Below are 71,005 nucleotides of genomic sequence, written 5' to 3'. Positions count from 1 at the left end.
TAAACAGCCAGCAAACTCCCTCTTAGAGAAAGTATCCTCATTCCTCACATGACACACAACCTAAATAATGGGCTTGTGCTGTCCCTGTGTCTGGATGATGTACTTTCTGAGCCCAAGGGGATTTTCCAGAGGAGAGGAGAGCATGGATGGTCAGAGGGCAGATATGCAGCTATGTAAATACACAAGGATTGCTGTTATTTTATGTTCATTTATATTTTATGCTCATTTATATGAGCTGAAGATAATTTCCTGCCCCACCTACATCAGAGATGCAGGCTGTGTTTGTACTGCTCTGTAACTTGAAAATATCTGTGATTAAGAGTAGCTTTATTATACAAGAAAGGGCAAAGAAAGGGAAAACTATGCTGGGAGTTCTGCACTCTCCTTAACTTTTACTTCTTTTGCTTGGGTCAAATGAATATATTATTTAAACTTGGAAATGTCTTGATGAAAATTCAAGAGTCATTAGGTTAAAGACACCATTATCTAAACTTTTTGTTTGTTTGATCTTTTTTTGGAAGGAGCACTGTAATTGATCATGGTAGAGACAATCCCTATAACTTCTTCCAGAACTCTCCAGTATCTCAAAAACTCAGGGCACAGACCAGACATCCATATTCCCTTTCTGAATCAGTCTTAAAATATTGGTGGGCCAAAGTCTCCACAACTGCTTTGGAAAGCACCAACAACTTCCTGGTTTCAGCTGTATCATTTGGTATTTCCATGTACATGGCAGAGGGCAAAATGTGATTTAATTCACTTTTCAACCTTGTATATGTTTTTAAGACACAATGCTTAAATGATTTTAAGCAGTCTTGTGTTGGAGACAGGCTTCTTATATAAAAAAAAAACCCTCTCATTGTGTAATTACTCATAACAAAGCATAATGCAATTTTACAAACAGCAAGAGCTTTGTTTTTTTCCAATTTCACATTAATTTTATTGCCCCTTAAATCCAGGGCTGTGTTTTTGTGTTTGGGCTTTAACCAGGAGTGGAGTATTTCCTGTAAAAATGCTGTGAATGCCCTGGCACTGTAAGAGTTTCCTCCTCCATAGTTTTGCTGGTAGATTTATATAAGCTGAAAACACTTTCCAAGTGACACTTTTTTTTTCTCTTTTTTTTTTTTTCTGGTGATCATGTTTCCTAGAGGGTGCAGGCTTGTCTCTTTGGTTTACACTGTTTTCTGCCAGTGGGGAAGGCATATACATCTGTGTCAGTCAACTTATACAAAGAACAGCTGTTTTAGCCCCTGTAGAGATATTTTCCCCTCCAAGAGGATTGTTTGGTCTTGTCTTTACTGCTAAATTTTTTAAATCTTTTTTTTTTCTCCTCAACCCCAGGGGAACAAGTGCTCATCCAATATCCTGAGGTAAAAACACAAACAAGGCAGTAAAACTGGAGCACCCTGTGAGATAAATTTGCAGAGGTCAACTTCAAGTGAGATTGCAGCATTGACCTTGGTGAGTTTATCCACAGTAAAACCCAAGTCCTCTGTCTTGGCTGGGTTGTTTACCTGAAGAGAGCTGCTGGCCATTAGTTACCTTCCAGTGAAAATAGAAGTGTTTTTCACTAGTGAAGACAAGTCTTTGGAGAGCTGACAGAAAGTTTGGTTGTATTGTCAGAGTTTAAAATAAAGTGCAGATCCTGTTGCCTTTAACTCCTGAGAGCAGCACCAGCAGGAAAGCACTTGGGACAACCAGAGCAAGCCCTCCCTGGCCAAATTTGCTGTTTTTTCCTGCTCACCTTCACCACACTGCCTTGGGCAAATTCTCAGGTGGAGCTGGACCTGAATCTCACAGAATCACAGAACATCCTGAGTTGGAAGGGACCCACAAAGGTCATTGCACCTGACAGCAGCAAGAATCTCACCATGTGCCTGAGAGTGCTATCCAAATTCTTCTTGAGCTCAGGCAGGGTGGAGGATGTGACCACTAAAGCTTGAGGGCTTTAAGTCCACTGACCCACTTTTGAGTTTTCCTGCATCCAGAAACACACATCTGACAATCACAGCATCACAGGATGGTTGAGGTTGAAGGCTCCTTGAAGCCCATCCAGTCCCAAACCCCAGACGTGGGCAGGAACACCTTCCATTAGACCAGCTTGCCCGTCCAGCCTGGCCTGGAGTCCTTCCAGGGCTAATCCTTCCAAAATGGCTCAGTCTGGAGGTGCTGTCTTGGTAGAAGGATGAAGGTTATAAAGGAGCTGGAATCTGACATTTGGAGACCCAAAGGTGAAGGTTCTTTGGGCTTTGGGAAAGAGCTGCAAGGTTTGGCCAGGCTTCCCCTGAGTCAAACTTACACAGCCTCCTCCACAAACAAAGGGGAGAACAGACACATCCATTCCTTTTCCTGGCATTGGAAAATGGTAAAAGTGGCACTGCCAATGGTTTGCTTTATTCTAAGAGGTGACAATTTAAATCACATGTGCATGGGGTTCCACCGCTGTGCTCCTACTCTGTCACAGACATCTTTTATGAAAAATCCTTTCCTTAGGATTTTTCCTCCTGAGAAGCTGAGAGGCCTCAGGAACAAAATGTAAACAATGGTTATCTGCTGCTGTGGAATGCAACAGGTGCATCTGGGATTGGCCCATGTTGGTTTTTTCTAATTAATGGTCAATCAAAGTGAGCTGGCTCGGACAGAGAGTCCAAGCCACAAGCCTTTGTTATCATTCTTTCTTTTGCTATTCTTAACTAGACTTCTGATGAAATCCTTTCTTCTATTCTTTTAGTATAGTTTTAATATAATATATATCATTAAATAATAAATCAAGCCTTCTGAAAGATGGAGTCAAATCCTTGTCTCTTCCCTCCTCCTAAGACCCCTGCGAACACGGTCACACTGAATCCAGTGGGATGGGATGGGATGGGATGGGATGGGATACCATCACTGAGGTGCTGAGGGGGCTCTTGACATATCTGCATGTGCTGGATGTGGTGCTTGGAGAGAGGATGGAAAGCCAGTGCCAAAGGACAGCACTTTAAATGAAAAAGCAGAGCAGAGACAGCCCAGAAACCACCCTGCAAAGGTCCTTAGAGACTGGTAATATTTCCTCTCACTCACCAAAGAGGGCTTCCTGCTGGTCTGTGCAAGCAAACCCACTGCATTCATGGGGTCCTCAGGCATCTGGGGACAGGTGGGGTTCAGAAAGGAGACCTGTCCTCTACAAATAGGGTTAAACAGCCCCAGCTGCATTTTCACATATCCTCAGTGGGGCTGCAGCTCTCTGCACCACACCCAGGAATTGGAAGCTGGGCTGAACCCCAAGATATCTGTCTCTGACAAAATGAAGACAAGCTCTGAGCCACAGAAGAGCTCTCTTCTTCCTGGCTCATCACCCTGCCAGTATAAAAATCAAGAAGTGCTTAGCTGTTGTGGTTTGTAAGGATAATATTTCAAGCCTGAGGAAATGCTTGTTCCTGAAAAAAAAAAACTCCAACATTTTCAAGAATGAACTTTAGAAATAATAAGCTTTTTCAAATTATATCATTTGTTTCCCATAAACCTGGCCTGAAAAGATTAAGTGTTCCCCAAGAGAGCAGAGTATTTGAGATGGTCCTGACCTCTCTCCATGTGTAATGTGCATTGTCAGAAGGGCTTTCACCAGGTGTTGTTTGTTTAAACAGATTTCTGGTGATGGCATGGCTACACATGACCTTTAGGGACTGGGCTGATAAGAAAGGAGTAATTAAAACAAACCCCTGAAAGCAGATATAGAGACCCATCAGGAAGCCAGGGATGCAGATGAAAGTGCATTGGCCCCACAGCTCTGGAAAAAAACCCAAAAAAACAACAGGGAAGAGTCCTGTGGATTTTGAGATGTCTGGAAGAGGATAATATTTCTGGGCAAAGAGATTTTGGGTCAGTCTTGGGGTTACAGCAGCATGTTTTCAATAAAAGTACAACTGTATCAGTGCACCTTCCTGCACTTACAGTATTGGTGTCTCAACAGAAACAAACCCAAAGACCTCAAATCTGATGAGATCAGAAAGGGTTGCAGTGATTTATTGATGATTTTGAGGTGGGGAGGTTCAACAGGTGGGAAACTGGCAGAGGCTAGGCAACATGCACATTTCCACTTGGGAAACCTATGTCAGAGAGCTGCTCTTGGATATCTTAAACTCCAAGGGAACATCCTAATTGCCAGAACATCCTTTAGCTCTGCAAGAGGCCTCAAGTCCCTGTTCCTTCTGTACTAGGGCTGCTGCAGGAGCCAAACAGTTCAGCTTCATCTGTTCCTTATCCCATTTCATTTATTTGTTTCACATGGTTTGCTATTTCAAAACAGTGAATCATCCTAGAGCCTCTCCAAGTGCTTGGTTCAGAACTTTCCCCTCCCGGGCACCATTCCTCACCTACTCAACTTGGCAACAAGCTATGGGTACTAACCCCCCCTGCCTTACCCCTGGTGTGAATTTAGTATGTTTTGAGCCTGTGAAAAGATTTTGCATTAAAGCCTGGGGCATCAACTGATGAAAAATGACTCAGAAACCACAGTAGGTCATAATTCTTTTCCCCTCTGTGTCCTGGCTGGGTGGGAGTCTAGGGTGAGGTGATCTGCCAGCCATCCAGGTGCTAATGGGAACAGATGGAGACATTCCTTCTCTTTCAGGGGTGCTTGGTTGGGTTTCCCTCCTTTTTGTGCAGGTGATGAGTTTCTCTTTGTCTGTTAACTGAGAAACAAATCAGTGGGAGCGTTATCTCGGAGGCATCTACCCCACTTTTGAATGCGGTTAAAACTGGCGAGCTGGTTCAAAAGTTTGAGGGTGGAGAGGAACCAACAGGCTGTATCCTCATTTAAACCTTGTTTCCTGAGGTAAAAATGGCTCCTCATCCTTCTGCACAAACCTCACCTCCTTTGGCTTTGTAGCAGGCAGCTAATTGCTCGTGGTTAATAAAGAACTCATCTGTTCACAGCTTGCCCTGACTAAGTCAAAGGGAATCCTCCTTCATTCTCCAACTCTTTCTGCCACCACCCACCACCCAAACCTGCTCTGCCTTCCAGGGTCTTGGAGGGTTGAGATGAGCTTTGATCCCAAGCTGAGCTCTGTGAAGAGCAGCTCTCTGCACCTGGGATGTGTCCAGCCATTGTTATCCCGGTGCCTTTGAAGCTGCCTATCTGCAGTGCACTTCCCTGCACTGCTGTTTTTACTTCTCCAAGCCATTTTAACAGCCCCTTCACAGCTGCCTCTGCCTCCACCACAAGCATTTGGCACTGCAAAACCAAACAGGGAAGTGGAAGAGTTAATTAAATATTCCCCCCTCCACCCCGTGGCTCTGGAGCTCAGGGATGCTTTCCTGTGCCCAGTGTCCCACTGGCTCTTTCCCACCAGAAAGAGCTGGATTCTGCCACATCTCCAGGGCTGAGAGCAGCACAGTGGGACAAAACCAGTACAGCCATCATGCTGGTTGGAAATCAGCCCAGGGGAAAATCCCTGCTTCAAACAGCTCCGAGCTTTGGAGGGAAGTTTTAGCCCAGGACCAAGAACTGATTAGTGAGTGGGGATTTTTTTTACTGAATGTATTTATCCTCTGCTCATTGCCAGGATCCCCAGACCTCTGGCAGTGGTAAAACAAGCCAGATGTTGAGATATTCAAAAGCTAAGCAGGTTCCCATCCTGATCAGCTTTTGCTCCATCCAGCCTGCCCTTGAACCCCTCCAGGGATGGGGCATTCACAGCTTCTCTGGACAACCTCTGGGAGGTTGTGAAACCTTGCCACCCTCACAGCCAAGAATTTCTTCCTAATATCCAATCTAAATCTACTCTTTCGGTAGAAGAACAATCACTATAGAAGATTACAATGCATTTTGGAATTTAGGTGAAATCTCAAAGTGCGTGCTGGTTAACGGGGAATGAGTAAATGAATTTTTCATTCAATTTGGCCTTTGCTCAGGACAAGTGGTTGAGTCTCCCCTCCCTGATCTCACTTATCTTTGAAGCTGTGGGGAGTTCATTAGAGTTGTCTGTCTCAGAGCCACTAAAGATTAAGGTGTGCATACATTAGCCCAAGGAAAACACATCAGGCCAAGGAGACAAAATAACCCAGGCTCAGCACTACAGCTGAGCACAATTGTGTGCTGCATATGGATGTCTCTCAAGTCTGATTCTGCACAGGAATAATTCAGGGATGAATATGGGATCTATTTGTAGGTCAGCCTGTCGAGCTCCGAGCGTGACTCCCAGCAGAGGTTACTTGGAACGGAGCCCACGAGTCCCACTGAGATTCCCATTGAGATACATATAGACCATTGTGTATTGCACATTAATGCAGGGTAATTATGTCCTTCTGGAAACCTTTCAAGTCAGCATTCATCATTCAGAAATCATCTTAAACCAGTTTGTGCTGCTCTTGTGCTGGAAAGTGAATTGTGCGAAGCTGGCAGCCATAAGCACCACTGCAGCAGGGTGTATAAAAGCCCTTTCATTGTGCACTTGGTGGTTTTACTGTAGCTTCCCTGTCTCATCAAGGAGCACCATAATTCACTGCAAAAATCTGTGACTCCTGCAGCATCCAGAGCCTCTGGCTTGCTGAGCACGAGTAACTCCAGCCTTAGCTGTGGTGGGATCATTGCTCCACATCCCCAAGCGTGCCATCAGGAGAGAGGCTGGGTGGAAACTCCCCTGGAAGTTGGTCCAGATTGCCCTTCCCAGGTGGCAGGGCTGTGCTGGCTGGATAGGAGTAGGGCAGGAGGAGGAACATCATCCTCAGCAGCCATTCTCAAGTTGAGCTAATAAAGAGGCAAGCAGGCATTTGCAAATATCACGCTGGGCAAATTCTCCAGGGCCTCTGTGGCAGCTGCAACATGAAAGAGATGATAATGAATATCTTGTCTGTTCCATGGCCTTTCGGGCTCTTCCTGAGTTTGCAGCAGGAGTGCGGTATGCAAAGAGCAAGCCTCCAGCCTCGTGCACCAAATTAGGTGGTAAAAATAATTGTGAAGCAATTTGCGGCTCAGTTTCATTATGTTGTTTTTTCCTTTCCTTTAGGAGCTGCAGACACATAGGAATAGCCTCAAGACTCCTTTGGTGAAGATCTTCCAGCTCTATTATGTTTTCCGCATCATTTCAGTGTCCAGCATGTAAATGAAGGATGATCCACCCTGGCTGCTGGTGGAGGGAAGGAGTGAAACTGAGTTAAAAACCCCTTTGAAGAGTGCATACAAAACATTGCTGCCACTAAAGCCAATGCTAAAACTTCCATGGATCTCATTACAGACAGATTTTCACCAGGCTCCAATTTAAGTGGAGCTGCTCACATCCTTACAACAAGCATCTTAATAAGCTTTTGCAAACTTGAAGCCTTAACTCATGGTCCCAGCTGCTGAATGTGGAGAAGATATATTAGACCCGCTTTTTGCCATGTGGAAGACTGCTCTCTACATGACATTAATTGCTCTCTGCCTCACTTAATAAGAGTCTGCTTTCAGCAGCCCAATATAACCATGTAATCAGAAGAATTTCTGTTTATTGTTAAAATGTTTTCATGCCTAGAAAATGAAGACTTCTGGAATGTGTCTGATGGAAGCACGACATGGGCGTCGGGAGCGAGCGTCTGGAGCACTGGGCTGGGATTTGCTCCTCAGCCTCCCCATGCCCTGCTCAGCCAGGACCCACAGCCCAGCTAGAATTTCATTTCAGTTAAGGATCCTAGGGCAGAAAGGGCATTTCATGAGAAGAGAGGGAATAATGTGCCAGTTAATGCTGCCTGTGTGCTTTGGGGTGTGAGCACACACAAGCGGTGCACCGCAATCCAAAGGGATGAGCAGCTGGAAGGTGTCCTGAGCACAGGCACCATTCCTGGAGTGAGGGTGACCTGTCACATGTGTCAGAGCTTTGCCACAGCAGGGATGGCATGGAGACATCATTGGTAATGCCCTTCTTCCCAGGATAATCCCATGCCAGCTGTCCACACCACCCCTCATGGGATGCCGTGCAAGGAAGGAGGGGACAGTGTGTCCTTTGGGGTGCCAGCTTGCACTGTGGGATGCTGTCACCTTCAGCCACGTCCCTGGCAATCAGCATCCCCTCTGGCTGTCCCCATCCCAGGAGGTTGTCTCATGTGTTTTCCATGGAGGGAGAGGGCTCCAGGGTAGGTGGATGTGATTCTAGGGAGGGACTTTATCCCAGGTGCTTTCATTTCTTGCAGGAGCTGTGCTGGAGAAAACCTGGGTCAACAAAAACCATCCTCCCTCCAAATCAAAATCTCATACTAGTGCTCATGATTTTTAATTGGGCAGCACCCTCTCAGCTAAATTAGCTGGTGCTCATCTGGTTCTTCCTGCTGCACACTCCCCCACCCAGATCCCAGACTACCATCCACCTGGATCTAATTAGAGCTGGGAGAAAATGAAGATTTTTGAGAAGCTGTGTCTGGAGCGGGCATTTTTCAGAGGTTCTTTTGCCTGAAGGCAGCCACAATGCAGGAAGAGCAGGCTGCATGTCAGGGGACAGATCCCCAGCGTGTCCCCTCTCTAAGCATCCCAGAGAGGGGCTCCTACAGCACTCAGCTGCTGTGGCAGCAGGGATACACGTGCCCCAGGCATCCCCTGCCCTGAGTGGCCTTGGCTTTACCTATTTATTTCTTAGTAAGTGCATCTGAGCCAGGAAAATTACTGTTTTGGCTGCTTCTCCCTTCACCCGTGAGTGATTTTTTTCATCTGCAGGCAGCCACCTGTGTGTTGAGCACAAGGGACTCAGTAAGGACTGGAAAGCACAGATTTTTAATTTTTTTTTTCCATTGCATCCTGCACGTTTCCAAGGGGAGCCCTTTCCCCTCTGCCAAGGTTCAATGCAGCTCTTATGCACTGGATACACACACACACACAAAAAGCAGTAAATACAGCACAGAAGCATGCTTTGTGTGCTCTCCTGCCTGAGAAAAGTGGTGTAGAGCAAACTAGGGTTTCAAAGCTTCCTTCGATAGGAGCTTTCACTCCCTGTGGGATTTGGGGCACCATGGAGCCAAGCTAACTCAGCAAATGTGTTTACTTTTGTGAGCTGGAGAGCCACAAGGCAGGAATTCACAGCAACCCCAACTTCTCAGCACAGAACCAATAACATTATGAGCACCTCAGGGCAGCAATGAACAAGGGCTTCTTTTATAGGCAGGGAAGTGTAATACAAAGTGATTCTCGGCCACAGGAAAAGGGAAAATCGCCCAGGTAAACGTGCAGTGGGGACTGCAAGCTGGATTCTTTCTGAAAAGTTTAATAATTCTGTGTTATTCCATGAAAGCTTTCCGGTATTATGAGCAATAACCCCCTCCTCCATCCCTACATGTTAAAGTAATTAGATTGCAAAATGCAATGGCTGCATAATGTATCTATGGCTTTTGTTATTTAGCAAGGATTTTTTGGTTTGTTTCTCTACCCACATGAGTTTTATTGAAGTCCAGAAGAAATCAGAGGCTCAAATAAATGGTAACAAGCTGGGTGCTCCCTCTGGGTCTTCAGCCTCACTGACACACACATTTCTTCAACAATTTCTAGGAAATGTAAAGCCAAATTAGAAAAGCCTCAATATGCCAAGATGCTGCAAAAGATGTTTGGCTGCTCCTCAGGAACTGGTTCTGTGGATCAGCTCTTTAAGAGTGAGGATTTTCCCTTCCAGGCAGCCCAGCACACTGGTGTTGCTAAATGAAATTACACACGGATCACCAGGGCAAAGGAAAAGGAAAATAAAATGTGCCATTCCTCAAATAAAGGGCTGCAGTGTATCACCTCGTCAGGCTGGGAGGAAACTCCAGCTTATGAGGGAAATAGCAGTGTTGGCTCTTTTCTGAAGATGGAATTTAATTAAAGATACATGTATTTGCTTTATATTTTTGCTTGCTGTTTGACCAGAGAGGAGCTGGGATGTAAAGCCAGGTGCTTCCTAGAGAGCTGAGGGTAAAATCCAAGGTGACATCCTGAAGGGACAGTGGTGGCCTGTCAGGAGAGGGAGCTCTGAGCACACCACCCAGCTGGGAGCCCTCTCTGCTGGCTCCCAGATTTCTGCCCACACCTTCAGCTCCCTCTGCTCTGTGTGGCTGCAGCATCAGCCTCCAACCTCATCTCCCTCTGCTCTGTGCTCTCTGTGCTCTGTGTTCCAGCCAGGAAAATGGGATCCTCCCCAGGGCACTTTTGGTGCCCCCAGGGGACAGCTGGAGGCTGGGTTTGGTGCCTGGCACAGCACAGACCATCATCCCCACATCCTTCTCCGTGTTTATGGGGTTCTGGGGAAGCTTTCCATAAGCAGAGGTTCTTCTTGGGGGATTTTAACACTTGCAGCTGTAACACCAAGCAAGATGTGTCGTGCAGAATGCTCTCAGCTAAATAAATGAATCCCAGTTATTTAAATTTATGCAGAAAGGCTGCAATAAATGGAAGAGTATTTTTTTTTAAATGCATGTCACACAACGATTCTACAGAAAATGGAGATACTGAGGAGTGGTTATCAGCTGCTGGGATCCAGCTGATCAATATGTATCAATACAGAGGACAGCAGAAAATGATGAATAGAGATTTCCATCATCATATTAATTCCTGTAGTACCTGATGACTTCCCAGTCCCCTAATTAATTTATCCTCATGACCTCTGGAGTGCTCTGAAGGGGAAAATAAGCCCAGACCAACACACAATTTCAGTTCTAGACCTCAGCTCTTGGCTTGGGCCATGGAATCACAGAATGGTTTGGGTTGGAAGTGAGGGTGCCAAGAGAGGATGGATCGAGCCCTGTCCCAGACCATCTCAGCCCACTGGAGACCATCAGGCCCAGATGTCCCTCATTTCTTCTGCAAGCTGATGTGAGATGGATCTATCTCATAAAACCCCTGAACTTGGAAATGCAGCCCAGCAGGTAATGTGGTGAGCCAACAGAGGTGGCTGTGAAAAGGCACAAAAAGGTGCTCCCTGTCCCAGATCTAAAATACACTTTCAGCTGTAAAGTGTTTAGTTTCCTTGATCCCCTTCTAGACCACAGCCTGGCTAGTGTTTCCCTGTGCTGGGATTTACCTTTCCAAGTGATTTGGTAATTTTTTCCACTCCAGAAGCTTCTCAGATGGGGAGAGCTTTCCCTGTCTGAAGCATTTTTGCTCTCTGTGGATAAAGGCAGTCCCTTGTAAATCAGAACTCTCACCTTGAACACGAACAGTCCCAACCACTATTTAATAAAAACCAAAGGAGGTCACAGTGGGAGCCAAAGCAGCTGGGACCAGGAGGCTTCCTTGCATCTCTAAATATTGTCCCAACGGTGAGGAATGTTGCAAAAAACAAATGTTCTTTTCTGGAAGTCAACACCAGCATTTCTCTGCTTCTGGCTGCTGCCAAGAATGTCCCCCTCAGCACAGGATGATCCATTCCCAGCCCCTTTTTTGCTGCTGGAAGTGCCGGGCTTGGTGTAACAAGCTGTGACCAGTGCTGGGACTTACCTGGCCATCCAGTAGCAGGGTTGTAACTTCTCCCTGGAAGATTTTAAAAATCCAGTGTAAAATATAAAGAAAACACAAAGGGGCTTTCTTGGCACATAGCATCGATTTCTGTCCCCATAGCTGGCTTCATGTGATAGTCTGAAATATGACTTGTAATATTATGAGATCCAGAGTGATCTTCAAATTGATGTTGTCCCTTTAAAATTACTTTCAAAAAATCCCTTTAAAGTAGATGACAGATTTTTAATACCACCCGCAGAGTTCAGCATGTATCAGTGTCACTGTTCTTACACAGCTGTAGCAAACCCTCTCCATCTGGACTTTAAAAGATTTGACTTTAAAAAGGAAAAACAGCAAACCCCCAATCATTAAGCAGGACCTATTTGCCAGAGATCGATGAAATTAAAGAGCACTCGTGTTAAATTACTTCCATCCAGCATGTATGACACATTGAATTTGTTACACTTGGGAAATCGTGATATTCCTTCTGCTATTACGAGGCAGAAATACAAAAATTCCTAATAAAAGAACACACACACTCACACATGAAAAATCAGCTTCTTATGGCATTTCTCTTTGAAGTTGCTGTGGCTCAGTGCCAGTGAAAAGTCCCAGATTCATCTGCAGCTGCCTTGCTGGACCCTTTGTGCTAACACAGACACTGGACTTGCTGCCAGAATTTGAATCTGTGCCCTCCTTTCTCTCAGACTATATGACCACCTAGTGCTTTGCAGGCCCAAAAGGGATCTTCCTTTTATTTCTTTTTTAAATTCTGTTTCTTGATTTTCAGAAGATGCAAACTGTTGCTGTCTCAAGTGCAACAAGTGACCACATGGAGAGATCTGTCACAGACATCTTTTATGGAAAATCTTTTCCTTAAGATTTTTCTCCTGAGAAGCTGGAGGCCTCAGGAACAAAATGTAAACATTGATTATCTGCTGCTGTGGAATGCAACAGGTGGATCCGTGATTGGTCTTGTGGTTTTTTCTAATTAATGGCCAATCACAGTCAGCTGGCTTGGACAGAGAGTCTGAGCCACAAACCTTTGTTATCATTCTTTCTTCTGCTATTCTTAGCTAGCCTTCTGATGAAAGCCTTTCCTCTATTCTTTTAGTATAGTTTTAATATAATATATATCATAAAATAATAAATCAAGCTTTCTGAAACATGGAGTCAGATCCTCGTCTCTTCTCTCATCCTCGGATCCCTGTGAACACGGTCACAGAGATCTGCACTTCAGCACCCAGGGACACTGTCTGTGAGGAGAATTCACCTTCATGCAGCATCAAATTCACCTTCTACAGCAGCATCTTATCATCAGAGTCTGCCCTCTTTAGCTGATTGTTTGTCCTGGTTTTGATGGCCATCTGTCTCTTATTTTGTGCAGGTTATCCAAGGATACAGAGCTGGAGGACTCATCCAAAGAGATGTGGGGGCTATCTGAGGTGTGAGCTGTGAGCATCAGAAAGGAACCATCTCAATCCAACGTGCAGAACTGTTGAGGAGCAGGACAAGCCCCTGTGAAGCTTTGCCTCCTCCTCATCCTCCCACATCCCAGCATGGGCAGACCCTGCTTCCATTGGGAAATGTACAAAGAGCCAGGAATCCAGCTGGTGTGAGGGAGGGGAGAGGGTGAGGATGAAAGAACATGGAGAAGAAAATGAGGAGGAGGAGGAGTTGATTTTTCTTGATATCTTCCACAGGCTGACCTTGTCATTGTCTTCTACGGAGAAATTATCTTTTTAATCAGCTCTTTGCAAATGCCTTCTGAGATGTACACAAAGAGGATGCCCAAGACTCTGATGGATGGAGGGGTGGACATGGATGGATGTAAGGACACAAGCAGAAACACAACTTCTCCTCTCCTGCTTCTCCACTTTTCCTACACAAATCTGTGCCATCACTTATCACTTCCTTCAATCTTGACAACTGATGAGAAAATGTTTAGGACTCAAGGTCTCTATTTAGTTTTCTAATCAAATAATTTAAATGTGTGAGTTGACACAATAGGCAAAGAGCCATAAGTCCCACTGCTTGCTATTATGTGTGATTCTTCTTTGAGCAAATATATAATCACAGCCCTAAGTTATAATAATTATGTAATATTTCTTGATAGAAGCAATTGGAATCCATTGTGTAGGGAAGTAATTACAGCCTACTTTGGTTCCTTTGTTTCTGAGTGGGTGGCATTTATGGGCAAAAAATAATTATGCATGCTCAAAAATCTTTATAAAATGTTGGGTTCTCAGAAAATCTTGGACCTCCTCAGATGCATGGGATTTTTAAGGGATAATAAAATCTTTTTATTTTCTGCAGAGCAAAAATGTATATTAAGTTAACCATGAAACATTTAGTTCTAAGGATGAAAGAACATCAAGGCAAATGTTTTCCTTACAAAAAAAAAAAAGAGGAGAGTTTATAAATTTACACATTCAAATAAGCCTGATGGGTGTGTGCACGTTTCCTCTCTCTCACACATACACAAGGTATGAGCTGCTTTTAAGATGACACCTTAAATATGGATTTTTATCCTGTAGCAGTTTCATGTTGGAGGGTTCTTATTTGTAATTAAATTTCTGAGAAAACCTTCACAGTAGTGACAGAGCAAAAATTGGCTTAAAGGAATAAATTAACAGTAATAGCACAAAAGAAGAAATGTCAGGCAGACTGCTACAACACTCTCTAATTTGCTTTTTTGATCACATCAGCGGAGGTCTGGAAATAACCAGATGCATTAACATTTATCTAGGAATGATAAAAGTTGCCATCCTGCCAGATATTCAGTTGGTTTATTAATTACCAGCAGAAACCTGAGATGAGATGTGTGTTGGTTTAACTTCTTAACTGCTCGCTGGAGAATGTTTTTAAAGGGATTTCCTGCAGAGAAATAAGAGATGTTTGGGAAATATTTTTGAAGCTCGAAAACAAAAATGTTAAGTTTCAGTTCCTGCCATGATCTTGGTAAGTCTTTCATCCAGTGTATGGGGAACTGGTAAAGGATGCAGGAAGTGGGCTGAAGAGGAGGAAAGATCATAGGAACACAAATATTTATCCTGGAGGTATGAGGTGGCCTTTTCTACATAGCAAGTGAAGGGGCTCTTCCAATAACATCTCAATGTTCTCAGTCAGTCCTGCACCCATTGCTGTCATGCTGGGTGCCAAAGTTGCTGTTGAAGAAGCTGAAATTGGTGCTTTCCATGTCAGAGTCCTCTGCAGTCCTGCCAGTGCCTTTTCTCACTAAAACCCATTGCTGACTGGAGATTAGATGAGACATCTCCCAGTCAGGGCATGTCTGGTGCACTAAGCATTTCTCCACTCAGATCTGCCTATTTTATCTGCCTGCTTCCCATGGAAAGCTTTGCAAGTGGCTTCCTCAGATGAAAAGAAAATGTGTTATTTTCCTCGCTCTGCACAAAAGCCCAGATCTTTTTGTTCCTTTTGACTGCTTCCTGATCAATAGGCCAATTTTAGCTAGTGACCCTTTTCAGAATGTTCTCTTGGCCACTAGAGATTCTCTAATTTGCTCAAAAATTGCCCTGGTGAGAACAGAAATAGGCAGCATGACCCCAGCCCTGTGCAGTGCATATGCATGGGCTATATATAAAATTCCCTGTTTCTTCTGGGTATAGCTCTACATGCAGTCCCCCACTGGAAGCCTTTTCTCTGTGGCTGAGTAGCACTTAGGATGAATTTTTTTTATGTGCATTTTCAAGATCCACTTTTTCATGTGTCAATTTTTATTCTGGATGCCTGCTGCCTAAAAAAGTGATGGCACGATAGCAAAGCCCACCCTCTTCCACATATTTTGACTAATTGCCTCAAAACATCCTGTGTTAGATCCAGGCTGTGTTCTACGCCCACGTCACCACCATTTTTTCATACATTTTGTTTTTTTCCCACTGGTTTTCTGAAGCAAGGCTGCCAAAGCTGACCCAATCCTCAGAGATAAATCAGGGTCAGACCTGGCTGCTCCTGAGTGGAGGAAACCACAACTGTTCCCTATCCTAAAGGGCAGCTCCTATAGCTGTGAAAAACTTCATTTGCCAAGAGGATAAAGGATAAATTCATACTGAATTTGTTGGGAAACATAATTGGTGGGTTTTTGGACAGGGTTTGAAGAGGTGGATTGCTGTTGCCTTGCTCATCCCTTGCCATGGGGCCTGGCATGGGCAGCTCCTATAGCTGTGAAAAACTTAATTTGCCAAGAGAATAAAGGATAAATTCATACTGAATTTGGTGGGAAGCATAACTGGTGGGTTTTTGGACAGGGTTTGAGGAGGTGAATTGCTGCTGCCCTGCTCATCCCTGGCCATGGGCAGCTCCTATAGCTGTGAAAAACTTCATTTGCCAAGAGGATAAAGGAACTTCAGGCTGAATTTGGTGGGAAACATAATTTACGGGTTTGGACAGGGTTTGAGGAGGTGAATTTCTGCTGCCCTGCTCATCCCTGGCCATGGAGCCTGGTTTTCCTCCAGACCTGAAGAGAGAATTCCAGGAACACACACTTTCAGGGATGTGCCAGCTCCAGAGCTGCTGCTTGCCTTATTGATGCTTGGCATTGAGATTCAAATTCCTTTTTGAAAGATTGCAATTTACACATCAGTGTTATTGTAGCAGCAGAGATTTCTTAATGACTTCCTGTCAAGTACAAAATGCAAGCTAATTTCTGATCCTGGAGAAGTGCTGTGACAAAGACATTTTCAATGACAATGTTTGGTACAACCAAGCCACTGTGCTTCTCCAGGTCAGTGTGTGCAGCTCATCCTCCTGATGTCCTTCACCCCCTAAAATAGTCAAGCTCAACTGGGAAAAGTTCAAGCCAAATTAAAAAGTAATTTTTTTTCACATAAATCTTAGAGTGATTAATTTATCCTATTGGTTTCAGAACATGAAAATGTGACCCACCCCATGTAAAAGCTTTTTGAAATATGCCTGATAACTCCATAGTATTACTTCCTTCAGCATCCAATAGTAATAAATAGCACTTCTTATTAATAAAATATAACAAGAGAAAAAGACATCCCAGAAGCCAAACATCTCTTATAATTCATGAAAGAGTTAACAGGCAATCCTACACCTCGCAGGGAGACCTTTGCTACACATTTTTAATGGCCTGGGCTCTTGGTAGGTGAAAGGAAAGTTCCAAGCAATAATTCAGGTTTAAAATACTGTCTCGGTGCCAAGTAATCAAACTAGTTTTAAGTGAAGCAATTAGCAAGCATTAGAAAGGCAGCTATTTCCTGCTTGAAGGTGGTAAACTCTGTGTCTCTTATTATGATTTCTCTGGGGATGTGAGTAATGGGCTACAGAGCTTTTTTGGGGGGGTAGTGGGTTTTTTTTTTTGCATATGTGGAAATACTGGCAATGTCCTAAATCCCTGCCAATTTACTGGATACGGATGATGATGAGGGTGGAACAAAGTCCTTACTCTTTTCTGGTGGTTTGAGCAAGATGTGTGCCAAAATCTGTAAGGTGGTTTTCTCATTAGGTCCTTAAAAACAGGTTTTTCTTCCCGGTTCTGTCTCACCAGATCCCCATTTCCGGGACCAGGCTGGTGCTGGAATGAGCAGATGAAGCAAAACCTGGTCATTCTGCTGCTTTTGCTAGATTTTGTTGGGGAGGTTGATAAAACACAGGTGGGGACCACGTCTCCCTGAAGGAGGGTTTTCTCCTTGAAACCACTTGGTTTTCTGCCAAGGGGAGCTCTCAGAGCTGCATTTCCAAGGCAAGGTGGTTCCTGATGGGTGCAGCTGCATCAACAGTCTGTTTGAACCTAAATGGGTGCTTTTGGAGCCAATCTGTCACTTGTCCTAATTTCCTACATTTTACTTTGTGAGCAAAATTTACCTAAACTTAACCCTGGAGTGCCAGGGCAGATTTCTCCCTCAGTGCCCCTCTCTTCCACCACAGCTTTATAAACTGGCATCCACACCTGGGGCTCCTTGGATTATTGAGAAATCCCTCAGTTGGCTCTGCTGGGCTTTGAAATAGGCTGTAGGGGCTCAAAGTGAATGGACATGCAGCCAAATGAAGGTGAGAAGCAAGGCTGACACTGCCAAAATTCAGGACATGTGCCTGAAGTCTCAGCAGCACACAGGGCAAACCCCTGCCCAAAAGGGGAACCTCTGCATAAGGCCCAGAAACAGAAATTTCATGAGTTTTTCACTGCATTTTATTATTTTTGTTTTGAACATTGGGTAAAAACCCCCACAATTGTCTAAATGAAAAGGGTGAATCTTAGAGAATATTAAAACTAATTTGCTTTCTATCATTTTTATTCCTTCCCTGGCAACTCAGAAATAGTTTGGAAAGCACAAAAACCAAATTCTTCAACAGCATTTCACATTTTGGCCAGCACATGCCCTTATCTGGTACTGAGCCTGATGAAACTAGTTTTATGTTAAAAAACCTGGCTCATAAATGTGATCAGGTGGAATTTTATGTAAGCACCAGCTGAAACCTCCGCTGGTACAGTTATTGCTGTGCATAAGCAAAAAAGGAAAGCACACACAAAAAGCCATGGAATCTTACCTCAGGTTAAAGAAACAATGGGAAGTTTGGCAGAAAATAGGGAATTACATACTTTTATTAAAAACTTGAATTTGTTTAACCACAGGAAGCAGAGGGATAAGGTCCCCCTCCCAGTCCCTTGGATTTTCAATCCATTTGTTCTTTTTTTCTGTAGGACAGCTTGGGTTTTTCTGGCAGGGTGTCTAGATATTGAAGGTAACCACAGTGGTGCTTAAACCATCAGATTTTGTGGCTGTGCTGGGAAAAAAAGCAAAGAGGAAGAAGCAGCATCCCCAATATAATGGATCTCAACCCAAACAGGTACTGGCAAAAGAACCTCCTGTTCTGGAAAAAGGGAATGCCTGTTTTCCAGCTCACAACTCGGCTGATGAGTCTACCAGCTCATTGAAAAGCCTCTTGCCTGCTCTTTATTTCTTATTATCGTGGCACCTGTGCAAAATTTGGTGGTTTTCACAGCTTTGATTTTCACAGCCAGGTTTTTGCAGTGGAAGCATGAGTGCCTTCACAGCAATCTAAGCACCTTCCTGGCAGGCTTGAATTCACAGAGAAACAAGCCACAAGTTGGAAACTATTCAGCCACAGCTGAGAGATGTGATATTTTCCATCAGAAGATGCAGTGTTTGTTTTTTAAGAGCTTTGCCAGCCCAGCCTGCTTCAGATGGGAATTTTTCTGTGTGTCTCTTCAGACCCCTCAGAGATGGGCACTAATTACAAGCTGCTGCTGGTGGCTTTGGTCCCCAGCTTGTGACCCCATGTGCCAGACCCCAGGGTGAAGCTCTCATGATTGCAGACACAGTCAAAGGCCACCTGTGCTGTGACCAAGTAAAGTGCTGTGGAAAAAAAGCACTCTGAAAAATCCTGCCTTGTGCTTTCTCAAATTAGCAGATGCTTTTAATGCTGTTGACCTTCCTGTCTCTGCAGCTCTGCTCCCCATCTCCAAAAACAGGGATAATGGTATCATTTGGTGGCACAGGGCTCTGCTGAAGGTGCACCCATTAGTGCTGGTGGGGTTTTCAGTCTCAAAGAGAGAGAGCTCTTCACAGGAATGCTGAGCCCAAGGTCAGAAATGTGTGCAGAGGGAATGAGGACAGAATCTGTGTGATGAACAGGGAGAGAAAAACCCAGCAGCCACCCAGTGTGGGGATCTGGATCATTGTGGATGGAGCAAAGCAGGGGCTGATGGAGGGCACACAAACAGGTCTGTGGTCACATCTTTCAAGACTGTGCTCTAATAATGTATGCAGAGGAAAATAAACCAAAGTGGATGGCACTGTGTGTGTGTGTGTGTGTGTGTGTGTGCATATATAGGCACAGGACCTAATTTTAAATTAACAGCTAGGGTGAAGCAGTCATTTTGAATGGTGAGATTCACAGGCATGAGTGTGTGAAGTTGAGGGTGGCTGTGAAATGCATATTTATCAAAATAAAACAAAATGAAATAAAAATATAAAATAAGAAAATTTAAAAAAATAAAAAATTAAAATAAATAAAATAAAGGATAAAATAAAAATTAAAATAAAAAATTAAAAATTAAAAAATAAAATAAAGGAAAATAAATAATGAGATAAAAATTAAAATAAAATAAATAATAAAAAATATTAAAAATTAAAAAATAATATAATACAATATAAAAATTAAATAAATAAAAAATAAAAATAAAATTTAAAATAATATAAAAGAAATAATGAAATAAAAATAAATAAAATAAAATATAAAATAAAATAAAATAAAATAAAATAAAACCAGAGACATTTCCAGTCCTGCTATGGATTGATGCCTGCTGACATCAAAATCAACAGAACAGTAAACCTGTGGTAGCAAAGAAATCTCAGGGCATCCTCCCAGGAATTTCAGGATGACAATAACCAGGGCTGCTAAGGCTGACCTCAGAGGCTCAGGACTTCGACAGAAACCAGGCAGGATCCTTCCAGGGTGTCCACCCACCCAGACATGGGCCAGGAGACCCTCCTGTACTGCAATGTGCCTGTGTCTGGGGTCTCCACTGCTTCCACTGCCTCATCTGCCCCTGTCTGATCCATCTCCTCCTGGCTGAGACCTGCTCCATGTTAAGATGATATTTGTTGTTCCTGCAGCCCCATTTCTTCAGGGCTGGGTTGGAAAGGCAGAGAAATGGCTGTGCTGCACATCTGGTGGGGTGGTAACCTCTAGTCAGCTGGGGCTGCCCGAAGGTTGTAAACCTCTGATCCATGGGGATGGTCCCTGCAGGATTTGGGATGTGAAACATGGCCACTCCTGAAATATTCAATTGCTTCTGCATCAGCATTTGGAAGCAGAACAGCAAGATTTGCATCTTACAGCTTAGACTTGCTATCAACATTCTACAAACTCTCCTCACTACCTCTCCCCCACCCCAAATGTAAATGTCTTTTTTTTAGGCATTTTATTTCCAATCTGAGTGTCTAAACTTCGTTCACTGAGCTGCTCAAGTCTGAAGATTGAATCCTCTATATCCTCTCTTCACTCCGTTTTCTTTCAGGCAGGTCTGATCACTGCTTGAAATATTCCCATTCCATGCAGCTGATGGAAATTTTTCACAGTGGAGCACAGAGCATCTCCACCTGAGCTCAGCAGTGCTGCATTATTAGCTTGGGAAGCTATGACCTTGAAGGCTTTATATTTAATTTATTTCAGCATTCCAGCCATAGAGATGTTTGCTCTGATTAGACCCAGTAAATTACCCTCCACAGATGAATTATCAGGGGATTTTCTTCTATTTTTTTTTCCCTGCCCATTCTCAAACAACTCAGAATGAGCCTGGATACTCAGGTCTGTGTGGCTGGAAATCTTAAATGACTTCTTTTCCACAGCACAGGTCTCCAAGCAGTTTACAGTGAATTCTGAACAATTTCCCATCGTGTGTGTGCCATTCTGTCACCCACTGGCTAATCTGATTATCAAAACTTTTCAACAATGAAATAAATCACAAATTATCTGCAGTTTTGACCAGTGATTAGCAAATAGTGGATCAATGGGGATATCAATTTCTGCACTCCCAATCAGGTTTCATCCCTGGAGGTGTTCAAAGCCAGCTTGGATGGGGTTCTAGGTAACCTGAACTGGTGGAAGGTGTCCCTGCCCATGGCAGGGGGTTGGAATGAGAAGATCTTTAAGGTCCCTCCAACCCAAACCATTCCATGATTCTGTGACTCCATGATAAGTCATTCTGGCATTCTGGGAAAGAGGTGATATCTCGTAACAATTTAGGACAGGAGACAGAAACAATGAAAAAAAAACCCAACAGAAAATTACAAGAAAGTCAACAAATTGTCATTTTCTAGAGTTAAGCCCCTTGATTCATATAATCTGCTATGGCAGTGACCATGCCTTCTCTAGATGAATAAAGTGCTTGCAGAAATATTTCTTATTCTGGTAATAGAAAAGTGGGAATTTCTTCTTGGTGTGTGAACTTCAGACACACCAAGCAGAGAGGAAGAGAGCTGAACCAAATCTTTAACATTTTCTGGTTCCATGTGAGGAAAAGTCATGTTTTTCTGCAACATTTTTTCCACCACAGATATCGCAAATTCTTGCAAGCAGCTGAGTAATAGGAGCTTAATTCTTTATCACTTTTGCCCCGGCAAGAAGCCTCTGTGTGACTCTGAGCCAAATGCAAATGTAAAGAAAAGCACATTAGCTCCAGTCACCCTGCAGGGATATTTTGTTTTGCATTTGCAGGAGCTCTAAAATCTGCACATGGGCAGTCCCTGTGGCTTTTTCTGTTAACAGGAACTTTTTCTGAGCTTCCCTAATTCAGTCACCTGCAGCTACATGAATATTTCCCTAGGGGAGAGAGGGTTATGTCAGCATTTAGAAAAGGGCTTTTCCCAGAATGACTCAAGGAGTGAAAATAAAGATAGATGCACATTTCTGGAGGTGTTTTTCTCCTTGGGGGACATCTTTTCTCCAAGCAGGAGCTGTGGAGGCGAGGTTTCAGCCAGTGTGCTCAAAAAGCCTGTCAGGACAAGAGTTCACCCTGTGAGACCCAGGGCTGTGCCACCTCCCCTCTCACCTGCTGGGTTTCCTGCAGGCTCCTCAGCTTCACCTCACTTGTGCAGCAGTGATGAATTTTGCCTGCTCTCCCCTTTCTCTGTCCTGGCATGCTTCCAGCCCTGGGCTTGGGGACTCCATCAGGAATTTACTGCATTTGCAGAATAAGCCATCATTCCAAAAAGCATTGTTTGCTAATTCCTCTGCAGCTCCATGAGAAAGTTTTCCCCCACAAACTCATTTTCTAGCTTAGGTGAGGACGGAAATGATGGGAGGTGGTGGCTCCAGGTACCCTCACATTTATTTCCTAGCAGTGATTTGAATAATGTTTCCCAACTCTGGGGGGAAGGAAGGCTGGATTGTTTGTTTGTTTGTTCTTATACCAAATGCTGGAAATTGTGATTTAATCCTTGAACTGTGTAAATTAAATCCTAAATGCAGAACGACTGGAAAAGTCATAGGGGTTACTTCAGCCAAGAAATAGCCCAAATCAAATGGGTTTTTTGGATCAAAACTGCTCAAAGTGTGTTTTGCAATTTTCATACCCAAAGAAGAATTGTTGCAATAAATGAAGACACTGATTTAAAGTCTAGCACAAAATACTGACACAAAATTCTCTTGCACATTAGCTCTGTTGCTTTGGGGTCTGCATAGCTACAGGCAAGCCAGAGCCTTGGCAGGTCAGGGGAACATGTTTGAGCCTGGGCTCCAGTGACCTCACTAACCAAACAGATGAAGCTAAAAATAAATGCAAGATGTTGTAGACATACAGGAGCCCCTGTTCCCTGCACTGTTTGCAAAAGGAAGAGACTGATTCTCCTGCTTTCAGTTTGTTGTTGGAGATAAGAGCTCACATCAGACAGTTTGGGTGGGGGGGTCCTTTGGGCTCATTTTCCCAGACAGCAAATACTGCTTAGAGATCCTCCAGAAATCCCTCCTGCTCTCTGCATTCCTATTCCCTAAATACTTCAGGCCCTCACATTTTTATGGCTAGATAATGAGGCCAGACCAAATCTGTCATCTGATCTCTGCTAATGTAGCAGACACAGCTTTCCAATCCCAGCTTAAGCCGATTTTACTTAACTGTGACCTCTGTAGCTGATGGGAGCTGAAACAAAACTCCTTCAGTTTGGGTCCTGGAGTTTGGACAATGTGTGATTAAAGCTCTCTACAAGTCCATTTGAAAATCCATAAATGACTGCCTAGCCAACATGCTGAGTTTAGAGTAACCATAAATTATCTTAAGCAAATAATTTGCCTCGATCACAGAAGTGGAATTTCATATTCACAAACAATTTGAGAATCAAAGGGGACTGGCACAGAAAGGTTACAACAGACAGCAAACCATTTGCAGTTTTCCCATGTAACATGCACTCAAAATGATTTCAGCAAAGGTTGGATGTGCTGGGCTATGGGACATGAAGATGGACTTCCATGGGTTTTCAGGAATCTGATTTTTCAGAGTCTACAAAAGCAGAATTGAGTGATGGCAACAGGTCATGAAGGTGAGAAACTTTTGTGTTCACATGGCTCTGATTGCCAGAGTAGACTCCATGTGCCTTTGCCCCAAGATGAGAGTGGAAAGCACATTTCTGTAATTTAGCGGAGCCCTGGGAGAATTTACACTGATTTGGGCAGGCAGAGCCAGGCACCAGAGGAGCAGCTGGGGCAGCCCAACAGGCTGAATTTCCCCATAGAAACTCTCACATCAAACAGCCCCACTGTGACAGCTTATGCTGGCAGGGTCTCCACAGATGTGGCAATCTCTGCACTGTGCCCTGTGCAGAGAATAGGATGTTCCCATTGTTCCTGCCCCTCCTAATTAGCCATGGTCTGTTAATAGCAAAGCTGTCAGGTGCAAAGGGAACTCCCATGGGCTGGACAGGGAGATTTGCCATCCCCACCACAGCATCGCTCCCCACATTGAGGCAATTTCCTCCTTTTTGTATTTGGAAGGGAGTACAGGGGAACAGGGCTCTTTAGGTGATATTTTAGAATATTTTTCCTGCTGGCAGAAGTAAAAAAGGCTTCCAGAAGGAGACCTGACCTTTTGCTGCTGTGGCGCTGACTCCCAGAGAGGCCCATTGAATTCCTCCCTAATGAGAAAGGACTTTGTTTCTGCACCACAGAGGAGTTCACTGAGAACAGCCCCATTTTCCTGCCCATCAGCTGGAAAACTTCCTCTCTTGGAGCTGGTCTGATGGCTCACCCCTTCCCCTCTGCATGGGGAGGCCACCACATATACCCACAGAGGAACCTTCTGCCCAGGAGCAATATGGTCTCCAGCACTTCTTTTCCAGGTGATATCAAGGTGCTCCACAGGTGATCTTCAGTTTGGGGAGGTCCAGGAGCTCTGACTAAAGCCCAAAAGTCCTGGGTAAATCTGATCTGCCTCTGATCTTAAAAGAGCCTCACAGTCCCTCTCCAATGGAGGGAGAATTTGGGATGTGCAAACAGGTCGTTTCCTCCAGGAAAGGCAGAGATGACCCCTCCAATGTTTGTTTCTGCCCTGTGCCCCAGTCTCTGCTTTATGCAGTCAATTCCCTTTGCTCCACTGTAACAAACCTCATCTCATCCCTCCATCCCTCCATCCCTCCTTCCTTGCCCTGGGGCATGCTGCAGTGGAAGGGATAAACAGTTTCCTTTCCTTGCTCCAGGCTGTAAGGCAACTTTCCTCATTTTCCCTCTCTGGTCTCTCAGGATCATCTCTAATGGACTTTACAGGTTAACCCCAGTGTCAGCTCAGCTCTGTGCAAATTTGTAATTAAGAAAACCCCAGAACACATACTTCTTCTTTTTTTTTTCTCTCTCTCTTTTTTTTTTTATTTGTTGAGAATAAAGAAGGAATGTGGTAGGAATGTGTCAGCTGTAACAGCTGAAGCACTGGAAGGGGAAGCAGTTGGACCTGGGGTGAGAATCGAAAAGAGTTTCCACCAGGGGCACCCTTGGGATGCAGGAGGTGGAAAGGGAGAGAAAAAGACTGAAAATACTTGACAGAAGGGAAATGAAAGAGGAGGTTCAGTCTTCCATTCTTCCCTGCTGGTGGGGCTCAGCAAGGATGTACTTGTTTGAGAGTCACCCTTTGTTTCCTTGGCCTCGAGTCCCATTTCTGCTTTGGGCCACATCACTGGGCCTCACCTGCAAGGTATTCTCTGAGCAGATTACACAGAAACTGCTGCATCCAGATCCCTGAAGAGCTTGAGCTCCAGTGACTTTGTGCAGAGCCAAGATGCACCACACACCCTTTTCCTGGTGAATAACAAGGGCTGGAGCTCATTTGCTGTGTCACAGCACCTCTGAAGGGGCTGACACGTTTCACCAGGCAGGTACAAATAATTACTTTACACTGCACAAAGGCAGTCAAGGGCCAGGGAATGGCTGTTAAAATGTTTGCAGTGACACCGTGCCAGGCTCTGTGACGGGGAATTCACCTTCTTGTAATTAATTCTGAGGCTCTGTCACTGGATCTAGTTCTCCTCAGATAAAGCTGGTGTTAAATAGGCTCAAAAACTTGCCGTGTCAGTCCACTTTGTACTTGAGAGGAGATGAACCTCGGGGTAGGGGGAAGGGAGGGAAATATGCTGATGGCTGAGAGACACTGAGATATGCTGGTAATGGGGCCAGCCAAGAGGCAGAGGGAGAATAAATAAACATAATTTGGAAGTGACAGTCTGTCTGGCATTGTACTGCGGTCTGCTAAGATTTCTGTTTTTAAAGGATGCAGTAATTTAGTGAAAGCAATATGGTGAAAGGGCTCCGGTATTATCGATTAGCTTTGATCCATAAATTTCTGCTGAGCTCCTTGAAAACACATGAGATAAGGATGCAGGACAGATGGAGGACAGATCCAGATTGATGTGCAGGTCTTCGTGGTACTAACACCACAAAATGTGACCTTAAGGACAGCTAGAGTGGGAATGAAGGGGCTTTCACTAGTCTGTGGCAGGTCTGATTGGGTGTAAAACTGGTGAGATCATGGTAATCATAGAAGGTACGGAATAGTTTGGGTTGGGAGGGACCTTACAGATCACCCTGTTCCATCCCCCTGCCAGTTCCATGGGCAGGAACACCTTCCACACCAGGCTGCTCCAAGCCCCATCTAACCCTTCTGAAGATGGGGCAGCCACAGCTTTTTTATGGGCAACCAGTGAAACTGATCTTACTCCAGCCCTTCAGGTCCTCCTATACTTTATGGAAACTGTGTTGGGCTGCAGTGACAGGGAAGCCTGTTTGAAGGTATCTCAGGATATGTGTGGATCCCTGTGGAGATGTCTTGTTGAGCTGGCAGATGGAGGGGAAGCAGAAAAAACCCATTCCAGTGGCTGGCAGAGCTGATGGATCACTCATGAACCATCATGGATGCTGAATTGCTCCCAGTATCCCAATGCATCCTTTCTGTCACACATTTGCTCTTGGTTTTGGGTGAGTGGGTTGCACCCCCTTGGGGCATGGGAATTTTGTGAGACAAACCTTTATTCATTATGAGGCTCTCTACTTGAGGTTTCTTTGCAAGCTTAGGTTGGGCAGCGTTATCAGAAATGCTTTTCTCCACTGGCAAATTTGAGCATCTGAGCCCAGTTTGGAGGAAATTTGACAGGTGAGGTTTCCACAGAGCCTGGAACAGGCAAATGCATTGCAAGGTGCCAGCAAGTCTTTGCTGATTTTTCTTGGTGACCCTCCAGACAATCACATTCTCAGATTCTGGTGATTGAACATTTTATTGCATCACGGACCAGCTGTGGTCAGATCTGGCAAAGCCAGTGGCACCCTGCCAGCTGTCAGTGCTGTGCTCAAGGCTGGAGTTCCTCCAGAGAAGCTGAGTGAGGAACAGACCATCCCTGTCTCATGGCTCAGAGGTGGAAGGGAAACATTTCAAGTGCTTGGTCTTGCAGTGATTTCCAGAATGCTCCAAGGACAACCAGGGCAATTGTGGGCTTTTCTTTGGACCATCACTGCTTCCTCATGGGTTTTTACACTTGCTGAGCTCTCTCCCACAGCATCAGGTCCTTTTGCAGATGGTGCCAGAGCTCTCTTGACTCATCCTCCCACAGAAGTCTGCACCCACCTGGCTCCAGATCAGTGACACGTTTCCCATCCAAACATTGACTGTTTTTACGGGATTAGGCCTCACATGCTGGTCTTCAGTGGCTTAGATCCAAACCCTAGAAATGTCCATGAAGAAATTCCTGTTTGTTTCAGCTTTGGACCTGGCGCCAAGTTCTCAGCACTGTGCTGAGCACAAGCCAGGATCCTGCTGAAGGCAATATCTGATGCAGTACTATGTCACCCCTTTGGATTCCCTGTCTTCAGCTTTTAAACCCCAGAAAACGTGTTTTACTCAGCTCCCTAATGGTTATTCAAGAACACAAGATTGGAAGATGATTCCTTGAATCATCAAGGCTAATCCCCTGTTTCTCTGGCAACCATGCCACTCAAATCTTTGCATAAATCTCAGTTCTGACTGTAATTAATCTGTTTGACCCTTTAAACCATGGCTAGCCTCTCATGCATGCTGCATCCTTTTTCTGCCCAACATGCAAGTGTGTTGTAGAGTCTTTTCTAGCAGAACTTGGCTGCTGTCATTATCAGCTCACACCTTCTATTCCCACCCCATCTGTGCCTGGCACTATTTTCATGCATAATACATCGATCATCTGCAGCCTGGTGGGGGGAAAATCATCACTTCAAGTCACTTGTCTGAATTCAAGCCACATCTGAGCTGTATCCTTTGCTGAATTCCATATCCATGGTTTGATAAAAGGGAGGGAAACCAGCAAGAAGATTTCAGGCTCTTCCTGTCTGCAAGGACTCCAAATCAAATATTGTGTTTATAGGCCTTTGAGAGCCTTGTGGGCCACAGTTAAAGCTGGTGGAAATCCATGCAGATCTGATGGACTCTTGCAGCAATGCCAGCTGATACTGGGCAAAGGATAAGGGCTCCATTGTGTTTGCTTATCTTGTTTTTCTGCAGGGCAAAGCCTCTCCTCTTTGGCAGGTTGGATGGGCCCTTGTGAATATTTGACTGATTTTCAGCCCTTCTGCTCTTCATTTGCACCAGCATGGCTGGGAAGAGCCCTGGTGTTTCACTCTGGAATTGACAGATTTTCAAAGAGACCCGTACACGTAACAAACTTGATTTTGAAGTCTCTCAGGAAGGCTTTGAAAACAAAGGCTCAAATTCCAGAGTAAGTAGAAAGACCTTGGTTCCTAGTGGTGAAAGCTTCCTACCAGAATTATTCCCAGAGGCAGTACAGACTTTACGTTTTGCCTCATCTAAATGCATTAGGAAGAGTATTAAATTTCACATGTGCTGCCTATTGATGTAATTCTCCTGACATGTCTGTTTGCACCATTATGAAATAAGGGATTTCCTTTCCCTTTCTTTCCACATTTGCCTGGCTCCCTAGGGATCTCGAGGATATGATCCATTGGCATACAAGGATTATGCCTTTTACACAGAGGACTTAAAAAAAGCTTTGTCATTGGGTAACAGAGGTCTCGGGACAGCATCCTGCATTAGCAGTGCTTGACTTAAACTGACAACCTATGGCTGGGAGAGATCCATTAATCTTCCATGTCACCATCCCTCCAGGCCCTGCTCAAACTTTGTGAGGATTAAAACTTTGGTACAGGAGAACCCTGAGGGTCTTTTCATGTAAAAACAACACCTCTGTACCCTACAAGCATTCCCCAACCCAATCTGGCATATCCTTTTGTGGTATTTTTTTAAATGTCGTGTTCAGGAGGGTGTGTAGTGTGTTTAAACAAACAGCCCCCTAATATCACCCCCAGATTTCTGCAGGTACAAGGTAAGGTTGGAGGGTGCTCTGCCACCCTGCACACCCCTCTGCAGCCCTACAAGGGTGACCAGCAGTGCCCTTTGGGTCCCACACCCCTTCTGCCTCAATGCTTGGCTCTGCTTGTGGTTTTAGTCTGCATCAGAGCTCCACGCTGTGACAGGGACAATGCAAATGCCAGCCTTGAGCACAGCTGAGGGCCTTTTCCTTCCCTATAAATGTTGAATGCATTTAATCTCATTTAATCTTGTAGGCAGTAAGGAGAGGGCAGAGTTCAAGGGAAGAAGAGGCAGAGTTGGGATTTTTTAAGCCTTTTTTTTTTTCTTAACAGGCAAACTTAGATTGCTGAAAGAGAGCCATAAAACGAACTTAACAACCCGAGGGAAATAGAGGAGACAACCAATTTCTTGAAAAGTCAGCACTGACCTTACTACAGAGACTTGAGGGCATATTGTCTTCTTTCTCTGGGAACACCTGTGCCAATGCTCTCAGATCCTTTCTACAGGGCTGATTGCTCCATTTCTCAGCTCATCAGCTGGATGGGACACAGGAATGTGCACTGGAAGAGATGAATATGTATATGGTTAGAAAAGGCACCAGAGAACACGCCTTGCTTTTACCTTCAGGTAAAGTTGATGGCAAAGAACCTGTGATTCTTCAAAGCAAAAGTTATGAAATTATATATATATAACTTTATATACATACATATATACACACATGCACATATATACATATATATATAATATATAACATATATATAACATTTTATATATATATATTTTGTATACATATATAAAATCACCTATATGTGTTTTACATATATATATATACACACACACACATATATATATATATGTGTGTGTGTGTGTGTGTGTGTGTGTGTGTGTGTAATTTTATATATGTATATAAAATAATGAGCACCTATACACAGGGAAGCACCCATGTGATCTATATCAGCATAATGTGCTCAAAAAATGCTTTCGTGCACAGCTATAAACCCCATCTGTTGATTTTGTCTGTGATTCAAGCACTTTATCCAGGTGGACTGGAAACCCCCCTGTCTGTCTGTCCCAGGCGGGGGAGCAGGGACTGAAGGAGAAATCGGTGAGTGGGGTTTTTCTGCTCGGTTTGTGCTGTGCCTCTTTCTTGCTTGGGTTGATGGTGACATCTGGAGGCTCTGTCGTGTGTGTGCACAGTGACTTTACAGAATCCTAGAAACACGGGATGATTTGGATTGGGAAGGATCTAAAAGACCATCATGTTCCAAACCCCTGCCATGGACAGGGACACCCACTAGGCCAGGTTGCTCCAAGCCCCATCCATCCAGATTGGCCTGGAAAAGGGCTGGGATGGGGCACTCACAGCTCCTATGGGCAGCAGTGCCAGGACCTCAAAACCCTATCAGGAAAGAATTTCTTTCTAACCTAACCCTGCCCTCTGTCAGTTTGAAGCCCGTTTCCCCTTGTCCTGTCCTTCCCTGTCCTTGTAAAAAGTCCCTCTTCAACCACAACACACTTTTTGTCTCAGCTGATGGACACCTGTGCATAAAGGGGGTTTACCTATCATGTAGGCTGATCCCAAAAATCAGCCATTATCCATAATCCCAGAGGGAAGAGTGCTCTGTTTGTTCTTTATGCCACCTCTCATCATCCTGCTGTCACCACCTAAGACAGATGGCCTTGGTGGGGGAGTGAACACATTTCTCATTTCTGTACCTCACTGCTCTGTTTTTTGGCATGTGTGAAGTAAGTGTGGGCTTTGGGGGTTTGAGCATGAGTTTGCCATTCTCTGGTTTTGTCCTTGAACCATACTCACTGAGAAAACCCTGTGCCAGAACAGGGGTTTCTATGGAAAGTTCCTGTGATGTTTTAACTTCCCAGAAGAGTAGCTGGAAGGCACCCTGGCTGCCACACCAAACACCAGTATGGCTGAGCACTGTTCACTACTACAAATGCTAGAAATGAAATTTCATGCACCAAAAGTTGTGCTTCTCCCTCGACACCCCTAGAGGATGTTTTCCACCTTCACTGGTTGGTTTGCCAAGGCAGGCTCGGCCCCTACAGAGATAATGACTGAGATAATGACTGGGAAGTGTTGTTACCAAACCCCAGCCCAGAAAATGACCCATGTTTGAGCAAAAAATGACCCATGTTTGAGCAAAAAAGTGTGGGCAGCTTGTATTCAGGCTTTTGCTCAGAGATCTGCTGCAAGCAAGGAACAGATTTTTACAACCACTGCTGGAAATTCCTCTTTTTTGCTTCCCCCTGGCAATTTTTGGCTATTTGGCATCACCCAACTGTGCTAGCACTGCTGTTATTGCATTCAGCCTTTAAGCACTTTGGAGGCCTTGTTGGTGGGCCATGTTCTCCAGGAGCTGCCCGTGCATTTCTGGGACTCTGCTGCACCCATCCTTCATCCCATCACCAATCTGAAGGCTGTAAGAAATAAAGAAATCGGGAAAAAAAGGAAGAAAGGAAAAAAATATATTAAAAAAAATATGTGTTGGACTTTTATACTGTCAATTGGGAAACTGGCTGAAGTTCTGCAGAGATTGGCATTGACCTCTAATTGATTTATATTTATATCTAATTTGGGGCAATATAAAGGTCCCAACCCCAGCATTGATTTGTGACAGACTTGCACAACAGAGTCACTGGATAGTTCCTACATGCTCTGTGAAGATGCAGACTGCTTGGATGAGGAGAATTGGTTTCCAGCAACTGGAAGGTGCCCATACTGGGCCTCTTGCATCTTTCAGATTCTGAGGCAGTGCATATTTTATTTTGACATTAATACCTGGACTTTTGAAGCTGAGAATAGACAGATGAAACCTGCTTAGGTCTCATCTTGGTTTCCAGTAAATCTCAAAAACCATTTAAAATTTAAGACCTTGTCCTTGATCTTAAAGCATTCAATGAGTCATTTAAATGAAGGGAACAGTGATTGCTGGGGGACTTTCAGCACAAATTCTGACTTATGCTCTTTTCTGGTCTTGATGCATGATTTTCTCCATGCCAAAAGATGAACAGTCATCTTTTATTTTGAGAAGCTGGATTCACCTCAAACCACATTTGTTCTTTGAGAACATCAGTATCTTTCTGGCTAATCCCTCTCAAGGAAGCCATCAGTTTAAACTGTAAATTTTACCTCCTTCATTTTTCAATGACTCATGCTTGTTATTATTATTGTTCTGCTTATCAGGGTATCTCTCTTTCTGGGGATGTATTATTTCATGCTTCAGCATCTCACCACAAAGTACATATGTAGTTTCCAACCACAAATGTAAGAGTAATTGAAAGAGAAATTTGGAAAGTGTTTATTCAAGAGACACATCTCCTAAATCATGTCTGGTAATCAAATGGATTCAATAATTGCCCTAATTTTAACTCAGCATAATGAGCCTTTCCAAACCCATGGTTGAGAATTACCCTAATTGAGTCCAGAACCACTCCTGATAGTAAATGCTGAGTTTTCTAAGCAGATTTGAGTTCCTGCTCTGGGTTGGTGGTGCAGGGAGGCAGGAGCATGGACAAGGCTCTCTGGAGGCAGCATTTTTGCTTCTCCCCAACTCTTTAGCCCAGAAGGGCTAAATGTTGTCTTTACCCATGTATTGCCCAGGCTGGTCCTCAGACATCCCATCAGACATTCCCCCAGACATCCATGTGAGGGATCCCCAAGGATTCCCTTTCCTCACACTGTGAGATCTGATGTCAAATCTATGTTCAACACCACTTTGAATCCTACTGGAATGGTATGAGAGACTGGGTTGGCACCAAAACCTGGGGTTTTTGTTTCTTTGGGTGTGATCATGAGGGATGGATTACAAGCAAGCCTTTGTAGAGTGATTAGTTATCTTTGTTAAACCAGTTCTGAGCTGGATCCAGCCTTTTGGTCACGAGGCAGGCAAGAAAGCACAAGTCCAAGTGTGACAGAGTGGAAAACAGCATGTGTGTGGCCCATTTTTAGTAATTGCTGTGAAAAAAAAAAAAATCCCACTGGCTGTGTGATGTTACATTAGCCAAGGTGTTTCACTGTTTTCAGTAGTGCCTCGGCTTCCAGAAAAAAAAAAAAATCTCTCCAAATGAACTGGCTATTAATTGAGGGAGACCTCAAACGATCCCTAACAGCCCATCTACTAATTAAAGACAGATCAAAGTGTAGCTTCTCCTGTTCTCTCTGGAGGCAATTGAATTTCTGAAAGGAAAAATAATTCCTCATGGCTTTTCCTTGGTTCCAAGTGCAGAAGTGCTAGTGTTTCCTAGCTGGCAGCAAAGATGTGGGTGATGTATGAGGAGCAGCAGAGACTGAATGCAGGAACATGCTGCTGCCACTTAATCCCAGATAATATATTTCACAATCCTACTCCTGGAGTTTTTCAACAACTGGTTTAATGTATTGGAAAGTATTTGGCTTGCCTTGGAAATGTTTCCCATTTGAAAACAAGCTGCAGTGGGAGAGCTGGCAGTGGCACAGGAGGCTCCTCTGTGAAAATTGGACTTTCCTGTGTGGCACAGTGGGAATGGGTCACAGAGAGAGCTTTGAGAAACTCCCAGAAAAGGCTGTACAGATCTGCCAGTGGAAAACCCTTCTGCTTGGTCTCCAGAGGATTTCTGTCCCTCTGTCATTTGGCAGAACAGGGATTTTGGAATGGATTTATTCCTGGTTTCTGTCCCTTGGGCAAGGAGAACGTGCAGAAGAACAGCAAAGCCTGGCTTATACTCATGAATTAAAAATCTTGGGATTATTTTAAATCTCCAGATGTGGAGTAGAATCTCTGCTCTAATTCTGCTTTCAATTCAAGTCTATTTTTTTAACCTCAACAAGTAGAGAATCATTGTCTGGGTCTGGTTTATCAGTAAACAATTCCAGGACACCTGGTCCTGGCTGAGAGAGCCAGAGGTCTGACGCATGAGTTTGGGATACACTGAATTTTCTCTGGGGCCCTGTTACCTGCACAGGAATCAACAATTCCCCTTTCCAGGGTGATGTGAGGACAATTTCTAGTGCTGTTGTGCAATGCTCTGAGGATGATAATGCTGGAAAAGGCTGCTTGCTCCAGCCCTGGAGAGATTTGTCACTGTGCCTAAGCCCTTTTGGAGGCAGATTTATCATTTAGTTTAAGAACGAGGAACAACAGCACATCCAAAAAAAGTTCTTCTCCCACCCTGGCTTGCAGCTTTCCCAAGCTTTCCCCTTGCCTTTCCCAGCAGAGAGGACCACACACCCTTTGATGTTGGTTCTTCCTTCCACATATCTGCAGCTCCTATCTCCACCCCTGGTGCTGCAGGAGGCACTGCCTGCCCTCCAGGCTGCTGCAGAGGGAGCCAGTCCCTCCAGGCCCCAGATCCTGCACCCAAAATTGCCTTTTTGCACAATTTTTCCCAGACCAATCCCTTTCCCTGTAGGACAGGGGGTGGGAATGTGTGCCTTGACCCCAAAACAGATTTTGTGCAAGGGAAGCTGCTGCATGGGGCGTGTGTTGGGAATGCTCCTCACCATCACCACCCTGTGTGCTGCCAGTGAGGATCCTTCTTGTGATGGAAGATGTCACAACCTTCTTGTGATGGTTTGCTGGCAGAAAGCCACCACACCTCCAACTGGCCTCCACAGAGCTGTCTCAGGGTGGGCACAAGGCAGGGACCTTGGCTGCACCAGGCTGAGGTGCTCATCCCCATCTCTTCCTGGAGAATAAGGCATTTTTTAGCCTTTTTCAAACTCGTGTGAACGGGATAAAAATACAGGGCAGTGACAAAACAGAGCTGTAATAATGGGAGGTGGAGAAAGGCTCCCCAAACCTGGCAGGGATGTGAAGGAAAAGGGTCTGCAGCACACAGCCACTGGAGGGCACAAGGAGCAAAGATAAGATCCTTCTCCAAAAGGCCTCTGCTGGAGCAAGGATTTATGAATGGGCAGCCTCCTTTCTCACAGCAGCTGAGCTTCTCCTGAGGGGTTTTATTTTTATATATTTTTAGTTTTTATTTTTATATTTTTTTTATGGATGTGTTTTCTGTGCTCCAGGGTGGCATCTCCAGTTGAAGGGACACCTCAGCTCTTGCTGCCTGAAGGTGGACAGCCCCACCATGGCCATTCCTGGCTAATGTTTCCTGGATCCTCTAGTTTTGGGTGGCTTTTTCAGTCCCTCTCGGCCACATCCTTACCATGGAGCATGGCAGGAGGGATGAGTTAAAATGCCTGCACCCTGTGGCAATGACTACACAGGACAGATGCGTCGCAGACATCTTTTCTGCAAAATCCTTTCCTTAGGATTTTTCCTCCTGAGAAGCTGGGAGGCCTCAGGAACAACATGTAAACAATGATTATCTGCTGCTGTGGAATGCAACAGGTGGATCTGTGATTGGTCTCATGTGGTTGTTTCTAATTAATGGCCAATCACAGTCAGCTGGCTCGGACAGAGAGTCTGAGCCACAAACCTTTGTTATCATTCCTTCTTATTCTATTCTTAGCTAGCCTTCTGATGAAGTCCTTTCTTCTATTCTTTTAGTATAGTTTTAATGTAGTATATATAATAAAATAATAAATCAGCCTTCTGAAACATGGAGTCAGATCCTCATCTCTTCCCTCAACCTGAGATTCCTGTGAACACGGTCACACAGATGGGCTCCTGGAATGGGAAGTGCTTGGGTTTCAAGGCTCATTGTTAAACACCCATGAGGACAAAAGAATGAGAATTTGCCCTATTTTGCTCCAAAAGGCACTGCCTGGCTCTGTGCTTGCTGTTTACAGTCAGAGGCCATGGGATGTCTCTCTTGCCCTTCCTGAAATGTCTAAAAAAAGCATCTTTGGTCACTCTGTGTTACAACGGGACATGAGCAGCCTGTTCCAGGGCTGAGCTGTGTTATTTGTCACAACAGGGAGTAGTGGGAAGAAGATGAGGAAACCCTCCATTCCAGACACCAGAAACTGGCATGGAAGGAACAATGAGAGGCTGTGCAAAATGACTACTGCACCCCAATGCAGGACCATCACACCCCCTAAACCAGCCCTGGCAGTCCCTACATTAGACTGGGAGTGGGGTTAACGATCCTTCTGGGAAGGGGTGGGGAAAAAGAAAAAAAAAAAAAAAAAAGAAAAGATAATAGAATGGTGCCTGGAAGATAATAATGTGGGTTAATGCTCAGTGAGAGGGAAAAACAGAGAGGTGAAGAGATCCCTGCCTGGGAGCATCCAGCTGCTTTCTCTGCCTGGCTCTGGTGCCTGCTGTCCTTCTTTGATTTCAGTCAGGTTTTGCTCCTGCTGCCTCAAAAATGTTTACTGACAGAGAGACATATGAGGTGAGAAGTCAGCCTTGAGAGTAACACTGGAAAATAATTTCTGGAGGGGAAGAAAGTGCATGTTTGGCCAGGTCTACATGCCAGGTCTTGAACCAGCAGAATTGCTTTGGCAAGAAGCATGACTCTGTTTGACTGAGATAGTTATGAATCCAGCTTCAAGGCTGACTGCATCTTTATGACTTGAAATTGCTTTATAGCTGTAATTTATTCTCCCTTTCATACAGGAATAACTCTGGCATGGGCTGGTCATGCTGTAAGTAACACCCAGAGGGTGAGCAAAAAACAATTATTCAGTCTGACTAAAGAGGAGCTTGAGGGGCTCACAGCAACCTGTCAAGTGACAGCTTCAGCACTGTCAGAGTGAGGACTTGGTGCACTAAAGCCATGGACAGGCCTGGGGGGTCCTGTGGGTGCTGATGTGAGCTCAGCATTTGGGCAAGTTCATGGATTTTGATGTACAGAGCCCACCTCCTGCATGGGCAGCCTTGCGCCAGGCTTGGCCCCTGTGCAGGGTCATGGCAGAGCTGCTGATCCTGTCCCCCTGTCACTGCTGGGGACACATCAGGCATGGTCAGAGATGGTGTTGGGCTGGACTGACTTTTGGTGTGACCACAAACACACATGAGATGTTTCACCTCTGTGGCTGTGTCTCCCCCAGATGCTTTGCCAGCTCTTCAGGGTTGGGTTTCCATGCATCTTTGGCACACAGAAGGCCTGTGACACATAGATCAACCCTTTGAAGGTCAGAGTCTTCACCCAGAAGTGGCCTGCAGGCCAGACAGCACATCTGAAAAACCATGCCCAGATCTGACATCCTTTTTTTTCACCTGGTTGAAGGTTTAGACTCCACTCACCCTTGGAAAACAGCAGCACCACAGAATCATTGCTAAATGGCTTCATAGTTCCTATAGAATCAAAATACAGCAGCAAGGACTCCTCCCTTCAAACTGGTCTCTGCTCTTATTTAAAAACTTACAGAATAAAATTATTATAAAAATTGAGTTAAAGACATTGATGTGTTTTTTATAAACACCATCAGAAAGATTTTTCAGAGCCACAGGGATAAAAGCTGAAATTGCCTTTATTCAACTCAGAATAAAAGAGGAAGAGGTAGAATCAATCATTTCTAACATGCTAACCTTTTCATAACCCTGTCCATTAGATGCTTCAAGTGTCTCTGAACTGAGATCAGGTCTTGTCATTTAAACATGTTTTCAGACCATAACACCTTATCCAATATGATGGCTCAAGTCAGGCACCTATTAAATTATATACCCTTACTTCTTCTTCCAAAAGTGCAATGCAATGCCAGAAAAGCTTCTGCATGTCAGTTCCTGGAAGAGACATGATTTCTTGCAAGCTGCAAAATCCAAACAGAACCAGCAAGCTCTTCCATGCCCCTCCTCTGCATTTTTGTGAGAGCACCTTAAAAACACCTTGCAAAGCAAGTGCACTTTTCAGGCTATGAGCACAACCTAGCTGCAAACTGAGGAGCAAATTTCTTACCATTAATATCCAGGCTTTGTGTAACTGTAGTTCTTGAGTTCTAAAAGGTCATATCTCAGCAAAAGGCAGGAGAAATTTTATTTCTATAGGAATTTCTTTAGAATAATTAACTAGCAATTATCCAATGAAGAATTGAATTCTCGACTCATTATGGCAATAGTTTTGCTATTAGAAAACACTTTTTTTTCATTTTTTGTGCGTTCAGAATCTGCTGTTAATGACTCCATTTTCATTGCATCCCCTCCAGCACGTGGTGGTAGTGGTTCTTCTTCTGGAATAAATTGAACAGGCCAGCATCTTCTTTGCTGGCTTCCTACATTGTCCTTACTCACCTTTCCAATTTGCTGGAGATCCTTGACAATTATTTTTTCAGTATCTTCTAGTACTGTTGTCAATAAATTAAACAGCAGAGCAATCCAGGCAAGGCCAAAAAGAATCCAAATGGCCACAAGCACTCGATAGTAGGAAAAGTATTTCCTGTCAGACTGTTTGCCTGAAGATAAAGGGGAAGAAAGAAGGAGAAAATTAAAAAGTTAAAATTGCCTTGCCAGTGTAAAGTGGAACAGCCTAATGAATTCATCAGTATGTTTTATGTTGAATACTTTAAAGTGACTTTTTTGCTGTAATGGAGACTCTCAGCTCCAGAGCATTAGGTTAAGGCTGGGCAATTCTCTTATTGTTGCAATGAACTGATATATGAAATAAATATGAATCAAATACGCTGGCCTGTCAAATGGCACACTGGAATTGAAGTGAATCATTCTGTGATTCTGTGATCCTGTGATTGAGGTGAATTACCATCAGAGCAGGTTATTTTTCCCCCCCTACCACATATCAATCCCAGTTCAACTGCTGCATGTACAGGTAAATGAAATAATGTGGGAAGTAGTGCTAAATTGCATTGTATTATCTTGGAATTACACCCAAACTCCCAAAGCACAAAAAGCAGAGCACAGTGGGCCACTATAACCACACAACCATTATTATCTGGGTAATTGTAATTCCCTGTATTTCTATAGAGTGTGATTACAACCTAATAAATATTTCCTTTAAATTACAGGTACTTGCAAGCACACAGAGAGAGTAGCTGCAATTCCCACCTCACTTTTGAATGGCTTCAGGAGCTCCCCCCATTTAAAAACCTACATGACTGATGAGAATTTACTGACACATGCCAAGAACAGAACTTTCTATGTTGGAAACCAGTGGACCAAAGCTTATTTCATGCAGTCTGATCCTCTTAGCATCAACCAGGACCTCACACCTGGTGTTCTGCATGGGTCATTTTGTTTGACCTCAACATACAGAGAGCATTTGCTTGGCTCTACACAGTATTATCATCATGGTACAGGTGGTGTGGCCCTGGCATCTGCAGGAACACTTGGTGATATTGCTTATGGAGTGCTCCAGGTCACTGCCAGAGGTGATTTGACATAGTGGATAACATAACAATGTGCATGGACAGGGAGACCACCACAAACCTTGTGGTGAACCTGCCCAGAAGGAGCCCAGGTGCTGGCAACTCTTTTCAAGTCCTGCATAGATTAATGGGCAAGATTTTTGTTCTTTGCTATCCAAGAGTTCTGGAAATGGGGCAGCATTGGGCAGGTTTGTCCTCATGCATAGTTGTTTCTTTTTCTGCTGCTGGCATTGAGTTGGCAAAGGGATTCTCAGCCTTGGTACAAAGCATAATATCTTTGTATTGTTAACCCAAAACTGGACTTGAGCGGGGAATATTCAGCTAACAACTCCAGTGAGTTTCACCCTAGAGGTATCAACTGTATGTACATGTATTCCCAACAGTTAAACCCAGGCTGAGCCATCTTCCTAGCATGTCTGCCTGCCCCAAACAGGCTCAGCTACACATAATTTTGAATTACTAAAATGCAAATCAACTCAAACCTGTTCTGTTTCACTTGGCCAATGCAAAACCATTTATCATCTGTAAGCAATTCTCAGTGCATAATTCTCAGAGCACTCATTGATTCTGCTTGTTTCATTGTGAAGATGTGAAGCATTAAACTTATCAACATTTTATTACTGTTGTTAAAGCCAATTAAGATAAATACTGGCACAGAAAAATATTTTAGATCGAGTTGAGTCATCCTAATGAAGATGAAATCATAGAGCCATGAGGCCTATCTAACTGTTATTTTTAAATAACAATTAGAAAGTTAAAATACAATTAATTGTTTTAGTAATGCAATATGGCTGCAGAGTGCTATGAAGTCATGGCTTTCAAGCTGTGACTTGCTGTCATTATAGTAAAACACACCTGTGATTTGGACAAGGAAAGACAATGCAACATTTTGATGCTCGGTTTTTCTCCTGCATGGCACCAGCCTCTCCCCATAATTCTGTACAGCAGACTATTTCATGGAATAGATTTAGAGAAATTACAGTCAGCAGTGACACATCAGTGCCTGGAAAAGTTTGTGGGCTCCCTCTGCCAAAGACATCAGCCTGATGTAAGAAATGCTTCCAACAGAGAGGCTCCAAGGCCTGTCTAGCACTTCTGCAAGGCTTGAGAGCCTGGGGTTTGCTGTGTGGTGGATGTCTGTCCCTCAGAAAGGTGTGTGAGGCTTCCAGACCCTCTGTGGGGACAGCACTGGTGCAAGTATTAGCTGCAGTTTTCTTTGCATATCCCTGCTGAGGAGAAGTTCAGGCTGGCAAGAAGATGGCAGGACAGGTTGTTGTAGAGAAATCTTGGATTTTCCATGGAGTTCAGTTTCCTGCTTCTTCTGTTGACACTGATTTTGCTCCTGGTAATTATTTTGCAGTTTATTTGGAAACTTATTCCATGGAGAGTGTATTTTGTCCAGCAGATCCCCAGAAATGTTTGAGAAGCACTCCAGCATGCTTGAGTGCAGCTTAAACAGTGTTTCTTCAGGGGAAATCCTAATCAGTGGTTTGTAAGGATAAAAAGCCTCCAGAAATATTCAGGAGACTAAAGAAGGCCACTTCTGCACTTTTATATTTAACCTCACTTCTAATACTGTGAGTAGATTTCCCCAATTTCCCATGGATGGGATTTCCACCTCTTAGTCTGTTGTGTGAAATCATATATTCTGAAACATGATCACTTATTTCTTCACTTTACACTGTGAAACCTAAATCTGAGATGGCTAAAGCAGTGATACACACCTTGTTTTGTACAGCTGTCATAAACTGTTGCCTCTTGGTAATAAAAATTCCCTCACTCTTCCCTAACCAGAATATTTGTCTTCTTTGTACCCCAAAGAACCTAATTTCCTTATATTTTGATGATTTGGTGCTTTTATCAGTATATACAACCCCAGAGAAGTGAGTATTTCCCCCCTGAACTGTACAAGGCAAAGATCAGGCAAAGACTTTTGACAGATTTGTCTCTACAGTACATTCAGTCAACCCATGGGGATTACAGTCATTATCCTGGTGTTTGGATGTGTTTCCTCTCTGGAATCAACCTTACCTACAACATAATCTCCGAAGCCAATGGTGCTGAGGGTGATAAATGCAAAGTAAATTCCTTCACTGTAGGACCAGCCCTCTGTTATCTGGAAGAAGACGGATGGCAAGCACAGAAAAACCAGGATCCCCGTTGCCAGGAAGAACAAAAGGGTCAGAAATTTGATCTTCTTCTGAAAAAGAAACCAGTTCAATTATAATCATGATTTGAGACAGAAATAAGCTATATAAAATGGTGGTTATTCAAAGTGGGTGGCTATCTGGGATCAGGAGGATCTGAAGGATTTCTGCTGAATGCTTTTCCTCTGGAAATACTTTAGTTCTGCTTAGAAGCAGTGGGAAGCCAGGTGTTATGAGTGTTGCATGTCCACAGTGGCCCTGGAAGATGTAGTGTTTTACCTGATTGTATCAATGACTGTGACTATTGGAGAAATTCCTATCTAATGACATTTACCAGAGTCAAACCATTTCCACTTTTCACCATACAACTTCATTTTTAAATTTTAGGTATTTAGGGTTGGCACCTAAATTCAGATTTGCCTGGGAAAAGAGTAGTTTTTTTATACAAACTAATAGCACCATTTCTGACAGGACTATCTTCAAGAGTCTTGATTACTGACTTTATTTCTCATTGCATCAATGCCACAACTTGGCTCCTAACCAGTGGATATCTCACTGAAAAAAAAAAAAAGGAAACAAACCCAAAAACTAATGAGGTCTTGATAAAGAGACTTTTAAACCATTCTACTTCCCAGCAGTCATGGAGGAGCTTTAACTAGAGAAGAAGACTTGTTATATGTAGAGATTTATCAGCCAGACACACATAGTTTCTATGTATAAAATTTTCCAAATCCAGATTGCCTGGAAATTAATGGCAACTGCTGGATAACTTCTCATGTCTTCATGTATTGTGTACATGCTTGAGTCTGTATCTGATTGAGCCTTATCTTCTGTTTAAGTTTGCCAGCTATGACAGGGAATTCAGCAATCTGAACAGGGTTATCTGTAGCAATCATACCTTACCCTGAAAGAGAATTACAGCAGGAGACACAGAAAAGCTATTCTCACTTCCTCAGCAATGCTGAGAGAAGGGGAGGAGCTGAAAATAAATTGGGGCATAAACCAGACAAAAGCCATCCTGTCCGTAGCTTGTTAGAGGTGTTTCCTCATCTTTCAGCAACCAGGCTCAAATGGACAACTTCAGCCTGATGCTTCCTTTCTGTCAAAGTTAAGGATGGAGAGAGACTAAAGGACTGGGTAATCAGTTAGGAGGGGTAGCACACTATGCATTGAGTTAAAATCCACTAAAACCTCTACATCTCACCTAATTTTTACAGCTTTGCACAGCTCACCCGCTTTTTGCAGCCTCAAGGTGATGTTTAATCACCCTTACTGGTTTTAAAGGGATGCATGAACTTCCCTAGGGTGTTGGCTCCTGAGATAAGTGTCTCAAGAAATGAGGTGGGATGCCCCATCTCTCCACTGATTGCTGAAGGGGGTGGATTTCTGCCATCTAGATGGGAAGACAAAATGCATGCCTTTGTCTGAATATCTCTTCTATGGCTGACATGTCTGCTTAGCTCTGCAAGTGAAAAACGCCTCTTTTCCTGCCCTAGAACAACATCTAAACCAGCCCAAGAGCAAATACAATCAAGGATAAGGCAGCATAAAACTTGAGAAAAGCACTAGAAATGAGCATATAATTGTGTCTGAGTAAATAAAACCAATTACCTTTCTCATTCCTTTCTCGTACAGGAATTTCCCCAGCTTTTTACAGAGCAGTGAGAGCATCTTACCGACGCGGTGCAGAAAAACAATGTTCAGAGGGATTCCAAAAAGAGCAAAAAACACACAAAATATCTGTCCCCCAGCAGTTTTAGGATGTAATGTGCCATAGCCTATAAAAAAAAAAAAAAGATGGGTCAGAGGAGATATTCCAAAGAACTGCAGCAATTCACAGTCATATTCACCCTTTACTCCAATCCAGCCTGCCTTTGACCCTAAAAGATGTGGCTAGTGCTTCTCAGCCCAAATGCACTTTTTTTTCCTCTGAAAAAGGCAGTGAGCAGATGAAGTGGTTCACCCTGCATGTCTGGGGGAATGCAGAAGCACTGTGTGTTCCCAACACAGCCTTACTGGGAACAAAAACACAATCGAGATTTAATTATGGGAAACATGCTCTGTCCTGTGACAAATACATGGCAAGTCAGAAAATAGAACTCTGAGGATCTGGAAGACATCAGAGCTGGAGTCCCAGGCTGTCAGGATCACATCTCCAGCTTCTTGTTGATGTGCCTGTGTGTTAGTGACCTCCCTGGCTCCATCCCAGTGAGCTGCTGTGTCCAGATACTGACTCCAGTCCCAAGACAGTGCAGTGTGCATTAGAATTGATGGTGCTAATTAGCCCAGACCTTGCTGGTGGCTGATTTATTCATGCCAGAGAGACATCTGCCTTAAGATCCTACTAAGAGAGGATTTATCTAAGTAGTGGAACTACCCCAAACATGTCCTTCAGCCTCAAGACTCTTGGACCCCATGAGTTACATGCCTGAGTGCAAGGACACTGAACTTTGTGCATGTCCTTATGCTATCAGTGACCCTGGGAAACTGCATTTCCCATGCACAGTTCATGTCAAGGCATCCATTACTTGGAAAATGCAATGTTTTCTTTCGGAGAAAAGACAAAACAACTGAGTGATTTTTGGGCTACTGGATTTCCAAATGCATGAGCTCTCTTGTGCTCCCGGTTGCAGAAATATTCCACTTTCAGTGATGGGTCAGAACCCTCCCCTTCTACAGCAGGAGATCTCCCTGTGGGCTCAGGCAGCACTTACACAGCTCCCATGGTGCTGGGACACTGCTGGGGCCCTTGGGACATGTCACACTCACAGATCAGATGTGCTTTTAGGGTCTGGTGGCAGTGAGGCCTCAGCAGCACTCTGTAAAAACACAGATTTGGCTTCCACTGCATGACTGTGAAGCAGGTGCCAACAGTATGGATTTTATCCTTAAGTTTGGCAGGCCTGCCCTTTTTGGGATGCACATTTGAAAGAAAGGATGAAGCAGGTAGGGGCAGACAGGCCCTGTAAATGTCAGAACAGCTTGAAGCAGCAGTGTAAAATTCTCTGCATTTGCCTTTACCCCTTCCCATTTTTTCCTCTTGGCATGTTTCTAATTGAATATATGAATTAACAGCTCAAAACAGGTTGTGGAGACAGTGCCCAGCCCCCAGCAGGATTCACTTCTTTCCTTACATCTTTTATGTTTTACAGCACTCTCAGATTTAAAGCCTGGAAAAAACACCAGGAAAGTGAAGTTTATCTGCCACCTACAAATACCAGCAGAGTGAACATTAGTACAGATGATTTGAAAAGAAGAAACAAGTGGGAAATAATAGGAAAGGCCACTGATTTTGACAAGTTAAAATAAAACATGAAGAGCTGTGCTCTGGGAAGGTCTTAGGACTAACCCATGACAACAAAGGTCTGGAGTTTTTATTCCAGAAAGTATTATCCATTCATGTCCTAATAACCATCACTCACACACAAGCACACATAAATGGAAAGCATTAGACCTACCTATTGTGGAGACAACTGTGCCTGCAAAGAAGAAGGAGTTGCTGAAATCCCAGTTGCTCTCTTCAAACTGTGACTCATTTCCAACAGGGTATACTCCATTTTGAATGGCTTCAATCAGGTTCTGGGAGAGAAAGCAAAGTTTGGTATCATCATGACTGCTTTTCTCAAGTGCTTGCTGCAAAAATATTTCAGGTTTAGCCAACTGCTGCTCCTCTCCTGTAATTAACACTCACCTCCCTTCAGAGACTGTCTGACACTATTCACACCTTCACCTCCAAGGTTGGGAAGCCATTATCCAGTGGGTTTGGGTGTTCAACTTCTGCCCTGTTTGTGCTGACTGCTCTAGTGGGTGTTTGGAGAGAATTTGTTTCTTTCAGTGTGACCAAGGACCTTGTTTTTTTCAGGCCAAGTAGTTTGGAAAATCACAATCCTGTGAGTGACTGGGATGAGGCAGAGCACTGGTTTAAGAGATGGGGGTGGCTGATTGTCGGATTTGGACTTGCAGTTGAGATGGCAGTGGTGGATCCAAGATCTGATCACCCACCTGTATGAGCAGTGGCTCTGATCCCTCCCAGTGCTGCATCAATGAGCTGTGCCAGGGTACACATGAGATACACTGAGCATTTCATTTCAAATCTGTATTTTGGTTAGTGTCACAGAATTAAATTCAGAGAAAATCCATTGATTTTCAATGCCTGACATACACATTCTTCTCCAACCTGTATACACATAGATAAATTTACACATTTGCACACATGCTTGCAAAGTTGCCTTTGAGAAGAGGTTAGAGGAACATCTGTCAGACATGGTTTGGGTTGAGTTGAGTTGAGACTGCCCTGCCCCACAAGGCTTGACTAAATATTTCTTCCACACCTCTCCAGTGCTATATTTATCACTTTATGCATTTTCAGACTTTTCCTTGGTTTTAATTCTAAGTGCCATTATATTTTTAACTCTCTTTTTTTTTTTTTTTTTTTAAGCTAAAAGGAAATTTTAAAATCAAACAGTATCCAGCTGTCCCTGTCTTTTGCAAACAGAGAACACTGGACTGGACATCTGGAAGGCAGGCTGGTTTGTACAGAAACAACTGAGATAAAATCCAGGACAGAGCCCTGCCAGAAGCAGGACACGTGCTGGAATAAACTGCACCAGCAAAATCTTCCTCCCTGCTTCTCCCTTCACTATGCTTTTTGCTGGTGTCTCAGAAAATTGAGGCTAACAAAAATAATTTCCATAGCCCTTGCACAAAGATTTCTTTGTCTTAAAAGTTCATTTTTTCCCTTCCCTTCTTGAAAAGCTCTCTATTTTATTTTTTTTTACCTTCTTCCCTACCCATAAAAAACCAGGTGAAGAGGATGCATGCATGGGTGAAACAGGGGCTGAATTTCTGGCTCGGCTATTAGAAACACCAGTTCTTCCCCACATTTCTTTATTCTGTGAAGTGAGCCATTTCCATGTGGAAATGCTTCCAGCAAGGCTTTAACTTCTCATTTTCTCCTGCATTGCAGCACATAGAGCTCTAAAACACCCAAGTTGAAGAGACAGCCATAATAATCTTCATCTTCCTGTGCCATGAGCAGAAATATTTCCCCCTGGCCAGGCTACTTGTTTTTCTTCTGCAGCATGCTCAAAAACTGAACTCTGATCATGCCACCCTCCTCAAAAACTGAACTCTGATCATGCCACCTTCCTTGTAGCTATTTGGAGGTTTTTTGGGTTTCCCCCTCCCCCATCAACACCTTTCCTTATTGTTTCTGTATTGCACTATCTGTGATGCTGTTCCAAGTGGCAGCTACACCTACTCATTTCAGATAGCCTCATTTTTCTTGCCATGCCACCCATTGTATAAGAACACAGCCTCACTAAAAGCAGAGTCAACAGGAGGCAAGACCCCAAAAAACACAGGCTATTGTGGGATGGGGATATTTAATAGCTAGCACACATGAGATTTTGTCCAGCTACACAAGCTGTATTTACCATCAGACTGAGCTGCCTGCTCACACCAGACAGGGGTTTGCTGGAAGCATCCAAGTGACCACAAACAGAAGGAAAGCAGTGAGAGTTACCTGTGCAGCAAGGATGAGCAGGAAACAACATCTGATGGAGAAACAGGAGGGAGAAAGGCCTTCCACTCACCTTCATGAACTGCTCCATCTCTGCCACCGTGAGCTGCGTGAAGTTCTGCAGAAAAGCCTCCTTCATCTGGGCAGCTGCCATTTTCTCCTGCTTCTCGGCAGTCCTCTCCAGGGCCTGGAACACGGCAGCACCCACCAGCAGGTAGACAAAGTAGCCAGCCACCAGCAGAGCTGTCTGCAGCCTGCCACCGAACATGGCCTTCAGGGCGACTCTGCAGGGGATGGGGAGCCACAGGAGGTGACTGTAAATCCCTCACACTCCTGGGAAGCCTCCCCCGGGCAGGAAGAGCCCTCCCTGCTCTGTTTTCCGCTGGGATCCCGCAGTGGCAGGGACACTGTGCTGCCAGATGCATTCATTGGAAAGCTGGAAGTGGCGGGGGGGGGAGGGGAACCACAATAAACCCAACCCTCCCCAAGAAAAAACTTTCCATTCTCTGAGCTGCATGCTGTTCAGGGATTTCCTCTTGTCTGTGAAACTCTCCCTTGCTGGGTTCTCAGGAAAAGTGGGTCAGGATTGGAGAAGCTGGCAGGTGGCCATCTCCTGCTCAAAAGGCTCTGGGGACAGGTGAGCCTTCTGGAAGGGGTTCACAGAGGAGTTTGCTTGGAAAACCATTGTTTGTCCTGCTGAGTCCAAGAACAGGACTCCAGGGCAAGCCTCCGATCCTTCGTGCCCCGTGTTCAGGGGCAGCCTCAGGGAAATGCAGCTGGACTGATCTTTTGGGCTTCACTTGTCTGCTTGCAGCACAGGGCAGGGTCATGCAGCCCTGAAGAGCCTCAATAGCTCAGGGCAAAACCTTGGACACACAGGCAAATGGCTGTGGTTGCATATATGCCAAATTCAAACAGGTTCTTCTGCCAGCAATTCCTCTGCAGTGTATCCAAGGGAATGCATTACACTGGTACTGGTGCCATGCCATCAGATCCATGGAGTCATAAAATCATAGAATTGTTTAGGTTGAAAAAGACCTCTAAGGTCATCAGACATGGTGCTTAGGGACATAGGTTAGTGTTGGGTTAATGGTTGGACTCGATGACCTTAAGGGTCTTTGCCAACAGAAGTGACTTTGATTCTCCGCTACCTACAGCAATGTAGCTTCTGCTGGTTTCAGAAGGATGGTTCTCATGCAATTAGAAGTCATTTATATAAATGTCAGAGCTTGTTCCCATTAGCTTCAAGAAGAATTTGGTTGCCACTGAGAAGAGCTTGTGAGAGAGGGAAGCCTTTTAATGAAGATGTTGATTTTGCAACTGACAGCAGACAGGTCTGAGCTTGGCTGCACCGTGGACATTGTTAACACCCATTAATTTTCTTGACTTTCTATTTCCCAGCATTTTCATTTGCTTTGTGTACAATTTCTTTTTTTATTTCAGCAGATGCCCTACTTTAATAATGAGAACACACTGAAGTAAATCACCCTTTGAAAAAGCATTTATAATTCTGCTCTTCAAGTCTTTGTGGTTTTATTGAGTTTGAAAACATCAAGAAAAGGCAGAGACTCTGGGATTAGCTTTGCAGAACTGGTGTAAACAAGAAGCAGCATGTGGCTTCACTCTGTCAACTGCAGGTTGTCCTTTCACATATAAATCTGTTTGACCTTAGAGGAAAACAGGAAGACTATGAATGAAGGTAAGCAGCTTCCGAAACACTTACATGTTTGAAGATCTTCCTTAGGGTTACTGGAAAAGGGTTTGTTGAAACAGGATGTGCCGTGTTTCCTTTAACTTCTTTTGAAGCTACACGTCAAAGGTGTGCTTCTTCCTCAGATTTAAATTATTGCTCTAAAATAAGGACAATTCTTTTGTGTCTCTCAGTCTTCCAGCCCCATGAGATAAGATAAAGCCCTTTACATGTACAAATGCAACACGTGTTCATCATTCTCAACAGACATGAATATAATACAACTGGATTATTTCCTCAGTTCATCTGAGGGGAAAATAGGTGACAAAAACATGAAACTCATGGAAGATCATGAGAATTTCAATATTGGTGATAGCTGCCATGGTTTGATTGTGTGGGTAAGATGCCAGGAAACCTCATCTTTCTTATGCTGTCTCCTCCAGCCTGTATATATATACTAAGTTGGGTTTCCCTCTAAGCCCCTCTCCAAAGGGGCTATTTTGTGCCTGCATCTCCAGAAACCTTTGATTGCAAGGAAGTTTGGTGACCTTGTTTTTTCTCTAGCTCTGGAACAGGGAATACGCATCAACTTTTCTCAGTCTGTTTCTTCATACAAAGAATCTTTAATAGCCTGCCTGTGTATCTTTAATTACCACTACAGATTGTTTGGATGTGAGAGGAGTGTCCCATCATACAGCATCTTGTTCATCCTTGGGTTGACACCTCCACAGGGAACAAGGGAGGGAAAACACAGTTCACTGCTAGGATGCTTGCAGATAGGTTGCTTTGAGGAAGAAAGGAAGAGGGAATTCACTCAGTGGAATGATTTACTTGAAGCCATTCCTCGTAAAGGTAAGAGTATTTTCCATTAGCATTGACTGTTCTGACTCAGTTTCCCCACAGGGATCTGGGTACTGTGTTAGCTTGACTCCATCCACCCCAGTCATGAAATCCAAGCACTTCCCAAGTGCTGGGAGCTGCCGTAGGTACAACACCCTCATCCAAAGGCTGATGCTGGCATTTCACAACTGCTTCATAAACACACTGATAACCTGTCTAGATAGCTGGGAATGTAAATGGGAACACCGTAAGTGGTGAACCAGCCACCATTACCTTTGTCCATTGGGAGATCATGAATACATCCCACCTAGGTGCAAGTTATCACAGAAGTCATAGAATGGTTTGGGTTGGAAAGGACCTTAAAAATCATCTACTTCCAACCCCCCTGCTGTGGGCAAGGAAGACACCCACTATGTCAGGAAGGGCCATGCTCAGGGCCCCATCCAACCTGGCCTTGAACCTGCCAGGCAAGTTAATAGAACTCTTTTTGTAAATCAAAACAAATTTCTGCTGGCAGCACCTCTTCTCTTGAGTCTCCAACCCGTTATGGTGTCATAAGTTCTGACAGACCTATTCAATGGTATTTGTTTCTCAAGAAGAAGCTGAAGAAATGGAAGTGAAGCCTCATCTCTATAGCTTTCAGTTGTGGGAAACCAACAGATCCAGCTACCAAGAACTTCTCCACAGCCCATAAATTGACAGGACTTCTGCTGGTCCAATTCCCTTGGGACTGCCCCACTGCCACCCAACCTGTGACTTGTAGTTACAGCAACAAGACCCACTGGCCTGCCCAAGGCTGTGGTGGGTTGGGGTGCAGTTCCCTGGCAAGGGGTGGTGGCAGAACGTGGCTATCATGGCACTGCACACCTCGTGCTCAGGTGCTGTGAGGGCTGGCAGCTCCCTCAGGGTCCTGGAGCTGAGTGAGCTAACACTGTGGTCTCTCTGTCCCACTGCCCCCAGCCAGGGAGCAGGGCAGACCTGGAGGCTCTCAGCAGCCCTGCTGAGTGTTCATAGAGCAAGTTCATGGTGATGAGACAGGACAAGTTCAAGTCACAGAATAACAGAATCACAGAATGATGAGGTTGGAAGAGATCTCTAAGATCATCAAGTGCAACCTATGCCCTAACACCTCAACCAGACTATAGCACAAAGTGCTATGTCCAGTCTTTTTTTAAACACATCCAGAGATGGTGATTCTACCACCTCCCTGGGAAGAGCATTCCAGTACTTTATTTTTCTTTTGGTGAAAGATTTATTCCTAATATCCAACCTATACCTTCCCTGTCAGACAAAATCTTTCTTTTCTGTGAGAAAAAAGTGAGAAAATCATCCTGCAGCTCAGCCAGGCAGGGCTGTGGGGACTGGGCCAGGCCGGGTCTCCTGGTGGACTTGGCTTTTTGGGACCCATGGCTGGGCTGGGCAAGCTGGAATGAGGAATCTGCAATGCCCCTGGAACACAGACTGACAGCCCTGCTTTGGGCGGGGAGGTGGATCCTGGGCCAGGGAGGACAGAAAGGAAGCTTGGATGAGCTGGTCATAGCCCTGGCAGTCATGGAGGCAGTGAGTTTGGTAAGGCAGTTAATTAACTGGAGGCAGTGTGTCTGGTAAGGCAGTTAATTAATACTTTTTGTTCCTGAGCTAGGAGAGATCTGTGAGGCAATTAAGGGGCCAGACAAGGAGGAGCCATGCTGACTTTTTCCACCTGCATTATTTACCCAGTCCACTGCAGGGAAACCCAGGCAGTGACATCCAGTGGTAACAGAGGGCAGGGAACATTTCCTCCTGTAACATGATGTGCTGGGACAGGGTTTTCTTACACTGAGTCCTCTGTCCTAAGTGGATCCTTTCCTCCTCCACATCCCAGTCATGCCCACAGTTTAGCCATTTTCTTTTTCTACATATGGCATCTTACCTGCAGCATTATGCATTCTGTGTCCTTAAACAGATTATTGCCTAAAATAAATTCCAGTTTAATGGAAAATATTATCAGTTTCCATGGGAATCACCATGTCATGGTGGTTGTACTTCCTGTTGTGCTTAGGGCTAAAACCATTAAATAATCAGTATTTTTTACACTTTCTTACAGTTTCCCTATAAATATCTATTCCTCATAATGGGTCAGAACATTTAGTCTTCAAACGTGGGTCATTTTAGTTTTTATGCTGTGATCTTATGCCAGATTGTCAAATACTTTGGCTAAAGTATTCCACGGAGATCCTCCTACTTCCTAGTTTGTTATTTCAGGTCTGCAAAGCCAAATTCCTGTGGATAGCTATCAGTTGTCAAGGAAATGGGCTGATATTCATGAGTGAAGAAAATGCTGAAGTTGCTCACTTGCCTTTGGTAGCTGGCTAAGACCTCTTGTGTTCAGGAGGTAAGGGCTGCTGTGTTAAGCAACCCAGCATGGAGAATTACTCAAGTGCTGTGTGAATCCTGCCTCACAGCATTGGACACAGTGATCAGTTGGGCCCAGAAGGAAGGGAGAGGTGTGGGAAAGATATTTTAAGAAAATTGGTTTTATTTTTCTTTATCTCACTCTGATTCAAGTGGTAGTGAATTAAATATGCTATTAACAGATGAGCTTGAGCAATCTCTCCGTTCTTGTCTCAGCCCACAAGTCTTTGGTCCTTATTTTTTCTCTCTGTCCAGCCAAGGTGAACCGACCGCAAGTAGTGAGTACTGGTGCCTGCATTCCCCACCAAAGTGAGGCACAGACACTCGACAGAGGAGGCATTTGCTCAAGATGCCATTTATTGGCATCTTTGCACAGGGTGAAATTTCCAGAGGTATTGGGCTCTCTCACATAGAGAGAGCATTCAGTGTCCATGTGGTAACACGAGGCTCTAGTTCCAGGCTCCTTGCCACAGCCTCTTCATCTTTGGATCTGACTCCCAGACTGAGCTTTTGCTGTTAGAGAATGGTGCACCAAAAATTACAAACACTGACAAAGCAATGTCTTCTCCATGTCCTGTGTGCTCAGGAATGCGGCACCTCCTCCCCAGGAGTCAAGGATGGGTGGACACTCCTCCAAAACAACAGTGAGGGTACAGAGGCCCTTTAGTAGTACCACACACTTGGATCCACCACAGTCAGATCTTCCACTCCACTGTGAATTGTGTCAGCACGAGAGCTGCTCAAGCTGTAGCTATAACCCTCTAGAAGGTTGTCCCAGAAGCCACACCTCTAGTCCTTCCACAACTTAACCTGCAGTTCGGTGTGCACTTTGTGTGCATCCAGCCTCTGATTGCTTCCGGCTACACTGAATGCCTGAGTGGGGGTGGGGATGAAAGGCAGGGCTGGCTTGGCTGGGTTGTGATTATGCTGTGACACGTGTGGCATCATGGGGGACGTGTCACAAAGGGGGCAGCTCTAAAACGCCCCAGCAGGTAACGCTGGCCCTGCATTGCTTTGGCAAGTGGTGAGTGCACACGTGGCGAGAAGGCTGGGCTGGGAACAAGGGCTGGGGCAGAAACGCTGCCCCTGGGGCTGGGTTCTCTCTCTCGTGGGAGAGCCTTGGGCAGGCCACAGGGCTGATGCAGCTGCTGCTGGGGCAGTGAGACATCCCTTGCTGCCTGCCAGCTGTGTGGGGCCCTGTCCTTCCTGCCTCCAGATCCCTGTTATTCCTATCCCTGCTGCCCTCATTGTCATCTCCCTCCCTGCTGGCCCCATTTAAGCCTGCTCTTCATCCTCCTGTAGACCATGGACGCCATAACATTCTTTTTCATGCTTCTGGAAAGCCTCATCCAGTACATGCAGCCTGTGGGTGATGTTTTGGATGAGGAGAAACATCTGCGCATGGAGCTGCGTGGAAAGCGTTTGGAGAGGAAGAGAATTAGACTGGAGCAGCAGGTGGAGCAGCTCACCCTGAAACAGAGTGGAGGGGTCTGGGGTGACCAGCTCTGCTTTGCTTTGCAGCCCTGGCAGGTCTGGGCTGTTGCTGGGCTCCTCATCCTTCTCTTGGGACTGTATTTCTCCTGGAAAAAAAGGAGTGATGAGGCAGAGAACAGCAGCGAGGGAGATGAAGACCATTTTTCTGACAATGATCTGAAATGGCTTCTAGACGAGCGCATCCGGTGGCCTGTACAGGACCTGCAGAGAGGCTGCGAGCGGACAATAGACCTGATGGACAATTACACAGTTTATTTTGGACATGTTTTGTCAAACAGTTTCTACCCAGCCCTGCAAAGAGCCATCGGGGTGGGCAGTGCCTTTGAAGGCTGGAGTCCCCGTGAGCAGGATGTGGTGTACCGCGTGCTCATCCCCATGACTCCTCCGCGAGGCCACAGCTTCCACCTGGAGCTGGACAGTGCAGGGCAGAGGCTCGTGAGGAACTTCCGTGTCCGCGTGCAGCTGGAGTGCACCTGCACCAGGGAGCAGCAGGCTGAGAACATGCTGTGCTTTCTGCACCACCCCGAGGAGGAGCTGAGAGGAACCAGGATCCCAGCCTCCTGGACACCCTGTGCACCGGCTCCTACCTGGACGTGCAGAAAACTGCCCGCTGGTTCTACCAACTGGTGAGAGCAGTCTGGCCAGCTTTGCCTCAGTCCCACAACTGGCACTTAGTGCTGCTGCCTTCCACACGCTCCTGCCAATTCAAGGTGACCAACGGCAGGGAAAGCTTCAGGACTGAGATGGTCTTCGGGGTGCGGAGAGGTGACTCTGACATCTTTGTGAGCAGCCAGTCAGGATATGCTGGAACCCCAAGCACTCTGTGGCTGGAGACCTATGATGTGGCAGAGATGAAGTTCTTCAACCACATTGCTAGGCAGGCCCCCCTGACAGCTTGCACCTGAGATGCCTGCAGCTCTTCTCCCATCTTCAGCTGGGCTTCGGCTTTTCCACCTACACCATGAAGACCATTGTCATGCACCTCCTGAACACCGTTCCCGTGTCACGATGGCGCAGGAGGTATTTTTTGCGGCGCCTGGGAGATATCAATGCGAACCTGCGCCGCTGCCTGGAGGAGAAATGCCTTAAGCACTTTGTCATAGGCAACAAGAGATTGCCTCAGGAGATTAGCTTGCCTCTGGACATTGCATCAGCTGAGCCACCCAATCTCTTCTATCATCTGGCATGGTATCCAGTTGCCCACTCCCAGGCAATGAGCGAGTACCGGGATCTTCGGCATCGGCTCACAAGTGTGCTGCTCAATGGCTGCTGAAAGAGGTGCTCATTAACAGAGCTAGGTTTGTGGGCCTCGTGGGCAGTAGCAGAAAACCAGCTCATAGTGCCAAGAAAAAGAGAAGAGAATGTGGGATACAGAGAGAGAAGGTAAAATGCCATGCAGCAGCCCTCTGCCATCAGCAGAGCTGTGTCATCTCGACAGTCTCCCACAGCATCCACAGTGATGACTACCATGTGGAGGCCCAGAGAAGCTGACTTCCATTGCAGGGTAGATTATGGTGATGCACTCCCCCTGCCCCTGGCTGCACTACAATATGGGAAACACTCATTAGGCCTTGGCCTTGACAAACTCCATTTGTACTTAGCCCCTTTTGAATGTATACGAAACTTTATTTGTTCCCAGGAACTAACAGGTGTCTAAGGAACAGCCTCAGAAACTTATTTTTCTTTCCTGACTTTTTCTGACTACGAACCCAAGTGGAATAACCTTTTTGTTGACAAACTTTCAAATAAAGATAAAAGACCTGAATGATGGAAAACTACTATGACTAAAGCCCACTCTGTTGCGAGTGTAAAGCAGTCTATGTCAGACCTTTTGAGCTCTTGATTCCCAGAACATAAGGGACCAATGTGTGTGTCTCTAACACTGGACATTGGATGGCACTGGAGCCAACCAGGGACTGTTGATAATAGCCAAGGCCTGCTGATATTAACACGCTGTGAGAAAGACCAAGATTTGTCTGGAAATGGGGGACCAGGAGGAAATATGGCAGCACTTTTCTGTGAGAAAGAGCCACAGCACAGTACAGCATAAGCACAAGAATAGGGCCAAGAAGAGGGCATGGACTATAGTGTAGGATTCAGACACCCAAAAACCATCAAAGCCATCTGAGCCATGTCCAGGAAGGCCTGAAAGAAAGGACTGTACATGCTAATTAATTGACATAGACAGTGGGAAACCTGTCTTTAGGGCAGAGAAACCTGTGAATAAAAAGGTAACCCCCAAGCCTGGGAAGTGCCCTCAGGACCCTGGACATCTCATAGACCAGACAGGCACAGCTGGATTGATGCTGAACCCAGGGTTATCTCCTGGATTGGCATTGCAGCCGGGATTGACATTCCATTAACTGGATCAACACTGTAACCAGGACTGGTGTTCTCTTTTTTCTCTCTTTTCTTCGTCTTTTTCTTTCTCTCTTTCTTTAATTCATCTCTCCCTCTTTAATTCCTCTCTTCCCTTTAATCCTACCCTTTTATCCAAAACCCACTGCCATGTGCTTTATAATAGGAGGGGGACAAATATCGATTTCCAAGCCCAGTGTGTAGTTAGTTAATAAAGTTTTCTGATTGTTTGTGGGCCCCCTGACTTTTGTTATTCCTTTCAATCACAAGCATTTGCAAATCTTTGGTGCTTCCTTCCCCTTAAGGATGGGTCGTCACCCTACAGAGGCTACAAAGATGACTTTCATCACCCTTTCCTCTCATACTGTCACAGCCAGGGTGACCATTTTAGGTGGACCCAGAAACTCTTGCTGGCAGCTCCAGCTGGTCAGGGACCATGCAGGAGGTATCGCTAATATTCCTCCTTGTGGAGGAGGAGAAGCTGCCCATCCTTAGACACTCCCTGGGGAAAAGCTGACACAGATCTGAGAATGCAGGACATGGAGAAGGCACTGCTCAATTGGCAGGGGAAATTGCTGCCACATCTTTCCTCTAGAGTAAAAGGATACTCATGGAGTCAAATCTAATGTAGCTGACCAGGGGGCTTGTGAGAGAGAGTGCAGTTACCACTTGGACACTGACTGCCATCCCTTTTCTGAGAGAATCTATTCCCTCTGTGAGCTTCACCCAGTCTCTAATGGATCACTGAGCCAGGATGATGACACTGGTGGATGATGCTATAAGGAATGAAAGGAAATCTCTTGATCAGTCGTACACAAAGTCATACTCATGGTGCACCTCAGCTTCTTAGTTGCAAATGGAAATATCACAGAGAAGAGCTAAACAAGCCCAAAAAATTCCTTAAGTCCACAGTGAAAATAGCTTTTTGACATGGGTACTGTGGGAGCCAACTAGGAAAAATGCCCTCCTAGACCTGTTGTTTGTCCATAGAAATGCTCTTGTGGGTGAAGTGGTGATTGGTGCTGTCTTGGCCACAGTAATCAGGAAATGCTTGAGTAAAAAATCTTAAGCGTTAGGGAAAAAACTGTCTGTTGAGCTACTCCTAAGGCTTGTGGGAGAGCAAGCTTAAGGAACTAATTAATAAGAGCACCTGAGCATGTAGTTTCAAGGGTACTAATGTCCACAAATGCTAGTCCTTTTTATTAGAAACATTTCCATAAGAGCACAAGTCTGATAAAGAAGGGCTGAGGGAGGTGGGGTGCGGAAGCTGGTGGGCCAACAAGGAAAGAATCCACTGTACTACCGTAGAGGGAAAACTCAGAACCACCTTTTAGGGTGAGGAAAAAGGCTTCTCCCAGCATGCCTCGTTGTGACATGCAGATTAAATGTATCCCATTGCCCCTTCCCTCTCACTCCACCCCTGTGCCCTCATCCCATTGGCCCTAGTGTTCTGTCCCACCCCTCAAGATCCCTCTATAAATCCCTGCTTTCCCAGCTTTCCCTGCCTGAGTGACTCTTGGACTATTTCGAGGAAGAAGCTTGGTAAAGGCTCTCCTTGGAACTCCACACAAAGACCCCATCTCTTCTTCTGTGTCACTTGAATCATAAAAGAGCTGAAATCACCCAGCATGAGCACAGACAGTGAGGTGTCTTTTTTTTAAGAGTCTTCTTTGGGAAGGTCATGGCACTCTGAACGCCGCCCACTGCAATATTGGGGGTGTTTAGCATAGAGAAAAAGTGCCTCAGAGGGGACCTTGTGGTTCTCTACAGCTCCCTGAAGGGAGGTTGTAGTCAGGTGGGAGTTGATATATTCTCCCAGGTGTGGCAGGGCATCTTACTCTGCTCAAGAGCTTGATGCCAAATTTTGCCCCAAACAGGCAGAGTGACTGCCTAATCAGACTCAGCTTAAGTCGATTAAGCAGGAGGTATTTTTATTAGCGACACGTCGGAGAAATCACAAAATAGATTTCTGAGTTCACATAGCAAAAGCAAGCCTTATATACAATTTTGGGTATAGGATTACATCAAATCAGATACATAATCATGCATATTCATATGGGGCGTGGTGTAGGCGGAGCGTGGGCGGAGCGTAGGTGGAGACATCTCTTTTGGGGAATCTTCAGGTGGTCGTTCCTGTTGCCTTCACCATAGACGGGGTCTTTCCGATGAGTCTTCCTCTTTAAACTTTTGAACTCTTTTCCTAATTTGGTCAATTCTCGGTGTATTTGGCTTAGATCTCGTGGCTTGGCAAAACTCTTAGGGTCGTTTTGACATTGCTGGCTCTAAACCTGCTTAGCTTATTAGTTTCTCCTATACCTATCTCTTCTCCTGTCATGATGCTCTACCTTTTATCTAATTTATTGCTCTGTTTTCTTAGTGCTGTGCTTTCTCCGTGTGTTCTAGTGCTAGGCCCTTCTTTACATGCCTCTCATTCCATGTTTTAACCCATTACTTCTGGAAGGCTATCTGCTTTAGGGCTTCAAGCTGATCTGTGGTTTGTTAACTGCTCAGGTAATTCAAACAGGATCAGCAGTCTTGCAGCGAGTTCTTTTGGAGCCATGGAGCTAACAGTGGGCTGGCATCTCCCACCTGCCAATAAACATCTTACTGTTGAAGTGAGACCTGGAAAAAGAAGATAGATTTCTGACTGACAAGCACCAAACTTTCACAAAGTAGAAGTTTTCTGTACATTTCTCTGGAAATGTGTGATGCTTCTCCTGTGGACAAGGACACTTGTTTTGCAATTACTGCCATGGAGGTTAAGTGAAAGAAATCTGCATTATTATCATCATCACAGTGGTGTGTAACATTTGACTCCTGATCAGTGCTGTTTCCTTGACAGCACTGAAAGCTTTAACATGGTTACCTTCATGTTGTACATAGTTTGTTATGCTGTGATCTACTTCTAGTTCCTTTTAGTTTTATACTGAGTCGTAAGTAACTATGACAGAGATCATTTATCTATTATCTCCTGTCCGTTTAATAAATAATGCATTTTATAAATAGATTTGATCTTTAGGACTTGCAGACAAGAGAGATTTCTTAAATATGAGCTGTTGACAAAATCTTGGGCTAAGGAGGGGCTTGTCTGAAGATTCCATTTGTCCAGTGACACAAGGAAGCAAGCAGTACGACCAAGGAAAATGACGTCAAGTTGTATCACATGTAGATATTTAGATTGGATCTTAGAAAAAGTGCTTTCATGAAAACTAATATCAAGCATGGAAACTGGCTGCCTAGGGAAATAGCTGAGTCACCTTCTTGGAGGGATTGAAAAGGCATGGAATATTTGAGGACTCAATTTATTAATAGAGAAGGCAGTGTTAAGTTTGCAGTTGCACTGTGTGATCTTCAGAGACTCTTCAGTCTCACTGACACTGAGACTTCAGTATAGCTCAACCAGTGAGGAGTCAAAGCTTAAACTCAGTGATCCTCAAGGATGCCTTCCAACAGAGATATCTATGAGATTGCCAATGAAGGGCAGATGAAAATAAATCCAAAAGAAAGAACAATGGGAACTCTTTGAAAAAGCTTCACTAAAGGGCCACTCTGATTGCCTGAGCCAGGGTGGGGATAAAGAGTGGGGTTGGCTGGGTTGTGACATCTGTGACATGTGTGATGTCACAGGGGACATGTCACAAAGGGGGCAGCTCTAAAAGGCCCCAGCAGGTAACGCTGGCCCTGCATTGCTTTGGCAAACGGTGAGTGCACACGTGGCGGGGAGGCTGGGCTGGGAACAAGGACTGGGGCAGAAATGCTGCCCCTGGGGCTGGGTTCTCCCTCTGCATGCAGGGACAGCCCCTCATGGGAGAACCTTGGGCAGGCCACAGGGCTGATGCTGCTACTGCCTGCCAGCTGTGTAAGGCCGTGTCCTTCCAGACCTCAGATCCCTGAGGATCCCCATCCCTGCTTCACCCAATGCTAACTGCCTCCCTCACAGCACCACTCAAGACCTTCTCTCTATCCTTCTGCAGGCTATGAATTCCATAGTATTCCTTTTCTTGCTCTTGCAAAGCCTCATCCAGTACCCACAGCCTGTGGGTGATGTTTGGGATGAGGAAACATCTCTGCACATGAAGGTGCAGGCAGAGCAACAGGAACTGGAAAGGTTTTGGCTGGAGTGGGAGATGGAGCAGTTGGCCCTGGAGCAAAGTGGAGTGTGGAAGTATTTGCAGCTCTTAGCTGTTGCTCTGCTTCTGGTCCTTCTCTTGGTCCTTTGGTTTATGGGGTGCAAAAGGAGCATGAGGAGAGAGGAGCCTGAAGAAGAAAGTGTGAATGCAAGTGAAGATGAGGGTGGAAATGAAGTAGATGATCGTGTTCAAGAGAACATAGGAAGGATGTTAGTGGAGTGCATCCAGTGGCCTGTACAGGACCTACGGGCAGGCTGTGAGTGGACAACTGACCTGATGGACAATTACACGGTTTATTTTGGACACATATTGTCAAACAGTTTCTACCCAGTCCTGCAAAGAGCCATCGGGGTGGGCAGTGCCTTTGAAGGCTGGAGTCCCCGTGAGCAGGATGTGGTGTACCGCGTGCTCATCCCCATGACTCCTCCGCGAGGCCACAGCTTCCACCTGGAGCTGGACAGTGCAGGGCAGAGGCTCGTGAGGAACTTCCGTGTCCTCGTGCAGCTGGAGTGCACCTGCACCAGGGAGCAGCAGGCTGAGAACATGCTGTGCTTTCTGCACCACCCCGAGGAGGAGCTGAGGAGGAACCAGGATCCCAGCCTCCTGGACACCCTGTGCACCGGCTCCTACCTGGACGTGCAGAAAACTGCCCGCTGGTTCTACCAACTGGTGAGAGCAGTCTGGCCAGCTTTGCCTCAGTCCCACAACTGGCATTTAGTGCTGCTGCCCTCCACACGCTCCTGCCAATTCAAGGTGACCAATGGCAGGGAAAGCTTCAGGATTGAGGTGTTCTTTGGGGTTCAGAGAGGTGACTCTGACATCTTTGTGAGCAGCCAGCCAGGATATGCTGGAACCCCAAGCACTCTGTGGCTAGAGACATATGATGTGGCAGAGATGAAGTTCTTCAAGCACATTGCCAGGCAGGCCCCTCCTGGCAGCTTGCACCTGAGATGCCTGCAGCTCTTCTCCCATCTTCAGCTGGGCTTCGGCTTTTCCACCTACACCATGAAGACCATTGTCATGCACCTCCTGAACATCATTCCCGTGTCACAGTGGTGCAGGAGACATTTCCTGAGGCGACTGATGGATATCAGCGAGACACTGCTCTTATCCCTGGAAGTGAAATGCCTCAACCACTTCATTGTGGGTAACAAGAGCCTTCCTGAGGAGATCAGTTTGCCCCCAGATGTTCAAACAGCTGAGCCACCCAACCTTTTCCATCGCTTGGTGTTGGATCCAATTGCCTGCTCCCAGGGGATAGGCGAGTACTTGGATCTGCAACGTCGGCTTGTAGCAATCCTTAGACCTGATGATTGAAAGAAATTCTCCTGCACAGAGCTGTGCTTGTGCTGCTTGCAGCTTGCAGCAGAGAGCCACCTCCTAGTAAAAATTTGGTGCTTTAAGGAGAAGAGCATTCATGCAAAGGCTCTGGCAAAGGTCCCACAGCCTCTCCTGCCGCCTCAGCTGGCAGAAAGCCATGGGAGGGTGTATTCTACCTCCTTGTATCATCTAATTTTTCAAAAGAGGTCAACCAGATCAACATAAAGCCCTGCAAGAATTTCCCCCATCCTAAGAATGCGCATGAAGAAAGCACATGCCGTACATGAAGGACGAAAGTCACCAAACCCAACCTGCAAGATGCAGGTTTTCCCTGCCTTTGAGAAAGGCCAGAAATTGAGGTAAGAAATAAAAGGGAATGTGGGAATGAAAAAGAAAAAAAGAAGCAGGGCAAAAAGGACCAAGAAGAGAAATTAGCACTACTTGCCTGGGATGAGTCAATGAATGGAGTCTGTCCTTCGTCCTGGAAGGAAAACCTTTATGGAACCATTGGACGAACTGTGTTGGAGATCACCTGGAATTTTGTATATATAAGATTATAGATTTTTATTTCATAGATATTGATAGCATGTGTACAAATTATATACTCATAAGTTTATAAATTATCATATAAGACAGTAAAACAATATTCTCACAGAAATAATATTTTAAAAACATGTAAATATTATGTCATGGTAAGAAAGAATTCTAAAGAGTTGAATATGTGATTCTGTTAAAGTAATAACTGGAGAACATATTTTAGTTTCACTATCTGTTCTAAAATGTATTAATACTGTTAGTGCATTTATGTCTGGAAGGTTTCTCATAAAATAGATATAATTATTACATATAAAACATACATATTGCGTATATACTATATACATTATATATTATTACAGCTACGTAATATATATTATATTCCATATGTATATGATATATTACATATATGATACAATTTTTATGTACAAGTAAAGCCTTCTCTAGTGTTGCTATCTGCTGGATCCCATATTAACGCTCCATAGTTTGCGCATTTCAGAGTGGAAAGCTGGAAACTGCTTTACACTAGTTTCAATAAAATGCAAATTTGCAGAATCTGGGGTGTGCAAGAATTTATAGATCTCAGTCAGGCCTATAGTAGCGATAAATGTCACACACTGAGAATCTGGGCTCATGAATAGACTCCTTACAGCTTGAAAAAGAAATGAAGTCAAGCCAATCCAGCCCCTCAGATCACAGAATCACAGAATGGCTTGGCTTGGAAGGGTCCTTAGAAATTGTCTTGTTCCAGCCCTGATGCCAAGGGCAGGGACACCTTCCGCTAGGCCACGTTGCCCCAAGGCCTGTTCAAGGTGGCCGGGAACGCGGCCAGGGATGGGGCAGCCACAGCTCCTGTGGGCAGCGTGGGCCAGCCCTCAGCAGCCTCCGAGGCCAGAATTCCTTGCCCATCTCCAGCCTAAGGCCGCCCTGTGTCACTGGGAAGCCACTGGCCCTGGCGCTGCCCCTGCAGGCCCTTGCCAACAGCCCCTGTGCAGGTCTCGCTGGCTCGCGGGCGGGCTGGAAGGCGGCACCGGCCCTAGAGGCCCGGATAGCACGGGTGAGCAGGGCCAGACTGACGGGCCCTACGGCATATGGAAAACCAGCGCCCCTGGCGCTCGGCACTCGGCTGGGGCTGGAGTGCGAAGACCTGGAATTGCACCTATGGATGAGGCAGCTAGGGCACACTTGCTGGGGGACACGCGGGTTGACGAGGGGTAGGTTGGGGCCAGCCACCAACAGGGGAGAACACCCATGGGCAATGGCGCCGAAGGGCAAAACGATTTAGGGAAGGGAGGAGAAGGGCAGAGGGCCGCATGGGGACGTAACAGGGGATGGCTGAGCACTACTGACACCTGGAACCATAAATACAAAGTAAGGGAGGGGCCCCGGGACCACAGCCAATCACCATCCCCAGAGAGAAGAAGGTTCTCGAATGCTGGGAGGAGAGGGAGGTGATTGACTGAGCCCAGGGAGGAGAAAGCATTTACTTATAAGGGAGAATAGGGGAGGAGGAATTATATAACACAACTGATTGAAAGCAGGGGTTGCTAAGGAAACCAACTGCCAGAGGAGCAGTGGCGGGAAAACTGGGGAGGGAGGAACCATTTACAAGAACAGGGGGATACAATACATAAAATGGGGGAGCAAACTTAAAAACACACCACAACAGCAGGCAGGGACTGGAAGGCGGCGCGAAGTTGCCCCTGGAGAAGGCCTCGGAGAGCGCTGGGGCCAGCAGTGCCGCCATGAGGGCAGTGAGCGGGGCCTGGGCTATCCGTGCATGTGGGAGGGCACACAGCGGGCGCTGAGGCCCTGGCAGCTGGAGCTGGGAGCTGTGCAAGGCGGCCGGCACAGAGCCCTGGGCTCCCACAGCTCTGCAGCCCTCATGGCTGAGGCAGCTGCCCGGGCACAGCCAGCTGGGGACACGCGGCCGGCCAGGGGACACCCGCAGGGCTAGCCGGCTCTGGGGCCAGCCCAGGCCGCAGCAGGGAGCAGCCCATGGGGCTGTGCCCGGCCAGGAAACGACTCTGGCCGGGGACAGGGCTCCGGGAGCAGGGCAGCAGGGCTGGCAGTGCCGGGCACAGACACAGGGGCACACATGGCTGCAGTCACAGCCTGACTGCCCTGGGGCGGACCCAAGAGGCAGACCCAACATGGACAGGCAGGAGCTCCTCCCATCCTCTTTGTGCCCACGGGCCAGACTCTGCCTTGATGTATCCTGTGGCCTACCCTTAACCACGTGCAGCATCTTGTACTTGGTCTTTTTAAAACCACATGAAATTGCCATGGTTCCACTCCTTGGCCACGTCCACATCTCTCTGGTTGGTATTCTATCCTTCAGGTGTGGCTACTGCTCCGCTCTGCTTGGTGATATCAGCAAATCTTCTGAGGATGCCCTCGCTCCCTTTGTCTACATCATTAATGAAGATATTTAGAATCACTGGTCCCAAAATAGACCCTTGGGGGACACCACTGGTCACCCATGTCCATCCTGACTCTGAGCTGTTGACCTCTGGAATCATCATGCATGCCATTTCTTATCCATCCAGCAGTCTAGGCACCAAGTCCATCTTTCTAATATAGAGAAGATGTTGTGGGGATCATGTTCAAAGGCTTTATAGAAGTCCAGATAAACGACACCTGTAGCCCTTCCCTTGTCCCTTCATATTCTTGCTCTGTCACAGAAGGCCACTTGATAGGCCAGGCAGGATTTACCCTTGGCTGTCCTGAATCACCTCCCTGTTCTCCATGTGCCTTAGCAGAGCTTCAAGGAGGATGTGCTCTGTGATCTTGCCAGGAACAGAGGTGAGGCTGACATGTCAGTCCTTTCCAGAGTGTTCCTTTCTACCCTTTGTTAAGTTGGTTGTAGTGGGTTCACCTTGGCTGAATGCCAGGTGTTCACTGAGCCACTCAATCACTTCCCTTCCTGGGGGGACAAGGGAGAGAAAATAAGGTGGAAAACAAGTAGTCAGTTGAGATAAGGATGTTGTCTAAAGTGAAAAAACAGAGTTTGTGCACGGAGAAGTAAAGGAGAAAAAAATGGAGTCTCTACTTCTCATAGACAAGTAATGTTCAGCCACTTCCCAGGAAGCAAGCAATTTCTCTGTTCTCTGGTCTTCTCATTCCCTCTGACATACTGGGCCTATCATACCACACACCTTAACAGAGCAGAATGATACTTCCTAAGGAGAGCTCTGTCCAGCTTAGAAACCCAGCCGTGAGCGGCCTCTAGCTGGAGCCAGAGGTTTACGTATTCCACTCTGGTCCTGAAGAAGCGTAACGAGGGAATGGCTGCAGACGTGCTTGCCCTCTCCAGAACGTCCATCTTCCCTGGTTTCTAGTTGTCTTGTTAAAGTACTCTGAGAAGGGGAAGAGGGAAAAAGCCGTTTCCAATCGTTTGCCTAGCCCAAATCACACCCGCTGATGAATAAAGGACAGAATTGCCCACAAAGTACTTGCTGACTTCTCTACTCCCCTCTAGCAGCGGTTTCTTTTGTATGGTGATTTTTAATTTTGCGGGGGTGATGCAAGGAAACAAGCAGAGCCAGCAGTCAGACTGCAAGTTAGGTCACTGCAAAGAAAAGGGGTTAATCTCCCACTCCGAGCTAGCAAGGGTTAATTAAAACATGCCAGCGTGGAATGCTGCAACAGGTCCCAAACGGCTGAGCACAAGGAAGGGAGGAGAACTGGGAAAGGGTCTGGAGGTCAGGTCTGATGAGGAGCAGCTGAGGGAGCTGGAGGGACTGAGATTGGAGAAGAGGAGGCTCAGGGGGGACTTTCTCACTCTCTAAAACTCCCTGGCAGAAGGGTGGAGTAGCCAGGTGGGGGTCAGGTTCTGCTCCCAGGGAACAAGGGACAGGACAAGAGGAAATGGCCTCAAGTTGTGCCAAGGGAGGCTTAGATTGGGTACTAGGGAAAAATTTATCCTCTGAAAGAGTTATTAAGAGTTGTCAAGGCTGCCCATGGAATTAATGGTATTGTCATGTCTGAAGGCTCTTAAGGAATGTGTCAATGTAGCATTTGGGGACATGGTTTCAAGGTGGGCTTGTCAGTGTCAGGTTTGTGGCTGGATGCTCTACAGTCTTAGAGATCTTTTTCAACCTAAACAATTCCATACTACTGTGATGGGGAGCCAGTTTCAATCCAGAGTATTTCGTAATGTCATTTCATAAAGTCATTAATAGCAACCTCAATCTAGTGCTCAACTTTATGCAGCTGCTTTTCCCTGTACTCTCCTCATCTTCACCTTCAGCCTTGGGACAGGAGAATTGGCTTTGGTGGGATCAGTGGTAGTGGGAAAGCCTCATGCCAGGAGGCTGTAGGTTGCTGTACTTCTGCCAAGGTTGGAGCTGCCTCCAGAAAAGGCTGTGATGTCTCTAGTCCCTATTCACATTCTTTGACCACTCTGAGGTGAGTTCCAGGCTGCAAGAGTTGTTGGTCAAGCTGAAGGGAGATCACAAGAAGCACTGATCTGAAACCCGGCTGAACGAAGCAATAGAGAAAGTCTGTTAGCCACATCAATCCCAGGCTGTCTTTGCCAAGCAGATGAAAATGACATGAACACAAAACATGTAGGAAATGGTGGGAAAGTGGCTCATTTCCAAACAGCATGCTTCTAGAGTCAGGTGTGCTTCATGTAACAATGAATGGAAGAAGCTGGTGTGCCACTGTTATGACCCTGTGTTGTTTCAATGTCATTGATCATACAGTGGAGTTATTACAGTATTATAATGATGCAAATGATACATATTTAAATCTATTGCAATATTTTCCAAGGCTTTATAACATTCAGGAAAGGCTTTGCCCAGTTGCCAATGGGAGCAGACGATGGTAGAAAGAACCCACGCTTGGAAGTGAAGAAGACTTGATTTGCTGAAGTCACTTTGGCTTCCCCTCCTGCCATCTGCTGCAGCCTCTGACTTGATGGCAGGACCAATGTGGGGCAGGACACAGCCCAGCTGCTGGCAGCTGTGAGCTGACTCATTCCATACAGATGAGCCTTCCACATTGGCTGGCACCGGGGCTGGCAGCTGAGCCACTGGCAACATGCCACCTTACCCTACTACAGAACCCTCCCAGGGTTAAGCCAGGGGTTGGGTGGCTCTCCCATCTCCTGAGCTCCAGGTGAGAAAAGAGAAATGCTGTTACCTATCAATCACTTGAACTGAAACATCATAACAGGAGAAAGAGATGTGCAAAGGCACGATTTTGAGTTCCATGTAGGCAGCGCTGAGAGCGGACCACTCAAATCCAGGTGTACAATATGGCAAATGCCACAGGTTTTCCTGTGGGGGAAAAAGCTTCAAACAAAAGACAACAAAAACCCAAAACCCAAATAGTTATGCTTGAATTTTCTGTGATTGATAGCTGAGAGAAGCAGCTGCGCAGTGCTGATTGTCCCTTCTCTGCACACTCCTCATCCTTGCTCATCTCAGGGCTCTCCAAAGCCAGGTGATCATTTCTTCCTGCTCCAGCCTGTGCTGAGACCAAGCAGCCCTCCGGTGCCCAGGGCTGTGAGCACGAGAGCTGGTGAAAGTCACTGCCAGCCACACAGCCTTCCCCTCCTAGGCTCCCGAGACACAAGGGCAGAAAGCTGTAATCTAAGCTGGATTGCACTGGCACCTTTGTTGGCCTTGTCTGTCCTCTGGCATCCCTCAAGCCAGGTGGTGTAAATCTGAGCTGCTTTCACGGGGAATTCAGGGTTTGCCCAAAGTGGGGCCTTGCTGAGGGCAAAGGCCATGCAAGGGCTCTGCCTTCTGTTGCCCGTGCCATGGAAGGCCCCAGAGCAAGAGGGCATTTCTTGGCTGCTGAGATCCCCTCTTGACACTCTGGCCTTGCAGGTTTGCCAAATCCACAAGGACATGCAAGGACATTCTTGCAACCATGTTCACTCCAAACCTTCCAAATTTCTCCAATTAAAATTCCAATTTTTCCTTCTGCTTGGAAGGGCATGGATTCCCTTGGCTGATGTTTCTGGCATAAAGGTTCTCCTCCAATGGAAACCCTTCCGGGAAACCTGAACCCTTCTGCTCACTGAGAACCCATTTTGTCTCACTGGATCATGGGAAGTGCAGTTCAAAAGCACCACCTTTCTCTCCTCTGCCAGGAGCTGGTTTCACAGCTCAAATGCCTGACACGATGCAGATGGCCCCAGAAAGGAGGCTCTAGCTTAGTGGGGGTCATTATATCTGCCCAAGGAACAAAGAATATGAGCAGGGGAAAATGACCTCATGTTGCGCCAGGGGAGGTTTCAATTTAATCTCTAGGAAATGGTGGATCAACCAAAAGGTGTCAAGCCTCCAAATAGGCTGCCTAGGGAAATGGCTCTGAGTGACCACCCTCAGAGAGGTCAAAAAGCATCATGGATGTGGCATCTGGGGACCTGGCTGATTGGAGCAGTAGGCAGTGTTAAGTTTGCAGTTGCACCGTGTGATCTTCAGGGACTTTTCAACCGCACTGATGCTGAGATTTCAGTGTAGCTCAACCGTTGAGGTGTGCAAGCTTAGAGTCAGTGATGCTCAAGGGTGCCTTCCAACTGGGATATCTATGTGATTGCCAGTGAAGGGCAGATGAAAATAATTGCAAAAGAGAAATTATTGGAAGTCCTTTGGAAAAGCTTCACTCAAGGGCAGCCCTAAGCAGTCCACCAGGGCCACTCTGAGTGCCTGAGCCAGGAGTTGGCTCAGGGGATAAAGGGTGGGGTTGGCTGGGTTGTGACATGCTGTGACACGTGTGACATCACGGGGGACGTGTCACAAAGGGGGCAGCTTTAAAAGGCCCCAGCAGGTGACGCTGGCCCTGCATTGCTTTGGCAAACGGTGAGTGCACACGTGGCGGGGAGGCTGGGCTGGGAACAAGGACTGGGGCAGAAACGCTGCCCCTGGGGCTGGGTTCTCCCTCTGCATGCAGGAACAGCCCCTCATGGGAGAGCCTTGGGCAGGCCAAGGTGCTGCTGCTGCTGCTGCTGGGGCAGTGAGACAGGCCTGGCGGCCTGCATGCTGTCTGTGGCCATGTGCTTCCTGTGCCCAGATCCCTGAGGATCCTGTTGTCCATCCAGCAACCAGCAGTTCCCTCCCTTCTCACCCCACTCACAGGCTTCTCTACCTCTCCTGCCGACCATGGGTCCCATGATATTCCTTTTCTTGCTCTTGAAAACCTTCATCCAGTACCCACAGCCCGTGGCTGAGGGATTGGATGAGGAAACACGTCTGCGCATGGAAGCACGTGCGAAACACCTGGAATGGGAGAGGCTTCAGCTGGAGCAGGAAGTGGAGCAGCACACCCAGGAGCAGGTGCAGCTCTTGCAGCTCTTAGCTGCTGCTGTGCTCCTGGTCTACGTCTTGGTCCTGTGGTTTATTGGGTGGAAAAGCAGCCTGAGGAGAGAGGAGGATGAAGAAGAAAACCGTGGTGCAAATGAAGAGGAAGTGGGCAATGTTGCTGCAAATGAAGAAGACAATCTTGGAAATGAAGCTGTCAATGAGGCTGAAATGGCAGCCAACAACAACGATGTTGCAATTGCAGTCCAAGAAGAAGACGATTTTGACGATCGCATAGGACGAGTTATAATGCAGCGCATCCGGTGGCCTGTACAGGACTTGCAGAGAGGCTGTCAGTGGACAATGAACCTGATGGACAATTACAGCCTTTACTTTTTGCACGTCTTGTCAAACAGTTTCTACCCAGCCCTGCAAAGAGCCATCGGGGTGGGCAGTGCCTTTGAAGGCTGGAGTCCCCGTGAGCAGGATGTGGTGTACCGCGTGCTCATCCCCATGACTCCTCCGCGAGGCCACAGCTTCCACCTGGAGCTGGACAGTGCAGGGCAGAGGCTCGTGAGGAACTTCCGTGTCCGCGTGCAGCTGGAGTGCACCTGCACCAGGGAGCAGCAGGCTGAGAACATGCTGTGCTTTCTGCACCACCCCGAGGAGGAGCTGAGGAGGAACCAGGATCCCAGCCTCCTGGACACCCTGTGCACCGGCTCCTACCTGGACGTGCAGAAAACTGCCCGCTGGTTCTACCAACTGGTGAGAGCAGTCTGGCCAGCTTTGCCTCAGTCCCACAACTGGCATTTAGTGCTGCTGCCCTCCACACGCTCCTGCCAATTCAAGGTGACCAACGGCAGGGAAAGCTTCAGGATTGAGTTGCTCTTTGGGGTGCGGAGAGATGACTCAGCCGTCTTTGTCAGCAGCCAGACCAGAGAGGCCCACACAGCAAGCACAATCTGGCCTGAGTCTTACGCTGTGGCAGAGGCTGAGTTCTTCAAGCACATTGCCAGGCAGGCCCCTCCTGACAGCTTGCACCTCAAATGCCTGCAGTTCTTCACCCGACTTCCGCTGGGCTTCTGCTTTTCCACCTACACCATGAAGACCATTGTCATGCACCTGCTCAATGTCATGCCCGCCTCATTGTGGCGCAGGAGACATCTCCTGGAACGACTGCAGGATATCTTGGACAGCCTGCGCTTATGTGTGCAAACAAAACGCCTCAACCACTTCATTGTGGGGAACCGGAGGCTCCCTCAGCACATCCATTTACCTGCAGATGTTCAAACCGGTGGGACATACAATCTCCTCCTTCGCCTGGCGCAGCAGCCGGATGCCCACTCCCAGGCCATCCATGACTACCAGATTCTCAAAAAGTGGTACAAAAGAATCCTTCTTGCTGAAGACTGACCCAGTGAAGCGGAGGAGTCATGGCTATGAGCACAGAGCTGTGCTTGTGCTGTTTGCAGCTGGCAGCAGAGAACCACCTTGCAGTCCAAATTTGGTGGAGGAGAGGATGCACGCAAAGGCTCTGGAGAAGGTCCCACTGCCTCTCCTGCCGCCTCAGCAGATGGAGTGCCACGGGAGGGTTTATTCTACCTCCTTGTATCATTTCGTTTTCCCAAAAAAAGCACCCAGACTCCATTCAGCCCTGCTTACATGTGAACTCTTCCACTCCTGAAAAAGCACACAAAGAGAACATGTGTCATACATGCAGGGCCAAAGTCCACCTGCAACATGAAGTTGTTCCTGGCCTTTGAAACAGGGCATGAAAGAGCATGGAAGAAGTGTGAATGTGGGACACAGGAAGAGAAAATAAATGGGGCGAAAAGGACCAAGAGAAAAAATGGGCGCTGCTGGCCGAGGATCAGCCAATGGATGGAGTCTCTCCTTGTTCCTGGAAGGGACATCTTGACGTCAGCATTGGAACAACAGTGTTGGAGCTGACCTGCAATTTTGTATATAGAGGGATCTAGATTTTGATTTCATAGATATATATATATACATATTGCGTATTCCTATTGTAGACTATGCTATTTATAAATTATATATAATAGTAAATTACCATAGAACAAAACAAAATACTAATATGAATATTATAAAATAAAAAATATGTAGTTATGATGTCAGGATAAAAAGTTATATTAAGGAGTTGAATATGTAATTACGTGTAAATACTAACAGTAGAGGGCATATTTAGTTTAACTATCTGATGTGACTGTTGTTAACTATCTGTTGTTCTCTTAGTATGTTATTGTATGGAAGGTTATTATACACTGCATGCCTATAATATATTACATTGTTGATATAATTTTTATATATACAGAAAGCCATATCTAATGTTGCTCTCTGTT

General features: G+C 45.7%; 2 protein-coding genes and 2 pseudogenes across 3 annotated transcripts; 3 read left to right on the top strand and 1 right to left on the bottom strand.

The window, feature by feature from the left end:
- Positions 1 to 26,652: 26,652 nt before the first annotated feature.
- LOC135448521 (potassium channel subfamily K member 16-like) lies at positions 26,653 to 47,076 on the bottom strand. Of its 2 annotated transcripts, XM_064714610.1 has the most exons (7): positions 46,706 to 46,936; positions 44,570 to 44,690; positions 42,723 to 42,889; positions 40,996 to 41,164; positions 37,877 to 38,037; positions 29,173 to 29,305; positions 26,653 to 27,111 (listed from the first exon to the last, which is right to left on the bottom strand). In XM_064714610.1, the coding sequence occupies exons 1-6, from the start codon at positions 46,898 to 46,900 to the stop codon at positions 29,270 to 29,272; spliced, it is 849 nt and encodes a 282-aa protein (XP_064570680.1). In that variant the 5' UTR covers positions 46,901 to 46,936; the 3' UTR covers positions 26,653 to 27,111; positions 29,173 to 29,269. The 2 variants fall into 2 exon arrangements, with proteins under 2 accessions (XP_064570680.1, XP_064570678.1); XM_064714608.1 differs by lacking the exons at positions 26,653 to 27,111; positions 29,173 to 29,305 and having other exon boundaries at positions 37,102 to 38,037; positions 46,706 to 47,076.
- Positions 47,077 to 52,861: 5,785 nt separating this feature from the next.
- On the top strand, positions 52,862 to 54,323 carry LOC135448738 (inositol 1,4,5-trisphosphate receptor-interacting protein-like 1; annotated as a pseudogene).
- A 4,871-nt stretch (positions 54,324 to 59,194) lies between these two features.
- LOC135448737 (inositol 1,4,5-trisphosphate receptor-interacting protein-like 1) lies at positions 59,195 to 60,855 on the top strand (annotated as a pseudogene).
- Positions 60,856 to 68,606: 7,751 nt separating this feature from the next.
- LOC135448652 (inositol 1,4,5-trisphosphate receptor-interacting protein-like 1) lies at positions 68,607 to 70,129 on the top strand. The gene has a single exon (XM_064714858.1). The coding sequence runs from the start codon at positions 68,607 to 68,609 to the stop codon at positions 70,059 to 70,061; it is 1,455 nt and encodes a 484-aa protein (XP_064570928.1). The 3' UTR covers positions 70,062 to 70,129.
- Positions 70,130 to 71,005: the final 876 nt, after the last annotated feature.

Source organism: Zonotrichia leucophrys, chromosome 5, assembly GCF_028769735.1.
Source record: "Zonotrichia leucophrys gambelii isolate GWCS_2022_RI chromosome 5, RI_Zleu_2.0, whole genome shotgun sequence".
NCBI classification, from domain to species: Eukaryota; Metazoa; Chordata; class Aves; order Passeriformes; family Passerellidae; genus Zonotrichia; species Zonotrichia leucophrys.
Note: the sequence above shows the minus strand (reverse complement) of the source record. Positions and strands in the feature narration are given on the sequence as shown.

Coding starts and splice junctions, on each gene's coding strand:
- LOC135448521 (XM_064714608.1), bottom strand. CDS start 46,900: ATGTTCGGTGGCAGGCTGCAGACAGCTCTGCTGGTGGCTGGCTACTTT. Junction 44,691..46,705: donor AGATGGAGCAGTTCATGAAG/GTGAGTGGAAGG, acceptor TTTCTCTCCCAG/AACCTGATTGAAGCCATTCA. Junction 41,165..42,722: donor ACGAGAAAGGAATGAGAAAG/GTAATTGGTTTT, acceptor TTTCTTTTTCAG/AAGAAGATCAAATTTCTGAC.
- LOC135448652 (XM_064714858.1), top strand. CDS start 68,607: ATGGAAGCACGTGCGAAACACCTGGAATGGGAGAGGCTTCAGCTGGAG.